The sequence below is a fragment of the Oncorhynchus gorbuscha genome, linkage group LG09, assembly GCF_021184085.1.
Source record: "Oncorhynchus gorbuscha isolate QuinsamMale2020 ecotype Even-year linkage group LG09, OgorEven_v1.0, whole genome shotgun sequence".
NCBI classification, from domain to species: Eukaryota; Metazoa; Chordata; class Actinopteri; order Salmoniformes; family Salmonidae; genus Oncorhynchus; species Oncorhynchus gorbuscha.
Genome location: NC_060181.1, coordinates 9,832,365 through 9,904,453, shown reverse-complemented (window position 1 = coordinate 9,904,453; position 72,089 = coordinate 9,832,365). Strand labels below are relative to the sequence as shown.

General features: G+C 45.5%; 2 protein-coding genes across 4 annotated transcripts in view; both read left to right on the top strand.

The window, feature by feature from the left end:
* The first annotated feature begins 17,034 nt into the window (after positions 1-17,034).
* On the top strand, positions 17,035-43,738 carry LOC124043147 (alpha-1,3-mannosyl-glycoprotein 2-beta-N-acetylglucosaminyltransferase-like). 3 transcript variants are annotated; one of them, XM_046361381.1, is made up of 4 exons: positions 17,035-17,387; positions 38,093-38,368; positions 38,521-39,417; positions 42,637-43,738. In XM_046361381.1, the coding sequence occupies exons 3-4, from the start codon at positions 38,545-38,547 to the stop codon at positions 43,336-43,338; spliced, it is 1,575 nt and encodes a 524-aa protein (XP_046217337.1). In that variant the 5' UTR covers positions 17,035-17,387; positions 38,093-38,368; positions 38,521-38,544; the 3' UTR covers positions 43,339-43,738. The 3 variants fall into 3 exon arrangements, with proteins under 3 accessions (XP_046217337.1, XP_046217338.1, XP_046217339.1); XM_046361382.1 differs by lacking the exon at positions 17,035-17,387 and adding an exon at positions 17,425-18,205 and having other exon boundaries at positions 38,093-39,417; XM_046361383.1 differs by lacking the exon at positions 17,035-17,387 and adding an exon at positions 23,375-24,824 and having other exon boundaries at positions 38,093-39,417.
* A 25,592-nt stretch (positions 43,739-69,330) lies between these two features.
* gtf2h4 (general transcription factor IIH, polypeptide 4) overlaps positions 69,331-72,089 on the top strand; it is a 16,357-nt gene continuing 13,598 nt past the window's right edge. The window contains exons 1-4 of the mRNA XM_046361379.1: positions 69,331-69,486; positions 69,683-69,801; positions 71,577-71,681; positions 71,826-71,957. Of these exons, the coding sequence (XP_046217335.1) occupies positions 69,686-69,801; positions 71,577-71,681; positions 71,826-71,957 (353 nt within the window). The 5' untranslated portion in view covers positions 69,331-69,486; positions 69,683-69,685. The remainder of the gene's footprint in view (positions 69,487-69,682; positions 69,802-71,576; positions 71,682-71,825; positions 71,958-72,089) is intronic.

The following is a 72,089-nucleotide window of genomic DNA, read 5'->3' as shown; positions in this document are numbered from 1 at the left end:
TTATTAAGCCACTACATGATTAGGGCACTACATTATTAAGGCACTACGTTATTAGGGCACTACATTATTAAGGCACTACGTTATTAAGGCACTACGTTATTAAGCCACTACATTATTAGGGCACTACATTATTAAGGCACTACGTTATTAGGGCACTACATTATTAAGGCACTACGTTATTAGGGAACTACATTATTAAGGCACTACATTATTAGGGCACTACATTATTAGGGCACTACATTATTAGGGAACTACATTATTAGGGCACTACATTATTAAGGCACTACATTATTAGGGCACTACATTATTAAGGCACTACGTTATTAGGGAACTACATTATTAAGGCACTACATTATTAGGGCACTACATTATTAGGGCACTACATTATTAAGGCACTACATTATTAAGCCACTACATTATTAAGGCACTACGTATTAAAGCACTACATTATTAGAGCACTACATTATTAGGGCACTACATTATTAAGGCACTACCTATTAAAGCACTACATTATTAGGGCACTACATTATTAAGGCACTACGTTATTAGGGCACTACGTTATTAAGACACTACGTATTAAAGCACTACATTATTAGGGCACTACATTATTAAGGCACTACATTATTAAGGCACTACATTATAAAGGCACGACATTATTAGGGCACTACATTATTAGGGCACTACATTATTAAGACACTACGTTATTAGGGAACTACATTATTAAGGCACTACGTTATTAAGGCACTACATTATTAGGGCACTACATTATTAGGGCACTACATTATTATGGAACTACATTATTAAGATATTACATGATTAAGACACTACATTATTAGGGCACTACATTATTAGGGCACTACATTATTAGGGCACTACATTATTAGGGCACTACATTATTATGGAACTACATTAAGTTATTTATCATGTTCTTTTGACACCATACAGTAAAGGCCACACCCAGTTGCCATGGTAAATCTCTTATCTTGTTCTATATGCTAAATATTTCTCTCTTTCTCTTGCCCTCTTTCCCCCCCTCCTGTCTCTCAGCCGCTCTGCAGAACCTTTGTTGAAGAAGCAGTGGTTTTTTTGCATCGTGAAGAGATGGCCCAGAGAGACACACAGGGCATTTGATTTTCTCTTTGTGTTGTAGTATTTGCATGTTGGTCACTGGCTATGACTGTGTCTCAAATGCCCCCCTATTACCTATATAGTGCACTACTTTAGACCAGAGCCCTATTCCCAGCATAGTGCACTACTTTAGACCAGAGCCCTATTCCCAGCATAGTACACTACTTTAGACCAGAGCCCTATTCCCAGCATAGTACACTACTTTAGACCAGAGCCCTATTCCCAGCATAGTACACTACTTTAGACCAGAGCCCTATTCCCAGCATAGTACACTACTTTAGACCAGAGCCCTATGTAGGTCAGAGGGTCTTTCGATCATTTGAGTATGTCAATAAAAACGATGTAAAGCATGGCACTGACTCTCTCTCTTCTCTGTGTCCCTCCCTCTCCTCTCTCTTCTTTCTCTCAGGCGGTGAGAGAGAGGAGAGGGAGGGAGGGAATTGAATTGAGAAGCGAGAGTAAGTAGCTCTCCAACATGTTTTAGATCAGGAAGAGGAGTCACGCAGGTTCCTCAACAAGAGAGGGAGAGGACGCGGAAGAGGCCGACACGGAGGGGGAGGAAGAAATCAAGACTATCCAACCACAGAGCAGGATCAGAACAAGGCTGTGATCAACATTTCTGGAGAAGCCCTTTCCTGATGATAGTTTAAGGGTCTTGTCTAAAGGACTGTCCTTTGCCCCCACATACTCACCGAATGAATTCAATACAAAGATTGACCTATATAGTTTCTACAGGAATCTACATCTGAAGGCCTGGTACAAACAAAACATCTCTCTAACTACAGACACCAGTGTCTCAGGTCAGGCAGTTTCTGTACCCTCAAAAACACCTTTTAAGCCCAAGTCCACCTTTTGTCCCATCGTCCAGAATGCCACACTAAATACATTTGCCAAGAAGGTGAATTTTGATGTGGAGAATCTTTTTAAGGGTAAAATTGACTCCACCCCCCCCCCCAAGCAGACCAGTCGTTAGTGGTAATGAAAGTCTGACAGAACCCATCTCTAAGTACATTGATTTACTTTACTAAGCCTTTTGTGACGTCACTTCCAGCCTGTCTTGAAGATACCGCAGATGTGTTGAAAAAAAATGAAGGAATTGAATAATATAGGTACAGCTTCCTATTTAGTCCCCATGGATGTGGAGTCTCTATACACCACCATTGAGCATGAACAACGTTTGGCAGCTATGCACCATTTCTCGAGTACCGGGACTGAGACTGAGATGCCTCCTACAGAATTCACTGTCTCACTGACTGAATGGACTCTTAATCAGAACATCTTTATCTTTCAGGACTTTAAACAGGTTCAACGATTTGCCATTGTCACACCCTGCCCATAGTATGCTGTGTATGTTTCTATGTTTTGTTTGGTCAGGGTGTGATCTGGTGGGCATTCTATGTTGTGTGTCTAGTTTGTCTGTTTCTGTGTTTTGTTTGGTCAGGGTGTGATCTGAGTGGGCATTCTATGTTGTGTGTCTAGTTTGTCTGTTTCTGTGTTTTGTTTGGTCAGGGTGTGATCTGAGTGGGCATTCTATGTGGGATGTCTAGTTTGTCTGTTTCTGTGTTTGGGCCTGATATGGTTCTCAATCAGAGGCAGGTGTTAGTCATTGTCTCTGATTGGGAACCATATTTAGGTAGCCTGTTTTGTGTTGTGTTTTGTGGGTGGTTGTTTCCTGTCTTTGTGTTTGTTGCACCAGATAGGGCTGTTTCGGGTTTGCCACGTTTATTGTTTTGTATTATGTTCATGTTGAGTTTACCTATTAAAAAAAACATGACCTATAACCCCTCTGCATTTTGGTCCGCCTCTCCTTCCCAGGAGGAAAGCCGCTACAGCCCTTCCTACGCTGGTTTGTACTTCATTTTTGGATCCTTCTAATAACCATTTCTTTGACCGGATTATATGGTGGGGACACTATATTGATGATGATTTCCTTGTTTTGGTTCGGCTCAGAAGATTAACTTATTTCCTTCCACCAATACCTTAACAGCATTAACCCTCATATCAATCTAACTATGGAGAACTGCAAGGATAACATTCATTAACCCTCACATCAATCTAACTATGGAGAACAGCAAGGATAACATTCATTAACCCTCACATCAAACTAACTATGGAGAACAGCAAGGATAACATTCATTAACCCTCACATCAAACTAACTATGGAGAACAGCAAGGATAACATTCATTAACCCTCACATCAATCTAACTCATTAACCCTCACATCAAACTAACTATGGAGAACTGCAAGGATAACATTCATTAACCCTCACATCAATCTAACTATGGAGAACAGCAAGGATAACATTCATTAACCCTCACATCAAACTAACTATGGAGAACAGCAAGGATAACATTCATTAACCCTCACATCAAACTAACTATGGAGAACAGCAAGGATAACATTCATTAACCCTCACATCAAACTAACTATGGAGAACAGCAAGGATAACATTCATTAACCCTCACATCAAACTAACTATGGAGAACAGCAAGGATAACATTCATTAACCCTCACATCAAACTAACTATGGAGAACAGCAAGGATAACATTCATTAACCCTCACATCAAACTAACTATGGAGAACAGCAAGGATAACATTCATTAACCCTCACATCAAACTAACTATGGAGAACAGCAAGGATAACTTTCATTAACCCTCACATCAAACTATGGAGAACAGCAAGGATAACATTCATTAACCCTCACATCAAACTAACTATGGAGAACAGCAAGGATAACATTCATTAACCCTCACATCAAACTAACTATGGAGTACAGCAAGGATAACATTCATTAACCCTCACATCAAACTAACTATGGAGAACAGCAAGGATAACATTCATTAACCCTCACATCAAACTAACTATGGAGTACAGCAAGGATAACATTCATTAACCCTCACATCAATCTAACTATGGAGAACAGCAAGGATAACTTTCATTAACCCTCACATCAAACTAACTATGGAGAACAGCAAGGATAACATTCATTAACCCTCACATCAATCTAACTATGGAGAACAGCAAGGATAACATTCATTAACCCTCACATCAATCTAACTATGGAGAACAGCAAGGATAACATTCATTAACCCTCACATCAATCTAACTATGGAGAACAGCAAGGATAACATTCATTAACCCTCACATCAAACTAACTATGGAGAACAGCAAGGATAACATTCATTTTTTTGGACCTCGACATCAGTAAAATTGACAGGTTGTTTGCACACATCTTTAGGAAGCCTACAGATGGGAAAACCATTCTGAGGGCAGACAGCTTCCACCCCAAAAGGCTAAAAGAGAACATTCCATAAGGCCGTTTCCAAAGAGTCCGCAGAATTTGCGATCAGGAAACAGACTACAGTGTCAAATCTGCTGAATTGAAGAATCGCTTCTTGAATTGGGGCATGAACAGCGTATCCTGAAAGATACAGGTACTGTATAAGGGCTGGAACACTTGTCAAAGAGAACTTGTTGTGAAGGGAAATGCCTCGTGATACATCAGAGAGAGTGTATTTTGTTACAAGATACAGCACTGAAGCAGAGAACATTAATAGAATCATTAAAATTAATTGGGGAATCATCCAAAGTGATACGCTACTACGCCAAGTCTTTCCTGAGCCACCAGTCATAAGCTTTAAGAGATGTTCTACCCTTTAAGAGATGTCCTACCCTTTAAGAGATGTCCTACCCTTTAAGAGATGTCCTACCCTTTAAGAGACGTCCTACCCTTTAATTGATGTCCTACCCTTTAATTGATGTCCTACCCTTTAAGAGATGTCCTACCCTTTAAGAGATGTCCTACCCTTTAAGAGATGTCCTACCCTTTAAGATATGTCCTACCCTAAATAACAAATTACTCCACAGTTATCTTCCGGGTGACTCTCAAACAACTTGTCTTGACCACAAACCCAAGGGCTCTTTTAAATGTAACCAGTGCAACCATTGCAGTAATATGGTACAGAATAAGTATTTTGTTGATACATGCTTCTAAAATGGAGTATCACGTCAAGCATTTCATTAACTGTAAAACCACTCATGTCCATCTATAGATTGGAATGTCCACAGTGCAAAGTGTTCTACATTGGACTGACAAAGAGACCCCTTCAAGACCGCTTAGCGGAACACAAGTACGCCATACGGGTAGGCAATGAAGACTACCCCATGGCAAGGCGCTACAAGTCCTACACCATGGCAAGGCACTACAAGTCCTTACACCATGGCAAGGCACTACAAGTCCTACACCATGGCAAGGCACTACAAGTCCTTACACCATGGCAAGGCACTACAAGTCCTACACCATGGCAAGGCACTACAAGTCCTTACACCATGGCAAGGCACTACAAGTCCTTACACTATGGCAAAGCACTACAAGACCTACATCATGGCAAGGCACTACAAGTCCTACACCATGGCAAGGCACTACAAGTCCTTACACCATGGCAACGCACTACAAGTCCTTACACCATGGCAAGGCAACTACAGGCCGCTAAGTACCCTGTTTAAATGGAGATATGGATTTACAAACTACAGGACGCTAAGTACCCTGGTTTAAATGGAGATATGGATTTACAAACTACAGGCCACTAAGTACCCTGGTTTAAATGAAGATATGGATTTACAAACTACAGGCCGCTAAGTACCCTGGTTTAAATGAAGATATGGATTTACAAACAACAGGCCACTAAGTACCCAGGTTTAAATGGAGATATGGATTTACAAACTACAGGCCGCTAAGTACCCTGGTTTAAATGGAGATATGGATTTAAAAACTACAGGCCGCTATGTACCCTGGTTTAAATGGAGATATGGATTTACAAACTACAGGCCACTAAATACCCTGGTTTAAATGGAGATATGGATTTACAAACTACAGGCCACTAAATACCCTGGTTTAAATGAAGATATGGATTTACAAACTACAGGCCACTAAGTACCCTGGTTTAAATGAAGATATGGATTTACAAACTACAGGCCACTAAGTACCCTGGTTTAAATGAAGATATGGATTTACAAACTACAGGCCTAAGTACCCTGGTTTAAACGGAGATATGGATTTACAAACTACAGGCCACGAAGTACCCTGGTTTAAATGGAGATATGGATTTACAAACTACAGGCCGCTAAGTACCCTGGTTTAAATGAAGATATGGATTTACAAACTACAGGGCAGTAAATACCCTGGTTTAAATGGAGATATGGATTTACAAACTACAGGCCGCTAAGTACCCTGGTTTAAATGGAGATATGGATTTACAAACTACAGGCCACTAAATACCCTGGTTTAAATGGAGATATGGATTTACAAACTACAGGCCACTAAGTACCCTGGTTTAAATGGAGATATGGATTTACAAACTACAGGGCAGTAAATACCCTGGTTTAAATGAAGATATGGATTTACAAACTACAGGGCAGTAAATACCCTGGTTTAAATGCAGATATGGATTTACAAACTACAGGGCAGTAAATACCCTGGTTTAAATGGAGATATGGATTTACAAACTACAGGGCAGTAAATACCCTGGTTTAAATGCAGATATGGATTTACAAACTACAGGGCAGTAAATACCCTGGTTTAAATGGAGATATGGATTTACAAACTACAGGGCAGTAAATACCCTGGTTTAAATGGAGATATGGATTTACAATCTACAGGCCACGAAGTACCCTGGTTTAAATGGAGATATGGATTTACAAACTACAGGCCGCTAAGTACCCTGGTTTAAATGAAGATATGGATTTACAAACTACAGGGCAGTAAATACCCTGGTTTAAATGGAGATATGGATTTACAAACTACAGGGCAGTAAATACCCTGGTTTAAATGGAGATATGGATTTACAAACTACAGGCCGCTAAGTACCCTGGTTTAAATGAAGATATGGATTTACAAACTACAGGGCAGTAAATACCCTGGTTTAAATGGAGATATGGATTTACAAACTACAGGGCAGTAAATACCCTGGTTTAAATGGAGATATGGATTTACAAACTACAGGGCAGTAAATACCCTGGTTTAAATGGAGATATGGATTTACAATCTACAGGCCACGAAGTACCCTGGTTTAAATGGAGATATGGATTTACAAACTACAGGCCGCTAAGTACCCTGGTTTAAATGAAGATATGGATTTACAAACTACAGGGCAGTAAATACCCTGGTTTAAATGGAGATATGGATTTACAAACTACAGGCCGCTAAGTACCCTGGTTTAAATGAAGATATGGATTTACAAACTACAGGGCAGTAAATACCCTGGTTTAAATGGAGATATGGATTTACAAACTACAGGGCAGTAAATACCCTGGTTTAAATGGAGATATGGATTTACAAACTACAGGGCAGTAAATACCCTGGTTTAAATGGAGATATGGATTTACAAACTACAGGGCAGTAAATACCCTGGTTTAAATGGAGATATGGATTTACAAACTACAGGGCAGTAAATACCCTGGTTTAAATGGAGATATGGATTTACAAACTACAGGCCGCTAAATACCCTGGTTTAAATGGAGATATGGATTTACAAACTACAGGCCGCTAAGTACCCTGGTTTAAATGGAGATATGGATTTACAAACTACAGGCCACTAAATACCCTGGTTTAAATGGAGATATGGATTTACAAACTACAGGCCACTAAGTACCCTGGTTTAAATGGAGATATGGATTTACAAACTACAGGGCAGTAAATACCCTGGTTTAAATGAAGATATGGATTTACAAACTACAGGGCAGTAAATACCCTGGTTTAAATGAAGATATGGATTTACAAACTACAGGACGCTAAGTACCCTGGTTTAAATGAAGATATGGATTTCTCACCCTTCCTGTTGGGTCGTCTTAGGTCCATTTGTTGTCATCTAGTGGACATTTAGCTCTATTGCCCTCAGCTCTGTTTAGACTGGTATTATTCATGTTTTTCTGTGTTGTAGTGGACTAGGCAATATATTGCTTTCTTACTCTTGACACTTCCCCCAGTCATATTTAAGGTTAGAACTACCTTTCTAACTGTTCTAATACTATTAGCTTGGAGTTGTATTTTTATTATAACATAGTTACAAGTATTTCACTTTTTAATGTGTATATTATTGTTTACTAGGTGTTGTCCAATCAATTGTGTAACCACTCCCTCTTCTAATTAGGGCCAATTGGAAAAGCTGTTCAAAAGAGGACATTGTATTATTTCTTTGTACTCCCTGACGAAGGCCATGCAGCCGAAACGCGTCGGATTTTTTCAACTTTGTTTCTATTGAACATGCCGTACAAATAAAGTCATTTTAATGAATGTTATATGAAGAGCGCCTTGGTCCTCCTTTCTTTTTGATGACCAATTCAACCCTTTTTACCAAAGAGCACCTTCTATCTACCAAAATGTACTATCGTGTACCTTAGTAGCGCTTCCCTGCCTCCTCTTTCTATCAGGATAGTATCAGGTTGTAAAATTCCCTGTTTCCCCCCAAAAAACCTGGTTGGAATATTCCCGGGAATAGAACATCTGGAATCTTCCAACTTGGATTTCAGGATGTCAGTCAGCCTGTTTTTTTTTATTTACATTCCAAACTGAACTGTGATCAGTGAACAATAGTGTGACGTGTGATAGAAGCAACAACAGGCCTGTTTTAAAAAAAATGTACATTCCAAACTGAACTGTGATCAGTGAACAATAGTGTGACGTGTGATAGAAGCAACAACAGGCCTGTTTGTTTTACTGCTGGACTGGCTGACGTTGTCCGTGCTAAGCTTCACCAGGCACTGACATCTTTATTGTTTTATTGTTGCCCGCTGTCCCCTGGCTCTATGACACTGATGTCATAAACAAGTCCTTGTTATGACTTATGTGGTTTTAACAATAAGCTGTCTGTTTGTGTTTGTCACGTCAGTGATCGGTGCGTTTCCAGGCAGATTTTGGTGGGGTCATCAGATTCCAGCCTATTGAGTGACTGTGTAATGGTTACTACTGACACCATTACGCTGACTTGGGTGACTGCTGACACCATTACGCTGACTCAGGGTGACTGCTGACACCATTACACAGACTCAGAGAGACTGATTAGGCCATTACACAGACTCAGAGAGACTGATTACACAGACTCAGAGATGCTGATGACACCATTGCGCCGACTCAGGGTGACTGCTGACACCATTGCACTGACTCGGGGTGACAGTTGACACCATTACACTGACTCGGTGACAGTTGACACCATTACACTGACTCGGGGTGACTGTTGACACCATTGCACTGACTCGGGGTGACAGTTGACACCATTACACTGACTCAGGGTGACAGTTGACACCATTACACTGACTCGGGGTGACTGTTGACACCATTGCTCTGACTCAGGGTGACTGCTGACACCATTTCACGGACTCAGGGTGACTTATTACACAATTACAGACTCAGAGAGACTGATGACACCATTGTACTGACTCAGGGTGACTGTTGACACCATTAAACTGACTCAGGGTGACTGTTGACACCATTAAACTGACTCAGGGTGACTATAATACCCCATAACACCCAGTCTAGACTAACTGCACCAGCGACAGCAGGTATATTATACCCCATAACACCCAGTCTAGACTAACTGCACCAGCAGGTATATTATACCCCATAACACCCAGTCTAGACTAACTGCACCAGCGACAACAGGTATATTATACCCCATAACACCCAGTCTAGACTAACTGCACCAGCGACAACAGGTATATTATACCCCATAACACCCAGTCTAGACTAACTGCACCAGCGACAACAGGTATATTATACCCCATAACACCCAGTCTAGACTAACTGCACCAGCGACAACAGGTATATTATACCCCATAACACCCAGTCTAGACTAACTGCACCAGCAGGTATATTATACCCCATAACACCCAGTCTAGACTAACTGCACCAGCGACAACAGGTACCCCATATTATACCCCATAACACCCAGTGCACCAGCGACAACAGGACCCCATAACACCCAGTCTAGACTAACTGCACCAGCAGGTATATAATACCCCATAACACCCAGTCCAGACTAACTGCACCAGCAGGTATATAATACCCCATAACACCCAGTCCAGACTAACTGCACCAGCAGGTATATAATACCCCATAACAACCAGTCTAGACTAACTGCACCAGCAGGTATATAATACCCCATAACACCCAGTCTAGACTAACTGCACCAGCGACAGCAGGTATATTATACCCCATAACACCCAGTCTAGACTAACTGCAACAGCGACAGCAGGTATATTATACCCCATAACACCCAGTCTAGACTAACTGCACCAGCGACAACAGGTATATTATACCCCATAACACCCAGTCCAGACTAACTGCACCAGCAGGTATATAATACCCCATAACACCCAGTCCAGACTAACTGCACCAGCAGGTATATAATACCCCATAACACCCAGTCTAGACTAACTGCACCACCAGCAGGTATATTATACCCCATAACACCCAGTCCAGACTAACTGCACCAGTAGGTATATTATACCCCATAACACCCAGTCCAGACTAACTGCACCAGTAGGTATATTATACCCCATAACACCCAGTCCAGACTAACTGCACCAGCAGGTATATAATACTCCATAACACCCAGTCTAGACTAACTGCACCAGCGACAGCAAGTTTTGATATTACGACGACAGGTTTTGATATTAAAGACAACAGTTTCTGATATTAAAGACAACAAGGTTGTCACTGCCCCCTCTTCTTACCTTTATCTTTCCCTCTCTCTCTCTCCTCTCTCTCTTCCTCTCCCCCTCTCTCTCTCCTCTCTCTCTCTCTCTCTCTCTCTCTCTCTCTCTCTCTCTCTCTCTCTCTCTCTCTCTCTCTCTCTCTCTCTCTCTTCCTCTCCCCTCTCTATCTCTCTCTCTCTCCCCTCTTTCTCTCTCTCTCTCTCCCCTTCTCTCTCCCTCTCGCTCACCATCTCTCTCCCAGGTGCTCCTCCACTCACTGGTGAGGGATAAGCATGGCAGGAAGATGAGTAAATGTCATTGGCCCTTTAGACGTAATCTTTGGCATTTCTCTGGAGTTCCAGACGCACACAGCCAGCCAGCCAGCCTAGTCAGACCTGCCCAGCCAGCCAGCCAGCCAGCCAGCCAGCCAGCCAGCCTAGTCAGACCTGCCCAGCCAGCCAGCCAGCCTAGTCAGACCCACCCAGCCAGCCAGCCTAATCAGACCTGCCCAGCCAGCCTAGTCAGACCCGCCCAGCCAGCCAGCCTGGAGATATACAACTTTTTTTACGAGTAGGCAAACAATTTATTACAGGGAAGATCAGCAGTGTACTAAATCCTGGGGATGCTGGAAGGACACTACTGTCATAGTATTGATCATCTTGTTCTGGGCTGTAAAAACAACAGGGGGAGAAGGGAGAATATGGCGGATGTCATGCTGCTGTGAACTTTCCAGTGAAACCTCTAAATTTCAACTTTACAAACAACATGTAGTGGAGCTACTCTGTCATTGTAATTATTTACTTAGCAGGATTTCAAAAGTAAATGTCACAAAATCACAAAATTACTTAATCTCACTCTTTTCTCTTTCTGTCTTCCTGTCTTTTTTCTCTCTCTCTCTCTCTCTCTCGTCTTCTCAGTGGCTCCAAGAGAAAGTGAAGGAGGCCAACCTTGACCCCCGTGAGAGCGTGGTAGCCATGGAAGCACAGGTCAGCCAGTCGACCTCCGCCGTCCCTCGACTCCCTCCTCTCGGTCCTATCAGTCATTTGTGGTAGTTCTGTCTGAGTGGGCACGGTCATTACATCATCTGTGATCTCTCCCTGGCTACATCCCTGGCTATTCCCTATGTAGTGCACTACTTTTGACCAGGGCGCATTTGGGACGGAGCCCCCTAACGCCTGTCTCCCCTATGGTCTCCAGAGGAAAGACTTCCCTAAGGGGATCAGACGCACTCCGCTTCACTCTTTGATCTATAACAAGGCCCAGGTTACAAGGCCCAGGTTACAAGGCCCAGGTTACAAGGCCCAGGTTTCAAGGCCCAGGTTACAAGGCCCAGGTTACAAGGCCCAGGTTACAAGGCCCAGGGTGAGTTACTCCCTGTCTGATCTAACAAGGCCCAGGGTGAGTTACTCCCTGTCTGATCTAACAAGGCCCAAGGTGACTTCCTCCCTGTCTGATCTTACAAGGCCCAGGGTGACTTCCTCTCTGTCTGATCTTACAAGGCCCAGGGGGACTTCCTCCCTGTCTGATCTTACAAGGACTTCCTCCGTGTCTGGTCTTACAAGGCCCAGGGTGACTTCCTCCGTGTCTGGTCTTACAAGGCCCAGGGTGACTTACAAGGCCCAGGGGGACTTCCTCCCTGTGTGATCTTACAAGGCCCAGGGTGACTTCCTCTGTCCTTACAAGGCCCAGGGGGACTTCCTCCCTGTCTGATCTTACAAGGCCCAGGGTGACTTCCTCCCTGGTCTGATCCCTGTGTGATCTTACAAGGCCCAGGGGTGACTTCCTCCCTGTGTGATCTTACAAGGCCCAGGGTGACTTCCTCCCTGTGTGATCTTACAAGGCCCAGGGTGACTTCCTCCCTGTCTGATCTTACAAGGCCCAGGGTGACTTCCTCCCTGTCTGATATTACAAGGCCCAGGTTACAAGGCCCAGGTTACAAGGCCCAGGTTACAAGGCCCAGGTTACAAGGCCCAGGCCCAGGGTGAGTTCCTCCCTGCCTCTCTTCAGGATTTTATCTGATGATTCTTTCTGAAAGAGTTGGACAATAACATGAGCAACAGGTCCCAAATATTGCTGCTGTGATGGCACACTGTGGTATTTCACCCAGTAGCTATGGGAGTTTATCAAAATCGGGATTGTTTTCAAATTCTTTGTGGATCTGTGTAATCTGAGGGAAATATGTGTCTCTAATATGGTCATACATTGGGCAGGAGGTTAGGAAGTGAAGCTCAGTTTCCACCTCATTTTGTGGGCAGTGAGCACATAGCCTGTCTTCTCATGAGAGTCAGGTCTGCCTACGGCGGCCTTTCTCAATAGCAAGGCTATGCTCACTGAGTCTGTACATAGTCAAACCTTTCCTTAGGTTTGGGTCAGTAACAGTGGTCAGGTATTCTGCCACTGTGTACTCTCTGTTTAGGGACAAATATAATTCTAGTTTGCTCTGTTTTTTTGTAAATTCTAATGTCAAGTAATAATTATTTTGTTTTCTCATGATTTGGTTGTGTCTAATTGTGTTGCTGTCCTGGGGCTCTGTGGGGTCTAATTGTGTTGCTGTCCTGGGGCTCTGTGGGGTCTAATTGTGTTGCTGTCCTGGGGCTCTGTGGGGTCTGTTTGTGTTTGTGAACAGAGCCCCAGGACCAGCTTGCTTAGGGGACTCTTTTCCAGGTTCATCTCTTTGTAGGCGATGGCTTTGTTATGGAAGGTTTAGGAATCCCTTCTTTTTAGGTGGCTGTAGAATTTAAAGACTGTTTTCTGGATTTTGATAATTAGCGGGTATCGGCCTAATTCTGCTCCGCGTTATTTGGTGTTTTACGTTGTACACGGAGGATATTTTTGCAGAATTCTGCGTGCGGAGTCTCAATTTGGTATTTGTCCCATTTTGTGAATTATTGGTTGGTGAGCGGACCCCAGACCTCACAACCATAAAGGGCAATGGGTTCTATAACAAATTCAACTATTTTCAGCCAGAACCTGATTGGTATGTCGAATTTTATGTTCCTTTCGATGACATAGAATGCCCTTCTTGCCTTGTCTCCAAGATCGTTCACAGCTTTGTGGAAGTTACTTGTGGCGCTGATGTTTAGGCCACGGTATTTGTTTTTTTTTGTGTGCTCTAGGGCAACGGTGTCTAGATGGAATTTGTATTTGAGGTCCTGGTGACTGGACCTTTTTTGGAACACCATTATTTTGGTCTTACTGAGATGTACTGTCAGGGACGAGGTCAGGCTGAATCTGTGCAGAAGATCTAGGTGCTGCTGTAGGCCCTCCTTGGTTGGTGACAGAAGCACCAGATCATCAGCCAACAGTAGACATTTGACTTCATATTCAAGTAGGGTGAGGCCAGGTGCTGCAGACTGTTCTAGTGCCCTCGCCAATTAGTTGATATGGAAGGTGGGGCTTAAGCTGAATCACTGTCTCACCCCTGTGGAAAGAGATTTTTTTTTTCCAAGTTTAACAGCACACTTGTTGTTTGTGTACATGGATTTTATAATGTCATATGTTTTACCCCCAACACCACTTTCTATCAATTTGTATAGCAGACCCTCATGGCAAATTGAGTCAAAGTATTTTTTAAAATCAACAAAGCTGGAGAGACTTTGCCTTTGTTTGTTTGTTTGTCAATTGGGCTGTGTATGGTGAATATGTGGTCTGTCGTATGATAATTTGGTAAAAAGCCAATTTGACATTTGCTCAGTATATTGTTTTCACTGGGGAAATGTATGAGTTTGCTGTTAATGATAATGCAGAGGATTTTCCCAAGGTTGCTGTTGACGCATATCCCACTGTAGTTATTGGGGTCAAATTTGTCTCCACTTTTGTGGATTGGGGTGATCAGTCCTTGGTTCCATATATTGGGGAAGATGCCAGAGCTAAGGATGATGTTAAAGAGTTTTAGTATAGCCAAATGGAATTTGTGGTCTGTATATTTTATAATTTCATTGAGGATACCACAACACCACAGGCCTTTTTGGGTTGGAGGGTTTTTATTTTGTCCTGTAGTTCATTCAGGGTAATTGGGGAATTAAGTTTGTTCTGGTAGTTTTAATAGTTGATTCTAAGATTTGCATTTGATCATGTATATGTTTTTGCTGTTTGTTCTTTGTTATAGAGCCAGAAATATTAGAGAAGTGGTTTACCCAAACATCTCTGTTTTGGATGGATAACTATGTTGTTGTTTGTTTTGTGTTTCTCTCTCTCTCTCTCTCTCTCTCTCTCTCTCTCTCTCTGTCTCTCTGTCTCTCTCTCTCTCTCTCTCTCTCTCTCTCTCTCTCTGTCTCTCTGTCTCTCTCTCTCTCTCTCTCTGTCTCTCTCTCTCTCTCTCTCTCTCTCTCTCTCTCTCTCTCTCTCTCTCTCTCTCTCTCTCTCTCTCTCTCTGTCTCTGTCTCTGTCTCTGTCTCTGTCTCTGTGTCTCTCTCAAGGGCTTTATTGGCATGGGAAACACGTTTACATTGCCAAAGCAAATGAAATAGAGAATAAGGGAAATAAACAAATGTTTTAAATGTTATATTATTGGTTTTGTACAGTGTTGTAGCAATGAGAAAATAGTTGAAGTGTGAAAGGGAAAATAAATAAACAGATCATGCTGGTGGTATTTACAATGTTGGTTGTACTCCACTGGTTGCCCCGTTCTCATGGTAACGGGCCACAAATCTTGCTGCTGTGATTGACGCACTGGGATATTTTGCGTAACAGACGTTGGAGTTTATCAATGTTTGATTTGTTTTCAAATTATTTTGTGGGTCTGTGTAATCTGAGGGAAATATGTGTCTCTAGCATGGCCATACATTTAGGAAGGCTAGGGCAGTGAGCACATAGCTTGAGAGAGAGAGAGCCAAGTCGCTCTGGATAAGAGCGTCTGCTAAATGACTTAAATGTAATGTAAGTCTGCCTACGGCGGCCTTTCTCAATAGCAAGGCTCTGATCAATGAGTCGTTACATGGTCAAGGATTTTCTTAGGTTTGGGTCGGTAACAGTGGTCAGGTATTCTGCCACTGTGTACTCTCTGTTTAGGGACAGATAATATTCTAGTTTGCTCAGTTTTTTTGCTTGATTCATTCCAGTCTGTCAAATAGTTATCTTTTGTCTTTCTCATCTGCTTTGTCCCTCTCTGTCTCTTTACAACTGTTCTCTCTTTTGTTATTTCTGCTCAACTTCCTGACAGGCACACTGGCACTTCCCTCAGGGGAAGCAGACCTCCCTCTGGTCCAGGAAGCGGTGAGGGGTAGCCAGGTTCCCAGAGTCCAAGGAGAAGTCTGACAGTTAGTCACTGTCACATCAATGGCCCAACTGAACTCAGCTGGATAGATACATGTTATGTCCATTAGCCTGGTATTGGATAAGTTGACACAACACTTTACTTTATGGATCTCACAGATTTATTAGTTGACCATACGGAGATTTGAGAGATGAACTATAACACGGGTTTAACGTGACCATTGCATGTTCTACATAGTTGGCTCTGGAATAACCATACTGGTGTTGTGACCATTCCCTTACATGTAGTGGTGGCCCATTCTTGGAGTGGAGTAACATAGGCATGTGTAACGGATGTGAAACGGCTAGCTTAGTTAGCGGTGTGCGCTAAATAGCGTTTCAATCGGTTACGTCACTTGCTCTGAGACCTTGAGGTAGTGTTTCCCCTTGCTCTGCAAGGGCCGCGGCTTTTGTGGAGCGATGGGTTACGATGCTTCGAGGGTGACTGTTGTCGTTGTGTGCCGAAGGTCCCTGGTTCGCGCCCGGGTATGGGCGAGGGGACGGTTTAAAATTATACTGTTACACATGAATGTAACATATTAAATTATTCACATACCACTGTTGTGTGTCTGTCATCAAAAGATGGCATGCTATATCCTATATATATATATATATATATATAAAAATCTTTCATTAAAAAGACATCACATTTCAGGGTGAATTGTATATGAGTAAGCACCATCAACAGGCAGTAAGTAGCGCTACATTATTTAGTGGACAAGTTTAAGTATCTCTGTTTGAAGTGTAATGATATGACTTGTCAACTCTTATCAGTGGACACCGCGCAGGGTTTTGTTTCGGCAGAACATTGCATTTAACTAACCATGGACACAACAGATAGATCCCAAAAAACAGATAGATGGCAGGGCACTTTGTTGCTAGGGGAAATTGTCAAGGGGAGGAGGAGGAGGATTGCGGAGGTTGGCCTTACTTAATGAGTCAATCCGGAAGTAGAGTGTACAATTCGGTGTTGGTGTTAAATGAAAAATAACGTCAAGAGCCCGTGAAACAGACACGGGCTTGGACGGAATCGGTAAGAGAGCAGTGGTGAAGAGGATGATGATTATCATCATCGCAAATTCATCTCGGTGAATTATTTTGTTGATATAAAAATAAAACCCATCTAGCTGAATGGCGGATTCGAGGTAGTGAGAGGTGATAGAGCGGAAAATGGGAACTGGACATGCAGTGAGGTACTGACACCGGTGTGAAAAACGGGAGAGGAAGGAAAGTGAGAGTGGAGACCAGTCATCATATCAAAGCTGCTTTTTCAGAAAGCAGACAACACGTCCCACATGGGAAATGACAAAAAGGTGACGTGGAAATTGTACTCATGCTTAGTTGGATAGGTAGTTAACTGTTAATTGTCTGAAGTTAACTTAATACATTTGACTTGATGTACCCAGCTCGTTATGGAACTAACTAACCAGCATTTTCTTTTCTGAAAAACTCGATTTCTGATTTACTAGAATGTGAGCTAGTTAGCATCAACAATATGCAGATGTTCAAGTATTGCAATTTTCCAAAGATTTCTAATTCATTGTGGTTGCAATAAGAGTGAATAGCTAGCTATCCCAGTCATGCAATCAATCACATGCAAACGAGCTAACGTTACTCAGTGGGAGCACCAGACTGCTTGCCATTCGTTTATCTTAACATTTATTATTATTGTGAAATAGTCGTGTAATTTGGTCACGTTTGTGTTATTATTCATTAACTATTGTAGGTATTTTCTGATATTCCATTAGTTTGGCAATGGCCATTGTCAAGTTGTTACTTTGTAATTGGCCACATCTTTGACTGGCAAGCGATAGTCGAGTTATAATGTAGCGAAGTGACATTTAATAACAACTAATAACAATTAAAGTAATTCCAGCAAGACTACTGAATCAGTTGAATTTCTTAATTACAGTGTTCTAACCACTCAGGTTTAAGTGTCAGAGAGAGAGAGAACGAAAGACGAGTATGTTGAATAGAAGGTTAGAGTATCAAATGGTCTGTTCCTTTTGAGGGAGAGCAACAATTCCCTCCCCTTTCTTTTCTCCCACCCCATTCCCATCCTCCCCCTGCCTTTAAACTTTCTGATCATTTGTTTGAAGAGACACTGGAGAACTAGACTGCTCTGTTTCAGGTACTGAAAAACAACACTTGTGTTCACCTTTTGGCACCTCATTTCAACCCTTTTCTCCTTTGGCTTTTGTGTAACGTGTCTCTTACAATGCTACCATAGATTGTCAAATGATTGCCATCTCCCTGTTTTATTTCCATCGTTGATATTTGTCTACCCATAAGTCTATGCTGTCTACTCCTCTGTCCCCAACACCCAGTACCTCCTCTCTTTCTTTTAGTTTTCCCTCCATTGCTTTATGCCCTCGTTCTCTCACCTTATAGCTGTTTAGTGTTGCAGTCCTACCGTGTCTAGGTGTTCGAAACCCTGTGTTTTCAGACGTAACGGTTAACTGTGTGTGTGTGTGTGTGTGTGTGTGTGTGTGTGTGTGTGTGTGTGTGTGTGTGTGTGTGTGTGTGTGTGTGTGTGTGTGTGTGTGTGTGTGTGTGTGTGTGTGTGTGTGTGCTAGTGAGTGTGTGCTAGTGAGTGTCAGCTGGAATTGTCGTAGCTCTTGGTGTTCTCATTGTCAGATGGTGAGCTGGGTAGATTAGATGGTGAGCTGGGTAGATTAGCTGGTGAGCTGGGTAGATTAGATGGTGAGCTGGGTAGATTAGATGGTGAGCTGGGTAGATTAGATGGTGAGCTGGGTAGATTAGATGGTGAGCTGGGTAGATTACCTGGTGAGCTGGGTAGATTAGATGGTGAGCTGGGTAGATTAGATGGTGAGCTGGGTAGATTATCTGGTGAGCTGGGTAGATTATCTGGTGAGCTGGGTAGATTATCTGGTGAGCTGGGTAGATTATCTGGTGAGCTGGGTAGATTATCTGGTGAGCTGGGTAGATTAGATGGTGAGCTGGGTAGATTAGATGGTGAGCTGGGGATTAGATGGTGATTAGATGGTGAGCTGGGTAGATTAGATGGTGAGCTGGGTAGATTAGATGGTGAGCTGGGTAGATTAGATGGTGAGCTGGGTAGATTAGATGGTGAGCTGGGTAGATTAGATGGTGAGCTGGGTAGATTAGATGGTGAGCTGGGTAGATTAGAGCTGGTGAGCTGTGGTAGATTAGCTGGTGAGCTGGGTAGATTAGATGGTGAGCTGGGTAGATTAGATGGTGAGCTGGGTAGATTAGATGGTGAGCTGGGTAGATTAGCTGGTGAGCTGGGTAGATTAGATGGTGAGCTGGGTAGATTAGAGCTGGTAGATTAGCTGGTGAGCTGGGTAGATTAGATGGTGAGCTGGGTAGATTAGCTGGTGAGCTGGGTAGATTAGATGGTAGATTAGATGGTGAGCTGGGATTAGATTAGATGGTGAGCTGGGTAGATTAGCTGGTGAGCTTAGATTAGCTGGTGAGCTGGGTAGATTAGATGGTGAGCTGGGTAGATTAGTAGATTAGATGGTGAGCTGGGGTAGATTAGCTGGTGAGCTGGGTAGATTAGCTGGTGAGCTGGGTAGATTAGATGGTGAGCTGGGTGATTAGATGGTGAGCTGGGTAGATTAGATGGTGAGCTGGGTAGATTAGATGGTGAGCTGGGTAGATTAGATGGTGAGCTGGGTAGATTAGCTGGTGAGCTGGGTAGATTAGCTGGTGAGCTGGGTAGATTAGCTGGTGAGCTGGGTAGATTAGCTGGTGAGCTGGGTAGATTAGATGGTGAGCTGGGTAGATTAGATGGTGAGCTGGGTAGATTAGATGGTGAGCTGGGTAGATTAGATGGTGAGCTGGGTAGATTAGATGGTGAGCTGGGTAGATTAGATGGTGAGCTGGGTAGATTAGATGGTGAGCTGGGTAGATTAGATGGTGAGCTGGGTAGATTAGAGCTGGGTAGATTAGATGGAGCTGGGTAGATTAGATGGTGAGCTGGGTAGATTAGATGGTGAGCTGGGTAGATTAGATGGTGAGCTGGGTAGATTAGATGGTGAGCTGGGTAGATTAGATGGTGAGCTGGGTAGATTAGCTGGTGAGCTGGTAGATTAGAGATTAGATGGTGAGCTGGGTAGATTAGATGGTGAGCTGGGTAGATTAGCTGGTGAGCTGGGTAGATTAGATGGTGAGCTGGTAGATTAGCTGGTGAGCTGGGTAGATTAGATGGTGAGCTGGGTAGATTAGATGGTGAGCTGGGTAGATTAGCTGGTGAGCTGGGTAGATTAGATGGTGAGCTGGGTAGATTAGATGGTGAGCTGGGTAGATTAGATGGTGAGCTGGGTAGATTAGATGGTGACTGGGTAGATTAGATGGTGAGCTGGGTAGATTAGATGGTGAGCTGGGTAGATTAGATGGTGAGCTGGGTAGATTAGATGGTGAGCTGGGATTAGATTAGATGGTGAGCTGGGTAGATTAGATGGTGAGCTGGGTAGATTAGATGGTGAGCTGGGTAGATTAGATGGTGAGCTGGGTAGATTAGATGGTGAGCTGGGTAGATTAGATGGTGAGCTGGGTAGATTAGATGGTGAGCTGGGTAGATTAGATGGTGAGCTGGTAGATTAGATGGTGAGCTGGGTAGATTAGATGGTGAGCTGGGTAGATTAGATGGTGAGCTGGGTAGATTAGATGGTGAGCTGGTAGATTAGATTGAGCTGGGTAGATTAGATGGTGAGCTGGGTAGATTAGATTGTGGTGAGCTGGGTAGATTAGCTGGTGAGCTTAGATTAGCTGGTGAGCTGGGTAGATTAGCTGGTGAGCTTAGATTAGCTGGTGAGCTGGGTAGATTAGATGGTTGGGTAGATTAGATGGTGATGGGGACTCTGGGTAGATTAGATGGTGAGCTGGGTAGATTAGCTGGTGAGCTGGGTAGATTAGATGGTGAGCTGGGTAGATTAGATGGTGAGCTGGGTAGATTAGATGGTGAGCTGGGTAGATTAGATGGTGAGCTGGGTAGATTAGATGGTGAGCTGGGTAGATCTCCAGCTCTGTTGAATTTGTTGCTCACCGATTTCCTCTCTAATAGTGATGGGGAACAATCAATAATTACATATTGGTATATTATTTTTGACGATGTATCGTTTTGACAGTATCACCATATTTCTTTTTTTTTTTTTTTGGGGGGGGGCGCTACTTTGCTGTACCTGCACCAAAACTCCACTATTTGTCCCTCATAGCTTGTTTTTTACATCTTCTTTTTAAAGGGATACTTCAGGATTTTGGCAATGGACTCTCCTTCCCCAGAGTCAGGCGAACTCCTTTATGTCCAGAGTCAGGCGAACTCCTTTATGTCCAGAGTCAGGCGAACTCCTTTATGTCCAGAGTCAGGCGAACTCCTTTATGTCCAGAGTCAGGCGAACTCCTTTATGTCCAGAGTCAGGCGAACTCCTTTATGTCCAGAGTCAGGCGAACTCCTTTATGTCCAGAGTCAGGCGAACTCCTTTATGTCCAGAGTCAGGCGAACTCCTTTATGTCCAGAGTCAGGCCAACTCCTTTATGTCCAGAGTCAGGCGAACTCCTTTATGTCCAGAGTCAGGCGAACTCCTTTATGTCCAGAGTCAGGCGAACTTCTTTATGCCCAGAGTCAGGCGAACTCCTTTATGCCCAGAGTCAGGCGAACTCCTTTATGCCCAGAGTCAGGCGAACTCCTTTATGCCCAGAGTCAGGCGAACTCCTTTATGCCCAGAGTCAGGCGAACTCCTTTATGCCCAGAGTCAGGCGAACTCCTTTATGCCCAGAGTCAGGCGAACTCCTTTATGTCCAGAGTCAGGCGAACTCCTTTATGCCCAGAGTCAGGCGAACTCCTTTATGCCCAGAGTCAGGCGAACTCCTTTATGCCCAGAGTCAGGCGAACTCCTTTATGTCCAGAGTCAGGCGAACTCCTTTATGTCCAGAGTCAGGCGAACTCCTTTATGTCCAGAGTCAGGCGAACTCCTTTATGCCCAGAGTCAGGCGAACTCCTTTATGCTGGGGAAGTAGATAAAGTGCCTCATTGCCAAAATCCCAAAGTACCCCCCTTTTTTAGTACTCCCCCCCTTTTTAAATAGGGAGCCAATTTGTTTTCAGCACTTTTATTTCCATGACTGAGCAACATGTTTTCCATTGTCTTGTCCCTCTGCAGCAGACATATGGTGAGCAACATGTTTTCCATTGTCTTGTCCCTCTGCAGCAGACATATGGTGAGCAACATGTTTTCCATTGTCTTGTCCCTCTGCAGCAGACATATGGTGAGCAACATGTTTTCCATTGTCTTGTCCCTCTGCAGCAGACATATGGTGAGCAACATGTTTTCCATTGTCTTGTCCCTCTGCAGCAGACATATGGTGAGCAACATGTTTTCCATTGTCTTGTCCCTCTGCAGCAGACATATGGTGAGCAACATGTTTTCCATTGTCTTGTCCCTCTGCAGCAGACATATGGTGAGCAACATGTTTTCCATTGTCTTGTCCCTCTGCAGCAGACATATGGTGAGCAACATGTTTTCCATTGTCTTGTCCCTCTGCAGCAGACATATGGTGAGCAACATGTTTTCCATTGTCTTGTCCCTCTGCAGCAGACATATGGTGATCAACATGTTTTCCATTGTCTTGTCCCTCTGCAGCAGACATATGGTGAGCAACATGTTTTCCATTGTCTTGTCCCTCTGCAGCAGACATATGGTGATCAACATGTTTTCCATTGTCTTGTCCCTCTGCAGCAGACATATGGTGAGCAACATGTTTTCCATTGTCTTGTCCCTCTGCAGCAGACATATGGTGAGCAACATGTTTTCCATTGTCTTGTCCCTCTGCAGCAGACATATGGTGAGCAACATGTTTTCCATTGTCTTGTCCCTCTGCAGCAGACATATGGTGAGCAACATGTTTTCCATTGTCTTGTCCCTCTGCAGCAGACATATGGTGAGCAACATGTTTTCCATTGTCTTGTCCCTCTGCAGCAGACATATGGTGAGCAACATGTTTTCCATTGTCTTGTCCCTCTGCAGCAGACATATGGTGAGCAACATGTTTTCCATTGTCTTGTCCCTCTGCAGCAGACATATGGTGATCAACATGTTTTCCATTGTCTTGTCCCTCTGCAGCAGACATATGGTGAACAATATATGTTTGGAACATTGACTTGCAATAAAATCACAGTAATAGAATCATGATACATATAGAATCGTGATACATATAGAATCGTGATACATATAGAATCGTGATACATATAGAATCGTGATATATATAGAATCGTGATATATATAGAATCGTGATATATATAGAATCGTGATACATATCGAATCGTGATACATATCGAATCGTGATACATATCGAATCGTGATACATATCGAATCGTGATACATATCGAATCGTGATACATTTAGAATCGTGATACATTTAGAATCGTGATACATATAGAATCGTGATACATATAGAATCGTGATACATATAGAATCGACACAAAACATTTCTTTGTGACAATGTCGTATCATAAAGTCCCTGGCATATCCAGCCCTATTCTTCAGCCTACATTTCCTGAAAAGTTTAAAAAGTAGTGGGTATAAGCATCATTTAGTTAGCCTAAAGTTGTAGGCTACAGCTGCACATTACTCATCCAGACTGGGACATTGACTCTGAGAAGCTAGTTTGTACTTAGTCTGATTGACAATGCTTACAAGATTATTGTTCTTATTATCACCTGTAATTGGTTTAGACACCTCGTCTGTTGAAAGTCTCCTGTCAGGATATACAGTGACCTCTTTCTCCCAACCCGGACTCAATCAATCCCCTTATCTAAGCCTCATGAGGCCATCCTTCCAAATGGCGTCTGGAACCCCTTATGCCCCATGTCTCGCTGCTACATTGTGTTCTCAGTATCTGTCACCCCCATTTCTTTCTGTCCTCCCTCTATAGACCGTATTGTCTGTTGGGAAGGGCATTTCAGGATGTAGGCTAGTTAGGTGAGGATGTGGACCTGCTGAAAGGGTTCTCTTAGACACTCTAAATAGTTAAACTATTAGCTCAGATTTGGTAGATATTTGACCATGAATTTCCACCCATGTTTTCTGTGATATCTAGACCTAATTGTTATGGAATTTGACTGTCATTTCGACACATTTTCAGTCATTGAAAGATGTCCAGATATTGAAAGCGCTGTAGGCTGGATCCCTGAGCTGGTTATGAAGCTGGGATATTATTTGGTCTGCTTGCCTTTTTAAGGCTGGATGTTTTTTGGGTTGATGTTGAAATGCTCACTCCGCAAGTATTTACAGCGTTTGTAAAACCAAGGAGAGGTGCCAGGTTTGTGTGAGCTCTGAGGGGAAAGCTTGAGTCTCTCTTTAATTCGTCAGCATATTGACTTTGTGTGGTACGCTCTTCTCTCAAACCACTTATTAGAGTGGGTTGCATAAGTAATAACTCATAAGATTTGACTGAACTAGGCTAATAAGTCAGATGTGTGTTATGACTAAGTTCCTTTACTTTTTAAAGCTAGACATATCAACTGTGAGAGCTAATATGTACCGGGTGTGTGACACGTGTTCTAGGTATAAGCCTAATCGTACCATCTGTTATGAACACTGTTCAGACAGGAAAACTGTCGTCCTGAATGGAAGTTTAAAAACGTTTTTAATGTAGGCTAAACAATAGTCGAGTCGGTGTGGTATGCATGGATGGACCTAGTCAGCCAGGAGAGACAAGGAAAAGGGATTTACGAAGATACGTAAGACTTGAGATGCACCCAGACAAGTACGTCTACTGATATAGTATACGTTCTGTCCCTCTGTCCCCTAACTCTGGTCCCTAACTCTGGTCCCCAACTCTGTCTCCTAAACTCTGTCCCCTAACTCTGGTCCCTAACTCTGTCCCCTAACTCTGTCCCCTAACTCTGGTCCCTCTGTCCCCTAACTCTGGTCCCTCTGTCCCCTAACTCTGGTCCCTCTGTCCCCTAAACTCTGTCCCCTAAACTCTGTCCCCTAAACTCTGTCCCCTAAACTCTGTCCCCTAAACTCTGTCCCCAAACTCTGTCCCCTAACTCTGTCCCCTAACTCTAGTCCCTCTGTCCCCTAACTCTGGTCCCTCTGTCCCCTAACTCTGTCCCCTAACTCTGTCCCCTAACTCTGGTCCCTCTGTCCCCTAACTCTGGTCCCTCTGTCCCCTAACTCTGGTCCCTCTGTCCCCTAAACTCTGTCAAATCAAATCAAATCAAATCTAGCCCTTCGTACATCAGCTGATATCTCAAAGTGCTGTACAGAAACCCAGCCTAAAACCCCAAACAGCAAACAATGCAGGTGTAAAAGCACGGTGGCTAGGAAAAACTCCCTAGAAAGGCCAAAACCTAGGAAGAAACCTAGAGAGGAACCGGGCTATGTGGGGTGGCCAGTCCTCTTCTGGCTGTGCCGGGTAGAGATTATAACAGAACATGACCAAGATGTTCAAATGTTCATAAATGACCAGCATGGTCAAATAATAATAAGGCAGAACAGTTGAAACTGGAGCAGCAGCACAGTCAGATGGACTGGGGACAGCAAGGAGCCATCATGTCAGGTAGTCCTGGGGCACGGTCCTAGGGCTCAGGTCCTCCGAGAGAGAGAAAGAAAGAGAGTCCCCTAACTCTGGTCCCTCTGTCCCCTAACTCTGGTCCCTCTGTCCCCTAACTCTGGTCCCTCTGTCCCGTAACTCTGGTCCCTCTGTCCCGTAACTCTGGTCCCTCTGTCCCCTAACTCTGGTCCCTCTGTCCCCTAAACTCTGTCCCCTAACTCTGTCCCCTAACTCTGGTCCCTCTATCCCCTAACTCTGTCCCCTAACTCTGGTCCCTCTGTCCCCTAAACTCTGTCCCCTAAACTCTGTCCCCTAAACTCTGGTCCCCTAACTCTGGTCCCCTAAACTCTGGTCCCCTAAACTCTGGTCCCCTAAACTCTGGTCCCCTAAACTCTGGTCCCCTAAACACTGTCCCCTAAACTCTGGTCCCTAACTCTGGTCCCTCTGTCCCCTAACTCTGGTCCCTCTGTCCCCTAACTCTGGTCCCTAACTCTGGTCCCTAACTCTGGTCCCTAACTCTGGTCCCTAACTCTGGTCCCTAACTCTGGTCCCTAACTCTGGTCCCTAACTCTGTCCCCTAACTCTGGTCCCTCTGTCCCCTAACTCTGTCCCCTAACTCTGGTCCCTCTGTCCCCTAACTCTGGTCCCTAACTCTGTCCCCTAACTCTGGTCCCTAACTCTGGTCCCCTAACTCTGGTCCCCTAACTCTGGTCCCTAACTCTGGTCCCCCTGTCCCCTAACTCTGGTCTCTAACTCTGGTCCCTCTGTCCCCTAACTCTGGTCCCTAACTCTGGTCCCTCTGTCCCCTAACTCTGGTCCCTAACTCTGGTCCCTCTGTCCCCTAACTCTGGTCCCTAACTCTGGTCCCTTTGTCCCCTAACTCTGTCCCCTAAATCTGGTCCCCTAACTCTGGTCCCTCTGTCCCCTAACTCTGGTCCCTCTGTCCCCTAACTCTGGTCCCTCTGTCCCCTAACTCTGGTCCCTCTGTCCCCTAATTCTGGTCCCTCTGGTCCCTAACTCTGGTCCCTAACTCTGGTCCCTAACTCTGGTCCCTAACTCTGGTCCCTAACTCTGGTCCCTCTGTACCCTAACTCTGGTCCCTCTGTACCCTAACTCTGTCCCCTAACTCTGGTCCCTAACTCTGGTCCCTCTGTCCCCTAACTCTGGTCCCTAACTCTGGTCCCTCTGTCCCCTAACTCTGGTCCCTAACTCTGGTCCCTCTGTCCCCTAACTCTGGTCCCTAACTCTGGTCCCTCTGTCCCCTAACTCTGGTCCCTAACTCTGGTCCCTAACTCTGTCCCCTAACTCTGGTCCCTAACTCTGTCCCCTAACTCTGGTCCCTAACTCTGTCCCCTAACTCTGGTCCCTAACTCTGTCCCCTAACTCTGGTCCCTCTGTCCCCTAACTCTGGTCCCTCTGTCCCCTAACTCTGGTCCCTCTGTCCCCTAACTCTGGTCCCTCTGTCCCCTATCTCTGGTCCCTCTGTCTCCTAACTCTGTCCCCTAACTCTGGTCCCTCTGTCCCCTAACTCTGGTCCCTCTGTCCCCTAACTCTGGTCCCTCTGTCCCTAACTCTGGTCCCTCTGTCCCCTAACTCTGGTCCCTCTGTCCCCTAACTCTGGTCCCTCTGTCCCCTAACTCTGGTCCCTCTGTCCCCTAACTCTGGTCCCTCTGTCCCCTAACTCTGGTCCCTCTGTCCCCTAACTCTGGTCCCTCTGTCCCCCCTAACTCTGGTCCCTAACTCTGGTCCTCCCCCTAACTCTGGTCCCTAACTCTGGTCCTCCCCCTAACTCTGGTCCTCCCCCTAACTCTGGTCCTCCCCCTAACTCTGGTCCTCCCCCTAACTCTGGTCCTCCCCCTAACTCTGGTCCTCCCACTAACTCTGTCTGTCCATGTGCAGGTTTAATACCTTGTTAAGAGGATTCATGGGCAGGAAACTGCTTCCCGCTCCAATGTGCCCCTTGGGAAATTTGTCTAAGTGTGTCCCAAATTGAACCGTATTCAGTGCACTACCTTGTCCTTGTATTCACTATATAGGGTACCATTTAGGATGCATCAAGGCTTTGGTGGTAGCAGCAGGGTAGTGTTAGAAAATGGGATGTGTGCCTTGAATAATAATGATAGAAACCAGGGATGGGGAAGTTTCCCCATCCATCCCTGGGGAAGTGGTTTCTCCCATCCATCCCTGGGGAAGTGGTTTCCCCCATCCATCCCTGGGGAAGTGGTTTCCCCCATCCATCCCTGGGGAAGTGGTTTCCCCCATCCATCCCTGGGGAAGTGGTTTCTCCCATCCATCCCTGGGGAAGTGGTTTCTCCCATCCATCCCTGGGGAAGTGGTTTCTCCCATCCATCCCTGGGGAAGTGGTTTCTCCCATCCATCCCTGGGGAAGTGGTTTCCCCCATCCATCCCTGGGGAAGTGGTTTCTCCCATCCATCCCTGGGGAAGTGGTTTCTCCCATCCATCCCTGGGGAAGTGGTTTCTCCCATCCATCCCTGGGGAAGTGGTTTCCCCATCCATCCCTGGGGAAGTGGTTTCCCCATCCATCCCTGGGGAAGTGGTTTCCCCATCCATCCCTGGGGAATCCATCCCTGGGGAAGTGGTTTCTCCCATCCATCCCTGGGGAAGTGGTTTCTCCCATCCATCCCTGGGGAAGTGGTTTCTCCCATCCATCCCTGGGGAAGTGGTTTCTCCCATCCATCCATCCATCCCTGGGGAAGTGGTTTCCCTGGGGAAGTGGTTTCCCCCATCCATCCCTGGGGAAGTGGTTTCTCCCATCCATCCCTGGGGAAGTGGTTTCCCCATCCATCCCTGGGGAAGTGGTTTCCCCCATCCATCCCTGGGGAAGTGGTTTCCCCATCCATCCCTGGGGAAGTGGTTTCCCCATCCATCCCTGGGGAAGTGGTTTCCCCATCCATCCCTGGGGAAGTGGTTTCCCCATCCATCCCTGGGGAAGTGGTTTCCCCATCCATCCCTGGGGAAGTGGTTTCCCCATCCATCCCTGGGGAAGTGGTTTCTCCCATCCATCCCTGGGGAAGTGGTTTCTCCCATCCATCCCTGGGGAAGTGGTTTTCATCCCCCATCCATCCCTGGGGAAGTGGTTTTCCCATCCATCCCTGGGGAAGTGGTTTCCATCCATCCCTGGTTTCCCCCATCCATCCCTGGGGAAGTGGTTTCCCCATCCATCCTGGGGAAGTGGTTTCCCCATCCATCCCTGGGGAAGTGGTTTCTCCCATCCATCCCTGGGGAAGTGGTTTCTCCCATCCATCCCTGGTTTCTCCCATCCATCCCTGGGGAAGTGGTTTCTCCCATCCATCCCTGGGGAAGTGGTTTCTCCCATCCATCCCAGTCCCATCCATCCCTGGGGAAGTGGTTTCTCCCATCCATCCCTGGGGAAGTGGTTTCTCCCATCCATCCCTGGGGAAGTGGTTTCCCCATCCATCCCTGGGGAAGTGGTTTCTCCCATCCATCCCTGGGGAAGTGGTTTCTCCCATCCATCCCTGGGGAAGTGGTTTCCCCCATCCATCCCTGGGGAAGTGGTTTCCCCCATCCATCCCTGGGGAAGTGGTTTCCCCCATCCATCCCTGGGGAAGTGGTTTCTCCCATCCATCCCTGGGGAAGTGGTTTCTCCCATCCATCCCTGGTTTCCCCCATCCATCCCTGGGGAAGTGGTTTCCCCCATCCATCCCTGGGGAAGTGGTTTCTCCCATCCATCCCTGGGGAAGTGGTTTCTCCCATCCATCCCTGGGGAAGTGGTTTCCCCCATCCATCCCTGGGGAAGTGGTTTCTCCCATCCATCCCTGGGGAAGTGGCCGGCTGGCTGCTTTTTGTTTCATGGAACTGAGTCTCAACTTATTCTTGTTGATTAGTTAGAATAATAGAATGCTCCAGGTGCCATTTATACACATGTGGTTGTGCATCAGCAGCTTCTCTCTTATGTCAACTAGGTTTCCATCCAATTGGCAACAGATTTTCATGGGACTGTTCTAAAATCCTCATTAAAACAATATGTACATTTTCTCTCCATCAAATTGACTTGTAGCAAATAGACTGTGCTTAACAACGCAGTGCGGGGGGGCAAAAGGCTAGAGTCGGCTCTGACTACGTGTGTGGGTATGGATGGGGGTACACAGACCCGCGAGCCAATGGCGGCCCCTCATTAGTTTTGTGTGGCCCCCCACACCCATTAAGGTAGATGTTCCTTATCTGGAGAAACCTGCTGGCGGTGAACCATCACCAGAGGTCCTACAGTGAGTCCCAGATGGCAACCTATTCCCTATACAGTGCACTACTTTTGACCGGGTTCCGTAAGGGAACACCGGGTTCTGATCAATTGTAGTGCACTATATAGGGACTAGGATGCCATTTGGGATAAAACCCTGACAGTGTGTTTTCCTGAAGGCTGAAACTGCTAGTGCTGTTGTGCTGTGTTTCCATTGGCTGAACCTGCTAGTGCTGTGTTTCCATTGGCTGAACCTGCGAGTGCTGTTGTGCTGTGTTTCCATTGGCTGAACCTGCTAGTGCTGTGTTTCCATTGGCTGAACCTGCGAGTGCTGTTGTGCTGTGTTTCCATCGGCTGAACCTGCTAGTGCTGTGTTTCCATTGGCTGAACCTGCGAGTGCTGTTGTGCTGTGTTTGTTTCCATCAACAAAGAGACAAAAAGGTATCAAGGTAATATCCATTTCGGGCCGTGTTCGGTTGGAATGTGGTATCGAGCTCCTCAGAAAGACTGCCTGTGGATGCTGGCTGGTTTAAATGTGTTATCTCAGAGACTCCCTGTGGAGCTGGCTGGTTTAAATGTGTTATCTCAGAGACTCCCTGTGGAGCTGGCTGGTTTAAATGTGTTATAATAATAATAATAATAATATAATAATAATAATATAATAATATATGCCATTTAGCAGACGCTTTTATCCAAAGCGACTTACAGTCATGTGTGCATACATTCTACGTATGGGTGGTCCCGGGGATCGAACCCACTACCCTGGCGTTACAAGCGCCATGCTCTACCAACTGAGCTACAGAAGGACCACCCGCTACAGAAGGACCACCTGTTATCTCAGAGACTCCCTGTGGAGCTGGCTGGGTGAATGAAATCATTTGGTTACTGTCCAGCTAACAAGCTTCACAAAAAAAAATCTCCATTGAATAGAATATGGATGGCCATGGCATTATGCTTCTGCACTGTACAGTGGGGTTTAAAACCACACACCTGATAGGTCCTGTTCCTCTGTGATACTCAAAAAATACAATACTAGATACAACAAAAAATATCTAGTTAACAGAAGAAAGGAAGACAAAATAAGGATAAAAGAAGGACAGAAGAAAAAGGAAAAGAAAGAGGACAACAAAGTGAAACAGTCAGCACTTCTATTGCAACTTCGTATTTCGTCGTCCTAAAGTAGTCTACACTGCTATCTGCCCAGCAGCTAGCCAGCTAGCAAACGTCCACCGTCTACCGAATAGCAGCACTGTAGAAACTATTACACTCAACTGAACGACTTGATTAGTGCAGTGTTAGCTAGCTACATAGTTGTCTTTGCTGTCTTCGTATCCAAGATAATTGTGTAGTTTAGAGCGTGTAGTCTTAGAGTGATTATCTTAATTTACCGAGGTTAGCTAGCCAGCTATTTGTCGTCCTTAACGTAGGAGACTCTGCTAGCTAGCCAACAGCTAGCCAACGTCTACTGAATAGAACTTCCGCACTCAACAACCCGGTCGCATTCCGCTTCGCTCCACAGGTAGTATCACATTTTTCATTTCATTTCTTTACAGCACAACGGTTTGATTTGTTTGATCGTAGCTAGCTACATAGCTAGCTACATAGCCGTCTGTGTATCAAAGATAATTGTGTAGTCTAGAGCGATTTTCTAGGTTAGCTAGCCAGCTATTGTCGTTCTTTTAACGCAACGTAACGTAATCAACACTGCTAGCTAGCCAGCTAGCCCCCGAATAGCAGCACTGTAGAAACTATTACACTCAACGGAACGACTTGATTAGTGTAGTGTCAACAACGCAGCCACTGCCAGCTAGCCTACAAAGTCAACAACGCAGCCACTGCCAGCTAGCCTACTTCAGCAGTACTGTATCATTTTAATCATTTTAGTCAATAAGATTCCCCTGCTACGTAAGCTTAACTTTCTGAACATTCGAGACGTGTAGTCCACTTGTTATTCCAATCTCCTTGCATTAGCGTAGCCTCTTCTGTAGCCTGTCAACTATGTGTCTGTCTATCCCTGTTCTCTCCTCTCTGCACAGACCATACAAACGCTCCACACCGCGTGGCCGCTGCCACCCTAATCTGGTGGTCCCAGCGCGCACGACCCACGTGGAGTTCCAGGTCTCCGGTAGCCTCTGGAACTGCCGATCTGCGGCCAACAAGGCAGAGTTCATCTCAGCCTATGCCTCCCTCCAGTCCCTCGACTTCTTGGCACTGACAGAAACATGGATCACCACAGATAACACTGCTACTCCTACTGCTCTCTCTTCGTCCGCCCACGTGTTCTCGCACACACCGAGAGCTTCTGGTCAGCGGGGTGGTGGCATCGGGATCCTTATCTCTCCCAAGTGGTCATTCTCTCTTTCTCCCCTTACCCATCTGTCTATCGCCTCCTTTGAATTTCATGCTGTCACAGTTACCAGCCCTTTCAAGCTTAACATCCTTATCATTTATCGCCCTCCAGGTCCCCTCGGAGAGTTCATCAATGAGCTTGATGCATTGATAAGCTCCTTTCCTGAGGACGGCTCACCTCTCACAGTTCTGGGCGACTTTAACCTCCCCACGTCTACCTTTGACTCATTCCTCTCTGCCTCCTTCTTTCCACTCCTCTCCTCTTTTGACCTCACCCTCTCACCTTCCCCCCTACTCACAAGGCAGGCAATACGCTCGACCTCATCTTTACTAGATGCTGTTCTTCCACTAACCTCATTGCAACTCCCCTCCAAGTCTCCGACCACTACCTTGTATCCTTTTCCCTCTCGCTCTCATCCAACACTTCCCACACTGCCCCTACTCGGATGGTATCGCGCCGTCCCAACCTTCGCTCTCTCTCCCCCGCTACTCTCTCCTCTTCCATCCTATCATCTCTTCCCTCTGCTCAAACCTTCTCCAACCTATCTCCTGATTCTGCCTCCTCAACCCTCCTCTCCTCCCTTTCTGCATCCTTTGACTCTCTATGTCCCCTATCTTCCAGGCCGGCTCGGTCCTCCCCTCCCGCTCCGTGGCTTGACGACTCATTGCGAGCTCACAGAACAGGGCTCCGGGCAGCCGAGCGGAAATGGAGGAAAACTCGCCTCCCTGCGGACCTGGCATCCTTTCGCTCCCTCCTCTCTACATTTTCCTCCTCTGTCTCTGCTGCTAAAACCACTTTCTACCACTCTAAATTTCAAGCATCTGCCTCTAACCCTAGGAAGCTCTTTGCCACCTTCTCCTCCCTCCTGAATCCTCCTCCCCCTCCCCCCCCTCCTCCCTCTCTGCAGATGACTTCGTCAACCATTTTGAAAAGAAGGTCGACGACATCCGATCCTCGTTTGCTAAGTCAAACGACACTGCTGGTTCTGCTCACACTGCCCTACCCTGTGCTCTGACCTCTTTCTCCCCTCTCTCTCCAGATGAAATCTCGCGTCTTGTGACGGCCGGCCGCCCAACAACCTGCCCGCTCGACCCTATCCCCTCCTCTCTTCTCCAGACCATTTCCGGAGATCTTCTCCCTTACCTCACCTCGCTCATCAACTTATCCCTGACCGCTGGCTACGTCCCTTCCGTCTTCAAGAGAGCGAGAGTTGCACCCCTTCTGAAAAAACCTACACTCGATCCCTCCGATGTTAGCAACTACAGACCAGTATCCCTTCTTTCTTTTCTCTCCAAAACTCTTGAACGTGCCGTCCTTGGTCAGCTCTCCTGCTATCTTTCTCAGAATGACCTTCTTGATCCAAATCAGTCAGGTTTCAAGACTAGTCATTCAACTGAGACTGCTCTTCTCTGTATCACGGAGGCGCTCCGCACCGCTAAAGCTAACTCTCTCTCCTCTGCGCTCATCCTTCTAGACCTATCGGCTGCCTTCGATACTGTGAACCATCAGATCCTCCTCTCCACCCTCTCCGAGTTGGGCATCTCTGGCGCGACCCACGCTTGGATTGCGTCCTACCTGACAGGTCGCTCCTACCAGGTGGCGTGGCGAGAATCTGTCTCCTCACCACGCGCTCTCACCACTGGTGTCCCCCAGGGCTCTGTTCTAGGCCCTCTCCTATTCTCGCTATACACCAAGTCACTTGGCTCTGTCATAACCTCACATGGTCTCTCCTATCATTGCTATGCAGACGACACACAATTAATCTTCTCCTTTCCCCCTTCTGATGACCAGGTGGCGAATCGCATCTCTGCATGTCTGACAGACATATCAGTGTGGATGACGGATCACCACCTCAAGCTGAACTTTGGCAAGACGGAGCTGCTCTTCCTCCCGGGGAAGGACTGCCCGTTCCATGATCTCGCCATCACGGTTGACAACTCCATTGTGTCCTCCTCCCAGAGCGCTAAGAACCTTGGCGTGATCCTGGACAACACCCTGTCGTTCTCAACTAACATCAAGGCGGTGGCCCGTTCCTGTAGGTTCATGCTCTACAACATCCGCAGATTACGACCCTGCCTCACACAGGAAGCGGCGCAGGTCCTAATCCAGGCACTTGTCATCTCCCGTCTGGATTACTGCAACTCGCTGTTGGCTGGGCTCCCTGCCTGTGCCATTAAACCCCTACAACTCATCCAGAACGCCGCAGCCCGTCTAGTGTTCAACCTTCCCAAGTTCTCTCACGTCACCCCGCTCCTCCGCTCTCTCCACTGGCTTCCAGTTGAAGCTCGCATCCGCTACAAGACCATGGTGCTTGCCTACGGAGCTGTGAGGGGAACGGCACCTCAGTACCTCCAGGCTCTGATCAGGCCCTACACCCAAATAAGGGCACTGCGTTCATCCACCTCTGGCCTGCTCGTCTCCCTACCACTGAGGAAGTACAGTTCCCGCTCAGCCCAGTCAAAACTGTTCGCTGCTCTGGCTCCCCAATGGTGGAACAAACTCCCTCACGACGCCAGGACAGCGGAGTCAATCACCACCTTCCGGAGACACCTGAAACCCCAACTCTTTAAGGAATACTTAGCATAGGATAAAGTAATCCTTCTCACCCCCCTTAAAATATTTAGATGCACTATTGTAAAGTGGCTGTTCCACTGGATGTCATAAGGTGAATGCACCAATTTGTAAGTCGCTCTGGATAAGAGCGTCTGCTAAATGACTTAAATGTAAATGTAAATGTAATACTCGGGCTGATAGGTCCTGTTCCTCTGTGATACTCGGGCTGATAGGTCCTGTTCCTCTGATACTCGGGCTGATAGGTCCTGTTCCTCTGTGATACTCGGGCTGATAGGTCCTGTTCCTCTGATACTCGGGCTGATAGGTCCTGTTCCTCTGATACTCGGGCTGATAGGTCCTGTTCCTCTGATACTCGGGCTGATAGGTCCTGTTCCTCTGATACTCGGGCCGATAGGTCCTGTTCCTCTGATACTCGGGCCGATAGGTCCTGTTCCTCTGCGATACTCGGGCTGATAGGTCCTGTTCCTCTGTGATACTCGGGCTGATAGGTCCTGTTCCTCTGATACTCGGGCTGATAGGTCCTGTTCTTCTGATACTCGGGCTGATAGGTCCTGTTCCTCTGATACTCGGGCTGATAGGTCCTGTTCCTCTGATACTCGGGCTGATAGGTCCTGTTCCTCTGTGATACTCTGGCTGATAGGTCCTGTTCCTCTGATACTCGGGCTGATAGGTCCTGTTCCTCTGTGATACTCGGGCCGATAGGTCCTGTTCCTCTGATACTCGGGCCGATAGGTCCTGTTCCTCTGCGATACTCGGGCTGATAGGTCCTGTTCCTCTGTGATACTCGGGCTGATAGGTCCTGTTCCTCTGATACTTGGGTTGATAGGTCCTGTTCCTCTGATACTCGGGCTGATAGGTCCTGTTCCTCTGATACTCGGGCTGATAGGTCCTGTTCCTCTGATACTCGGGCTGATAGGTCCTGTTCCTCTGTGATACTCTGGCTGATAGGTCCTGTTCCTCTGATACTCGGGCTGATAGGTCCTGTTGCTCTGTGATACTCGGGCTGATAGGTCCTGTTCCTCTGATACTCGGGCTGATAGGTCCTGTTCCTCTGATACTCGGGCTGATAGGTCCTGTTCCTCTGATACTCGGGCTGATAGGTCCTGTTCCTCTCTGATACTCGGGCTGATAGGTCCTGTTCCTCTGATACTCGGGCTGATAGGTCCTGTTCCTCTGATACTCGGGCTGATAGGTCCTGTTCCTCTGATACTCGGGCTGATAGGTCCTGTTCCTCTGATACTCGGGCTGATAGGTCCTGTTCCTCTGATACTCGGGCTGATAGGTCCTGTTCCTCTGATACTCGGGCTGATAGGTCCTGTTCCTCTGATACTCGGGCTGATAGGTCCTGTTCCTCTGATACTCGGGCTGATAGGTCCTGTTCCTCTGATACTCGGGCTGATAGGTCCTGTTCCTCTGAAACTCGGGCTGATAGGTCCTGTTCCTCTGTCCTGTAGGTCCTGTTCCTCTGATACTCGGGCTGATAGGTCCTGTTCCTCTGATACTCGGGCTGATAGGTCCTGTTCCTCTGATACTCGGGCTGATAGGTCCTGTTCCTCTCTGATACTCGGGCTGATAGGTCCTGTTCCTCTCTGATACTCGGGCTGATAGGTCCTGTTCCTCTGATACTCGGGCTGATAGGTCCTGTTCCTCTGATACTCGGGCTGATAGGTCCTGTTCCTCTGATACTCGGGCTGATAGGTCCTGTTCCTCTGATACTCGGGCTGATAGGTCCTGTTCCTCTGATACTCGGGCTGATAGGTCCTGTTCCTCTGATACTCGGGCTGATAGGTCCTGTTCCTCTGATACTCGGGCTGATAGGCTGATCGGGCTGATAGGTCCTGTTCCTCTGATACACTGGCTGATAGGTCCTGTTCCTCTGATACTCGGGCTGATAGGTCCTGTTCCTCTGATACTCGGGCTGATAGGTCCTGTTCCTCTGATACTCGGGCTGATAGGTCCTGTTCCTCTCTGATACTCGGGCTGATAGGTCCTGTTCCTCTGATACTCGGGCTGATAGGTCCTGTTCCTCTCTGATACTCGGGCTGATAGGTCCTGTTCCTCTGTGATACTCGGGCTGATAGGTCCTGTTCCTCTGATACTCGGGCTGATAGGTCCTGTTCCTCTGATACTCGGGCTGATAGGTCCTGTTCCTCTGATACTCGGGCTGATAGGTCCTGTTCCTCTGATACTCGGGCTGATAGGTCCTGTTCCTCTGATACTCGGGCTGATAGGTCCTGTTCCTCTGATACTCGGGCTGATAGGTCCTGTTCCTCTGCGGGCTGATAGGTCCTGTTCCTCTGATACTCGGGCTGATAGGTCCTGTTCCTCTGATACTCGGGCTGATAGGTCCTGTTCCTCTGATACTCGGGCTGATAGGTCCTGTTCCTCTGATACTCTGATAGGTCCTGTTCCTCTGGGCTGATAGGTCCTGTTCCTCTGATACTCGGGCTGATAGGTCCTGTTCCTCTGATACTCGGGCTGATAGGTCCTGTTCCTCTGATACTCGGGCTGATAGGTCCTGTTCCTCTGATACTCGGGCTGATAGGTCCTGTTCCTCTGATACTCGGGCTGATAGGTCCTGTTCCTCTGATACTCGGGCTGATAGGTCCTGTTCCTCTTGATACTCTGATAGGTCCTGTTCCTTGATACAGGCTGATAGGTCCTGTTCCTCTGATTCGGGCTGATAGGTCCTGTTCCTTGATACAGGCTTAGGTCCTGTTCCTCTACTGATTGATACTCGGGCTGATAGGTCCTGTTCCTCTGATACTCGGGCTGATAGGTCCTGTTCCTCTGACTCGGGCTTGAGTTCCTCTGATACTCGGGCTGATGGTCCTGTTCCTCTGATAGTTCCTCTGATACTCGGGCAGGTCCTGTTCACTCTGGGCTGATAGGTCCTGTTCCTCTGATACTCGGGCTGATAGGTCCTGTTCCTCTGATTCTCGGGCTGATAGGTCCTGTTCCTCTGATACTCGGGCTGATAGGTCCTGTTCCTCTGCGATACTCATAAGCATGGACGTTGAACAGAGTTTGACAGCTTGATTCATAAGCATGGACGTTGAACAGAGTTTGACAGCTTGATTCAGAGGCGTACCACACAAAACCGTGGCCATCAATGATGAGGCAACAGCCCCTACTGAACAGTTTGGCGAGTGTTTCTGAATCTGCTGAGGATGCAATTGACAACTTGTAGATAATATAAACTAGTTGTAATTCTATAAGGGGACGACTGTGTGTTTTGTGATCATATGGTGTTTGTTTATTTTCCGACTGTTTCACTGATGTGAATAAACATGTAAATTGAAATGTACTTTTCTCTCTGCCTCTCTTTTTCAGGGTGATGGCGGAGGGATAACGGCAAGGACTCTCAGCCCTTCCACCCCAATGTGACCCTGTGTCTTCCTTTTTATCTTATCACCTCTCCCCATTTTTATTTTTATACTTTCCTGTTTTTCTCAATGTCCCCTTGAGCCAACTCACTCTCTTGTTCCTCTATTTCATGGAGGACAGCCAAGCCGATAACAACAAAACACATCTCCATCTCCGTCCAGCAATAGAGGTTCTGGATCGTTTTCCTGTCGTGTTATTGGTCACATAATGATTGGATGAGAAGTAAGGATCTTATGATTGGACCTCAGTTCTCTCCACCCCTATTGGACAACGTTTTTTTTCTTTCTCATTTTTTGTGTTTTTGTTTGGACCCTATTGGTTGTTTGTCACTTCAACACTGTCCCACCTCAACTGTTTCCTTTTCCTCTCTGTAGTCCATCCTCTGATGTCATTGGGCCATGGTTCGCAAGAGAGGCTCCCTTATCTTGTGTGGAGCTTTCCTATTCGTCGCCTGCAATGGCTTGCTTCTCCTGTTTCTTTGGGGACGAACTCCCATTGGTCGCTTTGGGGAAGGGGGCGGGGCTGAACCAGGGGGGCGGGAAGAGTGGGGCGTGGCCAAAATAAAAGAGGGTGGGACTAATCTGGCAGGCGAGGTGATCCGATTGGCCGAAGAGGTAGAATCAGAACTCGAGACCCAGAAGGAACTTCTGAAGCAGATTCAGAGTCACAGGTCACTGTGGGAAAAGAGGAGAGGGATGGGAAAAAGACAGACGGATGGAGGGAAGGTAGAAAATAAAGAGGAGGAACACAAACCGCCGCCACAGGTGTCTGCAGTACCTCCAAAGGACGATTCAGAGGACAAGGACCAAAGTCAAGAGGAAAATACACCGGAATTGATCATTACAGCAGTCGGAGACCCTAAAGTAGACACACAACTGGACAAGGAAATAAAAGAGCTGACCGACGACACCAAGTTGGATGTTACTGTCATCAGCCCACAAGTTGTCATTCCCATATTGGTCATCGCCTGTGACAGGGTGACCGTGAAAAGGAGTCTGGACAAGTTGATCCAATACCGCCCCTCTGCAGAACTCTACCCAATCATAGTTAGTCAGGACTGTGGCCATGCTGAGACTGCCCAAGTGATTGGCTCATATGGCAATCAGGTGACCCACATTAGCCAACCAGACCTCTCGGACATCCGGGTACGGCCGGAGCACAGGAAGTTCCAGGGCTACTATAAGATTGCCAGACACTACCGCTGGGCCCTCAACCAGGTGTTCGACACACTCTCTCACTCCACCGTGGTGATCGTGGAAGATGACTTGGAGGTAAGTGAACAGTAACTGAAATCCATACACCACCTGTCTGCATGTGTTGACAGCGTTGATTAGAAGTGACTGAGTTGCTGGTGATTTGCATGACGTTCAATAGAAGATGAATTCAGTCAGTGAAATGAACTGAAATCCCTGCTTGGCACCAAGGCATTGATGTGAAGCATCAAGACTTTTTAGTGACTTGCATGAGGCTCCTGTATAAGTAGCTGATTTATCCATTGTTGCATTTTCAGTTGCTCTCTGCATCCCTGGGCATAATGGGTTGCAGTTGCTCTCTCCATCCCTGTCATAATGGGTTGCAGTTGCTCTCTCCATCCCTGTCATAATGGGTTGCAGTTGCTCTCTGCATCCCTGGGCATAATGGGTTGCAGTTGCTCTCTGCATCCCTGGGCATAATGGGTTTCAGTTGCTCTCTGCATCCCTGTCATAATGGTTTGCAGTTGGTTTAAGCGCTTAGACACCAGTAGTGTTTGCTGGCCGAGAGTAGTTGCTCTCTGCATCCCTGGCATAATGGGTTGCAGTTGCTCTCTCCATCCCTGTCATAATGGTTTGCAGTTGCTCTCTGCATCCCTGTCATAATGGTTTGCAGTTGGTTTAAGCGCTTAGACACCAGTAGCGTTTGCTGGCCGAGAGTACTTAGCACCTCTGAACATATTTGCGAACCAAGTCCGCACTGATTATTTTTTTTACATGTAGAATCACGTAGAAAATGTCATCAGCCGGACGTCCTAAAACACAGAGCTGAGCGATCAGCAGACAAACGCAATAACTTCTTCTAAGGTCACCAACGACCCCGTGGCCCGCAGCAAAACATTTAAGCCCCCCCTGCCCCCCCTGCCCCCCCCCACGACGCCGTACACGCCGTCTGCCCTGTGCAGTTTAAACGGGTGTTCACCCGTGAAGAGCGCACGTCTCCAGTGTGCCAGTAACTTTCGAAGGTGAGCATTTACCCACTGAAGTCAGTTACGATGCAGAACTGCAGTCAGGTCAAGACCCTGGTGAGGACGACGAGCACGCAGATAAGCTTCCCTGGGACGGTTTCTGACATTTTGTGCAGAAATGATTAGGTTGTGCAGTTCCACAGTTTCATCAGTTGTCTGGGTGGCTGGTCTCAGACGGTCCCGCAGGTGAAGAAGCCGGATTTGGAGGTCCTGGGCTGGCGTGGTTACACGTGGTCTGTGGTTATGAGGCCCGTTGGACGTACTGCCGTGTTCTCTAAAACAACGTTGGTGGTGGCTTGTAGTAGAGAAATGAACTTTCAATTCTCTGGAAATGGCTATGGTGGACATTCCTGCAGTCAGCATGCCAATTGCACCCTCCTTCAACTTGAGACATCTGTAGCATGTGACAAAACGGCACATTATTAGTGGCTTTTTATTGTCCCCAGCACAAGGTTCACCTGTGTAATGATCATGCTGTTTAATCAGTTTATTGATATGCCACACCTGTCAGGTAGATGGATTATTTTGCAAAGGAGATATTTAATTAAACATATGCCCAACATTTTTGAGAAAATAATTGTGTGTATGGAACATTTCTGGGATCTGATATTTCAGTTCATGAAACATGGGGCCAACACTTTACATGTTGTGTTTATATATATTTTTTCAGTGTATTTAAAATCTGTCTCACATTTAAATATGGAATCATCATGATGATGAAAGTGGATCCTATGATGTTCATTTACACAGAACATTTAATTTGATACCTAAAACAGAGCTTTCCTCACTGAAACATTTAACATTTGGTAGCCAGCATTTTGGCTTGGCTCTAGCCTATCGATAAAGTCTAATTACTAGTCTATTGTGACCAGTGGTTAGACGGCCACTTGGGATCTTTCACTGTGTTCTGTGAAGACCCAAGGAATTTTCAGTCAATCATTTGTAAATCACTCCCCTAAGCATGAATATATAGGCTATGCCATTCAGCAGATGCTTCTGTCCAAAACGACGTACAGTCATGCATTAATGTTTTGTCTGGACGCCCCAGTGGGCATCGAACCCATGATCTTGCTCTTCCAACTGTGCCAGAGGGGAGGAGTCAGGGGGCAGAACCTAGGGGAGGAGTCAGGGGGCAGAACCGAGGGGAGGAGTCAGGGGGCAGAACCGAGGGGAGGAGTCAGGGGGCAGAACCGAGGGGAGGAGTCAGGGGGCAGAACAGGTCTTAATCAATGTCCCTAATTCAGTGGACAGCTGTAATCCTGGTTGGCCTTCCCAGATTAGCACATTTAAATGATTAGTGGATTAACCAACGTTGGCACCTAGCAGAGAGGGGTGATGGGAAGCATCCCTAAATCCTGCTCGGTTCGTTCTGTCCCCCATCAAATCAGACCAAGTGTGTGTGTCCCAAATATAGGGAATAGGGTTCTGGTCTAAAGTAGTGCACTATATAGGGAATAGGGTGCCATTTGAGTAGCAGATGAAGTGAAACAGCCAGCTGGGTGAATAAATGGTCTGGGGAGGGGATGTCAGACAGAATTCTGCACCAGAGGTGTAGTGAGAGTTACAGGAAATGGCTAAAACAACAGAACTGTCCTTTTAGGCTAAACTTTCCCCCCACACACCCTCTCCAGAGAGGGAGCGAGAGCGAACCATTACTGGGAACTGTGTCCACTTATGTAACTGTTCCTGTAGATGCTGACGAAGACATGTTTTTGTTTTTGGCAAGTCATTTTGTGTTGACATACCATTTGTCATTGTATTAATCAGGCCAAACATTTGACTGGTCATTCCTTGAGGCCCATATGGGTGTTTTTATCAGGCCTGCTCACGTTTTTATTTTTGGTCCTTTGCTTGTTTTGCATAGATTCATACAGCAGATGCCATTTTCTAGCCTGGGTGTCAGTCTGTTTCTGGTCTCTTTTAAAAAATATATAGCCTGGGTGCCAGTCTGTTTCTGGTCTCTTTAAAAAAAATATAGCCTGGGTGCCAGTCTGTTTCTGGTGTCTTTAAAAAAAATATAGCCTGGGTGCCAGTCTGTTTCTGGTCTCTTTAAAATATAGCCTGGGTGCCAGTATGTTTCTGTTCTTTTGCCAACTCGTTATGTTTGGCATGACATGCAGCACAAACAGATCTGGGTTCAGGCTAGCAATTTTCAGTGATCATAACTAGTAATGAAGTCTACTGTATATACTGATTTTTAATGATGGTTTCTTATCACTGTCAGGAGAGCCTACTAAGTTGTCACTGTAACACAGTTTACTCTCTCTCCAAGGTTGCCCCAGACTTCTTTGAGTACTTCCGTGCCCTCCACCCCATCTTGACCTCTGACCCCACCTTGTGGTGTGCGTCTGCCTGGAACGACAATGGCCGGGAGGGGCTGGTGGACCCTGGGAAAGCGGACCTCCTCTACAGGACAGACTTCTTCCCTGGGCTGGGCTGGATGCTGCTGAAGGACATCTGGGTAGAACTAGAACCCAAGTGGCCCACGGCCTTCTGGGACGACTGGATGCGTCACCCTGAGCAACGTAAAGAGCGCTCCTGCATCCGCCCAGAGATCTCCAGAACTATGACCTTCGGACGCAAGGGTGTCAGCTTGGGTCAGTTCTATGACCAGTATCTGCGTTATATTAAACTCAACACTGACTTTGTGCCTTTCACCAAACAGGATCTGTCTTACTTGATGAAGGAGAACTTTGACGTGAACTTTGTGAAGCAGGTTTACAGCGCCCCTCTGATTAAGGTGGAGGAGCTACAACAAGGGGGTGGTTTGACGGGTACTGGTCCGTACCGGGTGCAATATTCCAGCCGGGACAATTTTAAGGTTCTGGCCCGTAACTTAGGGGTGATGGATGACTTGAAATCGGGGGTTCCCCGTGCGGGTTACAGGGGTGTAGTTAGCTTCCTGTCCCGTGGACGACGGGTCTTCTTGACCCCACCTGAGGGATGGACAAAGTACGACGTCAGCTGGAGCTGAGAGGTTTGAACAGGACTTATTGCGAATGTTATCTAAGACAGACTCGACAGAGAGGAACACCTTCTCAAACCAAAGAAAGCAAAAACCAGCTAACGTGAAGGAGCTGAAGCTAAACAGACAGGTGAGGGAAGGGATATGTGATAGTGAGGCACAGTGTGACACAGGGCAACACCCAGGCAGTGAAACCACATAGCACGTCTCACAGAAATGACAAACCATTTAATGCTTGGTTGTTCTCCTGCTAGAGCTGTAACGCTTTAGGGTGGGGGTGTCGAACTCATTCCATGGAGGGCTTAGTGTCTGCTGTTTTTTATTATTTTATTTAAGACCTAGACAACCAGGTGAGGGGAGTTCCTTCCTGAGACCTAGACAACCAGGTGAGGGGAGTTCCTTCCTGAGACCTAGACAACCAGGTGAGGGGAGTTCCTTCCTGAGACCTAGACAACCAGGTGAGGGGAGTTCCTTCCTGAGACCTAGACAACCAGGTGAGGGGAGTTCCTTACTGAGACCTAGATAACCAGGTGAGGGGAGTTCCTTACTGAGACCTAGACAACCAGGTGAGGGGAGTTCCTTACTGAGAAGTCAACCAGGTGAGGGGACAGACCTAGACAACCAGGTGAGGGGAGTTCCTTACTGAGACCTAGACAACCAGGTGAGGGGAGTTCCTTACTGAGACCTGGACAACCAGGTGAGGGGAGTTCCTTACTGAGACCTAGACAACCAGGTGAGGGAGTTCCTTACTGAGACCTAGACAACCAGGTGAGGGGAGTTCCTTACTGAGACCTAGACAACCAGGTGAGGGGAGTTCCTTACTGAGACCTAGACAACCAGGTGAGGGAGTTCCTTACTGAGACCTAGACAACCAGGTGAGGGGAGTTCCTTACTGAGACCTAGACAACCAGGTGAGGGGAGTTCCTTACTGAGACCTAGACAACCAGGTGAGGGGAGTTCCTTACTGAGACCTAGACAACCAGGTGAGGGGAGTTCCTTACTGAGACCTAGACAACCAGGTGAGGGGAGTTCCTTCCTGAGACCTAGACAACCAGGTGAGGGGAGTTCCTTCCTGAGACCTAGACAACCAGGTGAGGGGAGTTCCTTACTAAGACCTAGACAACCAGGTGAGGTGAGGGGAGTTCTTTACTAAGACCTAGACAACCAGGTGAGGTGAGGGGAGTTCCTTAATAAGACCTAGACAACCAGGTGAGGTGAGGGGAGTTCCTTAATAAGACCTAGACAACCAGGTGAGGGGAGTTCCTTACTGAGACCTAGACAACCAGGTGAGGGGAGTTCCTTACTGAGACCTAGACAACCAGGTGAGGGGAGTTCCTTACTGAGACCTAGACAACCAGGTGAGGGGAGTTCCTTACTGAGACCTAGACAACTAGGTGAGGGGAGTTCCTTACTGAGACCTAGACAACCAGGTGAGGTGAGGGGAGTTCCTTAATAAGACCTAGACAACCAGGTGAGGGGAGTTCCTTAATGAGACCTAGACAACCAGGTGAGGGGAGTTCCTTACTGAGACCTAGACAACCAGGTGAGGGGAGTTCCTTACTGAGACCTAAACAACCAGGTGAGGGGAGTTCCTTACTGAGACCTAGACAACCAGGTGAGGGGAGTTCCTTACTGAGACCTGGACAACCAGGTGAGGTGAGGGGAGTTCCTTACTGAGACCTGGACAACCAGGTGAGGTGAGGGGAGTTCCTTACTGAGACCTGGACAACCAGGTGAGGTGAGGGGAGTTCCTTACTGAGACCTGGACAACCAGGTGAGGTGAGGGGAGTTCCTTACTGAGACCTGGACAACCAGGTGAGGTGAGGGGAGTTCCTTACTGAGACCTAGACAACCAGGTGAGGGGAGTTCCTTACTGAGACCTAGACAACCAGGTGAGGGGAGATCCTTACTGACACCTAGACAACCAGGTGAGGAGAGTTTCTTACTGAGACCTAGACAACCAGGTGAGGGGAGTTCCTTACTGAGACCTAGACAACCAGGTGAGGGGAGTTCCTTACTGAGACCTAGACAACCAGGTGAGGGGAGTTCCTTACTGAGACCTAGACAACCAGGTGAGGGGAGTTCCTTACTGAGACCTAGACAACCAGGTGAGGGGAGTTCCTTACTGAGACCTAGACAACCAGGTGAGGGGAGTTCCTTACTAAGACCTAGACAACCAGGTGAGGTGAGGGGAGTTCCTTAATAAGACCTAGACAACCAGGTGAGGGGAGTTCCTTACTGAGACCTAGACAACCAGGTGAGGGGAGTTCCTTACTGAGACCTAGACAACCAGGTGAGGGGAGTTCCTTACTGAGACCTAGACAACCAGGTGAGGGGAGTTCTTTACTAAGACCTAGACAACCAGGTGAGGTGAGGGGAGTTCCTTAATAAGACCTAGACAACCAGGTGAGGGGAGTTCCTTACTGAGACCTAGACAATCAGGTGAGGGGAGTTCCTTACTGAGACCTAGACAACCAGGTGAGGTGAGGGGAGTTCCTTAATAAGACCTAGACAACCAGGTGAGGGGAGTTCCTTAATAAGACCTAGACAACCAGGTGAGGGGAGTTCCTTACTGAGACCTAGACAACCAGGTGAGGGGAGTTCCTTACTGAGACCTAGACAACCAGGTGAGGTGAGGGGAGTTCCTAAGACCTAGACAACCAGGTGAGGGAGTTCCTAATAAGACAACCTAGGTGAGGGGAGTTCCTTACTGAGACCTAGACAACCAGGTGAGGGGAGTTCCTTACTGAGACCTAGACAACCAGGTGAGGTGAGGGGAGTTCCTTACTGAGACCTAGACAACCAGGTGAGGTGAGGGGAGTTCCTTACTGAGACCTGGACAACCAGGTGAGGGGAGTTCCTTACTGAGACCTGGACAACCAGGTGAGGGGAGTTCCTTACTGAGACCTGGACAACCAGGTGAGGGGAGTTCCTTACTGAGACCTAGACAACCAGGTGGGGTGAGGGGAGTTCCTTACTGAGACCTAGACAACCAGGTGGGGTGAGGGGAGTTCCTTACTGAGACCTAGACAACCAGGTGAGGGGAGTTCCTTACTGAGACCTAGACAACCAGGTGAGGGGAGTTCTTTACTGAGACCTAGACAACCAGGTGAGGGGAGATCCTTACTGACACCTAGACAACCAGGTGAGGAGAGTTCCTTTCTAAGACCTAGACAACCAGGTGAGGGGAGTTCCTTACTGAGACCTAGACAACCAGGTGAGGGGAGTTCCTTACTGAGGCCTAGACAACCAGGTGAGGGGAGTTCCTTACTGAGGCCTAGACAACCAGGTGAGGGGAGTTCCTTCCTGAGACCTAGACAACCAGGTGAGGGGAGTTCCTTACTGAGACCTAGACAACCAGGTGAGGGGAGTTCCTTACTGAGACCTGGACAACCAGGTGAGGTGAGGGGAGTTCTTTACTGAGACCTGGACAACCAGGTGAGGTGAGGGGAGTTCCTTACTGAGACCTAGACAACCAGGTGAGGTGAGGGGAGTTCCTTAATAAGACCTAGACAACCAGGTGAGGGGAGTTCCTTACTGAGACCTAGACAACCAGGTGAGGGGAGTTCCTTACTGAGACCTAGACAACCAGGTGAGGGGAGTTCCTTACTGAGACCTAGACAACCAGGTGAGGGGAGTTCCTTACTGAGACCTAGACAACCAGGTGAGGGAGTTCCTTACTGAGACCTAGACAACCAGGTGAGGGGAGTTCCTTACTGAGACCTGGACAACCAGGTGAGGTGAGGGGAGTTCCTTACTGAGACCTAGACAACCAGGTGAGGGGAGTTCCTTACTGAGACCTAGACAACCAGGTGAGGGGAGTTCCTTACTGAGACCTAGACAACCAGGTGAGGGGAGTTCCTTACTGAGACCTAGACAACCAGGTGAGGGGAGTTCCTTACTGAGACCTAGACAACCAGGTGAGGGGAGTTCCTTACTGAGACCTAGACAACCAGGTGAGGGGAGTTCCTTACTGAGACCTGGACAACCAGGTGAGGTGAGGGGAGTTCCTTAGTGAGACCTAGACAACCAGGTGAGGGGAGTTCCTTACTGAGACCTAGACAACCAGGTGAGGGGAGTTCTTTACTGAGACCTAGACAACCAGGTGAGGGGAGTTCCTTACTGAGACCTAGACAACCAGGTGAGGGGAGTTCCCTACTGAGACCTAGACAACCAGGTGAGTGGAGTTCCTCACTAATCAGTGATCTTAATTCATCAATCAAGTACAAAGGATGAGTGAAAACCCGCAGGCACTCGGCCCTTCGTGAAATGAATTTGACACGTGGTTTAACGTGATGTCTTAAACCTAAAGTTTGATTACGTGAATTCAGAGACTTGCTTTTTGTGGGGTTTTTTTTCTGTCTCACCAGATCTTAAAAGTTCCAAATGGCTCCCTGTTTACTTCACTACCTTTTGACTAGGAACCATAGGGCTGTAGTATAAAGTAGTGCACTAGAGGAATCCATTTAGGACAGCCTCTGTCTACATTCTATTCTCAGATGTCACTTTAAAAGAACTTGCAGTATTCCACTCACTCAAAGTGAATGAATGAGGTCGAAATATTAGTTAGACTGGTATTAAACTTTTATCATAAATATATAATCTGATTTATTCTTAAAATGGGAAAAAAAAGTACCACGATACTATTTTGGGAATGATTTATTTATCTCTTGTAAATGGTTTTATAAAGAGATGATCAGAGGTTCATATATTGCCTTGCAGCGAGCCAGTTTAACACCTGTACACATTATTGTTGTGCTCATATCAAATGGCACCCTATTCCCTATATAGTGCACGACCTTTATCCAGAACCTTATGGGCTCTGGTCAAAAGAAGTGCACTATAAAGGGAAAAGGGTGCCATTTGGGACATCCATATACTTTAGCCCCTTTTTCAAAATGAATGGTCTGTTGTAATTCCATGACATTCAAACGGTGGTCTGCTACAGTTGTGTTTGTTGAAGAAAACAACAACAATGATCATGATTGTTTTACGTGATTGGGCGTCACTGGGTGATGCATGACGGGTGCTTTTAATTCATGTCCTTAGTTCTGGGGTGATTGATTGTCAGGAAGATCGATTCATATGTCCTAAATGGTGATGTGTAAGAACCACTGCCTGACGTGTTTATAACTTGAATACGTTGCAAATAAAACTTGACTATTTTGCTATTTGTCCATATATCCATTGTGTCTTAACTTGTGAGTGTCCGCTAATGTTATTGTTCCTGGTCATTTTCCAACAATCGTTTCCCACTTGTGCCCGTAACCTCTTGTCCGTGTCACAAATAGTACCCTATTCCGTATAATGCACTATTTTAGAACGGAACCCTATGGGCTATATAAGGAGCCATTTGGGACTCAATCTAAGCTATTCCTCCCCACTTCTTTTCGAGTGCACTCTTATCCTGTTGACTTCCTGACCGGTCTTGCTTCCTGTTTCACAAACACTGGTCTGATTTATTATTATTTTTGAACATTTTTACAAACCAGAATAGAAGAGATCAACTGACTCGGCGAGTAGATTTAGACTAGACCATTGATGACAGTATTTAAGACTATTGGCTGATCAACTGTGACTCCCTAAAAATATTTGTTAACTCAGAGACGTAGACTCTCCAAATCAAGCCGGAGTGTCCGAAGCTAGTTAGTTCAATACCTCAAGCTTAGTACATTTTATATGAAATGATTTAGCTTTTTTCCCCATTACTTATATAGGTTAGCTATGACGAGGCATGGACAACCCTGTAGGATTGTCAAGATTCTGCCAAAAGAAGTGCTAGCACCTCTGAACAGAATACCTGTCAGAATTTGCAGAAAATGACAGCAGTTGGTCACTATAACACACTGTTCTGGGTAGGTTTCTGCTAAGAGCGACTGTACAGTCGTGGCTAAAAGTTTTGAGAATTACACAAATATTAATTTTCAAAGTCTGCTGCCTCAGTTTGTATATTTATTTCACCAGGTAAATTGACTGAGAACACATTCTCATTTACAGCAACAACCTGGGAATAGTTACAGGTGAGAGATTAATGAGACAATTGTAAACTGGGGATTATTAGGTGACCATGATGGTTCAAGGGCCAGATTGGGAATTTAGCCAGGACACCAGGGTTAACACCCCTACTCTTACTATAAGTGCCAGGGAATCTTTAATGACCTCAGAGAGTCAGGACACCTGTTTAACATACCATCCAAAAGACAGCACCCTACATGGCAGTGCCCAGATATATATATTTTTTTAGACCAGAGGAAAGAGTGCCTCCTACTGGCACTCCAACACCACTTCCAGCAGCATCTGGTCTCCCATCCAGGAACTGACCAGGACCAACCCTGCTTGGCTTCAGAAGCAAGCCAGCAGTGGTATGCAGGGTGGTATGCTGCTGGCATTATACTCCAGAATGTTATGAAGAGTGATCAGATGAATTGCAAGGTCCCTCTTTGCCATGCAAATGAACTGAATCCCAACAACAAATAACACTGCATTTCAGCCCCGCCACAAAAGGACCAGCTGACGACATGTCAGTGATTCTCTCGTTAACACAAGTGTGAGTGTTGACGAGGACAAGGCTGGAGATCACTCTGTCATGCTGATTGAGTTCGAATAACAGACTGGAAGCTTCAAAAGGAGGGTGGTGCTTGGAATCCTTGTTCTTCCTCTGTCAACCATGGTTACCTGCAAGGAAACACATGCCGTCATCATTGCTTTGCACTAAAAGGGCTTCACAGGCAAGGATATTGCTGCCAATAAGTTTGCACCTAAATCAACCATTTATTGGATCATCAAGAACATCAAGGAGAGCGGTTCAATTGTTGTTAAGAAGGCATCAGGGCGCCCAAGAAAGTCCAGCAAGCGCCAGGTCTCCTAAAGTTGATTAATCTGCGGAATCGGGGCACCACCAGTACAGAGCTTGCTCAAGAACGGCAACAGGCAGATGTGAGTGCATCTGCACGCACATTGAGGCAAAGACTTTTGAAGGATGGCCTGGTGTCAAGAAGGGCAGCAAATAAGTCACATCTCTCCAGGAAAAACATCAGGGACAGACTGATATGCAAAAGGTACAGGGCTTGGACTGCTGAGGACTGGGGTAAAGTCATTTTCTCTGATGAATCCCCTTTCAGATTGTTTGGGGCATCCGAAAAAAAGCTTGTCGGAGAAAACAAGGTGAGCGCTACCATCAGTCCTGTATCATGCCAACAGTAAAGCATCCTGAGACCATTCATGTGTGGGGTTGCTTCTCAGCCAAGGGAGTGGGCTCACTCACAATTTTGCCTAAGAACACAGCCATGAATAAAGAATTGTACCAACACATCCCCCGAGAGAAACTTCTCCCAACCATCCAGGAACAGCATGATGGAGCACCTTGCCATAAGGCAAAAGTGATAACTAAGTGGCTCGGGGAACAATAATATAATAATAATATATGCCATTTAGCAGACGCTTTTATCCAAAAATTCTGGGTCCATGGCCAGAACCCACTACTATGCTCTAAACTGAGCTACAGAAGGACCTTAATCCCATTGAGAAATTGTGATCAATCCTCAAGAGGCGGGAGGACAAACAAAAACCCACAAATTCTGACAAACTCCAAGCATTGATTATGCAAGAATGGGCTGCCATCAGTCAGGATGTGGCCCAGAAGTTAATTGACAGCATGCCAGGGCGGATTGCAGAGGTCTTGAAAAAGGGTCAACACTGCAAATTTTGACTCTTTGCATCAACTTCATGTAATTGTCAATAAAAGCCTTTGACACTTATGAAATGCTTGTAATTATACTTCAGTATCCATAGTAACATCTGACAAAAATATCTAAAAACACTGAAGTAGCAAACTTTGTGGAAATTAATATTTGTGTCATTCTCAAAACTTTTGGCCACGCCTGTACTTTATCGTGTAGCTGCTGGCATGATCTCACTAGCTATTTAAAGGCAACGATCCTGAGGTCATAAACACATCAGTATGTCCAGGTAGCATAGGGGAATAAGGGGACCAGATATCACCATCTATAATATCACACACTGGGCCAGAGATCACCATCTATAATATATAATAATATCACACACTGGACCAGAGATCACCATCTATAATATATAATAATATCACACACTGGGCCAGAGATCACCATCTATAATATATAATAATATCACACACTGGGCCAGAGATCACCATCTATAATATAATAATATCACACACTGGGCCAGAGATCACCATCTATAATATATAATAATATCACACACTGGGCCAGAGATCACCACCTATAATAATATCACACACTGGGCCAGAGATCACCATCTATAATATATAATAATATCACACACTGGGCCAGAGATCACCATCTATAAAATATAATAATATCACACACTGGGTCAGAGGTCATCATCTATAATAATATCCCACACTGGGCCAGAGATCACCACCTATAATATATAATAATATCACACACTGGGCCAGAGATCACCATCTATAATATATAATATCACACACTGGGCCAGAGATCACCATCTATAATATATAATAATATCACACACTGGGCCAGAGATCACCATCTATAATAATATCACACACTGGGCCAGAGATCACCATCTATAATATATAATAATATCACACACTGGGCCAGAGATCACCATCTATAATAATATCACACACTGGGCCAGAGATCACCATCTATAATATATAATAATATCACACACTGGGCCAGAGATCACCATCTATAATATATAATAATATCACACACTGGGTCAGAGATCACCATCTATAATAATATCCCACACTGGGCCAGAGATCACCACCTATAATATATAATAATATCACACACTGGGCCAGAGATCACCATCTATAATATGTAATAATATCACACACTGGGCCAGAGATCACCATCTATAATATATAATAATATCACACACTGGGCCAGAGATCACCACCTATAATAATATCATACACTGGGCCAGAGATCACCATCTATAATAATATCCCACACTGGGCCAGAGATCACCATCTATAATATATAATAATATCACACACTGGGTCAGAGGTCACCATCTATAATATATAATAATATCACACACTGGGTCAGAGATCACCATCTATAATAATATCCCACACTGGGCCAGAGATCACCATCTATAATATATAATAATATCACACACTGGGTCAGAGGTCACCATCTATAATAATATCACACACTGGGCCAGAGATCACCATCTATAATATATAATAATATCACACACTGGGCCAGAGATCACCATCTATAATATATAATAATATCACACACTGGGTCAGAGGTCACCATCTATAATAATATCACACACTGGGCCAGAGATCACCATCTATAATAATATCCCACACTGGGCCAGAGATCACCACCTATAATATGTAATAATATCACACACTGGGCCAGAGATCACCATCTATAATAATATCACACACTGGGCCAGAGATCACCATCTATAATAATATCCCACACTGGGCCAGAGATCACCATCTATAATATATAATAATATCACACACTGGGCCAGAGATCACCATCTATAATATATAATAATATCATACACTGGGCCAGAGATCACCATCTATAATATGTAAAATTCACACACTGGGCCAGAGATCACCATCTATATAATATCACACACTGGAACATGAGAACCATCTATAATATATGAATATCCCACACTGACCAGAGATCACCATCTATAATATATAATAATAAACACTGGGCCAGAGATCAGCATCTATAATATGTAAAAATCACACACTGGGCCAGAGATCTCCATCTATAATATATAATCTATCACACACTGGGCCAGAGATCACCATCTATAATAATATCCCACACTGGGCCAGAGATCACCACCTATAATATATAATAATATCCCACACTGGGCAACAGATCACCATCTATAATATATAATAATATCACACACTGGGTCAGAGGTCACCATCTATAATAATATCCCACACTGGGCCAGAGATCACCATCTATAATATATAATAATATCCCACACTGGACCAGGATCACCATCTATAATATATAATAATATGGACACTGGGTGAGATCACCATCTATAATATATAATAATATCCCACACTGGGCCAGAGATCACCATCTATAATATATAATAATATCCCACACTGGGCCAGAGATCACCATCTATAATATATAATAATATCCCACACTGGGCCAGAGATCACCATCTATAATATATAATAATATCCCACACTGGACCAGAGATCACCATCTATAATATATAATAATATCACACACTGGGTCAGAGGTCACCACCAGGAAACAACAACACATTTCACTACACACGTACTGCATTTTCAAAACTTTACTCGTCTAGTAGCGTTTTTGTTTCCCTGTTATGTACCACGGTGGAACATGAAACTCAGTACCTGGATGAACTCAGACACTGACTTCACACTGAATTTGCATATAAAAACTTCCCCAGTTAGCTGTAAAAAAAAAACATCCTCCCTTTCTCCTGCTACAGTATGTGACTTTGGAACATCATGATTGAATTACAGTACCTGGTTGAACTCCAGCACGTCGAGGAGATCAAAGAGCTTCGTGTTCTTCTCTTTCTCCTTCCGTTTCTCATTGCTGAAGCCGGTGGAGAGTCAGCTTGGTCTCATCATCAACAAAGATTTCCAATGGCTGGGTGGAGCAGGGTGAGATCGGGGTTAGGGTGGGGGGTGGAGCAGGGTGAGATCGGGGTTAGGGTGGGGGGTGGAGCAGGGTGAGATCGGGGTTAGGGTGGGGGGTGCAGCAGATAGAGGGTGGGACAGGGTTAGGGTGGAGCATGACTCGACCTTTGCCTCCCGAACCCGTTGGGGAGTTGCAGCAATGAGACAGGATCGATTCATCATCGTAAACAAAACAAAGGCTTAATTGGAAACACTATGGCTGCTCCACTTGAAATAAGATCGATTCATCATCATAACATACAAACACATTCATTTAGCCACTAATTTGGTCCTGTCTCTCTGGTAGCAGCTGTGCCTAATTAAACAGTGATGAAACAGTCTCTGCCAGTTAGATGTGCTATGTGATTAAATCAGGGGTATAATTTACTATGAGTCACTACTACATAGATAGAAGTCATCAATATACATTTAATATAGATTAACCTTAAGTTTATTACACACTGTAATCAATTGGCTTTCAATATGCAACCAATTTGATACATTGTTTTTGAATATTTACATTTTTTCCATTTAGCAGACGTTCTTGTCCAGGTTAAGTGCCTTGCTTAAGGGCACATCGGCTGATTTTTCATGTAGTCCCCTTTCGGTTACAGGCCCAACACTCTTTACTGCTAGGCTACCTGCCGACCCATATATACTGAACAAAAAATATCAACGTAACATGTAAAGTGTTGGTCCCGTGTTTCATGAGCTGAAATAAAAGATTCCATAAATTTCCCATACGCACAAAAAGCGTATTTCTCTCAAATTTTATGCACAAATTTGTTTACATCCCTGTTAGTGAGCATTTCTCCTTTTTTCGAGATAATCCATCCACCTGACAGGTGTTGCATATCAAGAAGCTGATTAAACAGCAAGATCATTACACAGGTGCACCTTGTGCTGGGGACAATAAAAGGCCTCTCTAAAATGTGCAGTTTTGTCACAAAACACTGCCACAGATGTCTCAAGTTTTGAAGGCACGTGCAATTGGCAGTTGGCATCCACCAGAGCTGTTGCCAAGTAATGGAATGTTAATTTATCTACCATAAGCCGCCTCCAACGTTGTTATAGAGAATATGGCAGTACGTCCAACCGGCCTCACAACCGCAGACCAGGACCTCATCATCCGGCTTCTTCGCCTGGGGATCGTCAGAGGGGAAGAGGGGGGGGGGGCTGCTGAGGAGTATTTCTGTCAGTAATAAAGTCCTTTTGTGGGGAAAAACTCCTTCTAATTGGTTGGGCCTGGCTCCCTAGTGGTTGGGCCTGGCTCCCCAGCGGTTGGGCCTGGCTGCCCAGCGGTTGGGCCTGGCTCCCTAGTGGTTGGGCCTGGCTCCCCAGTGGTTGTGCCTGGCTCCCCAGCGGTTGGGCATGGCTCCCCAGCGGTTGGGCCTGGCTCCCCAGTGGTTGGGCCTGGCTCCCCAGCGGTTGGGCCTGGCTCCCCAGTGGTTGGGCCTGGCTCCCTAGCGGTTGGGCCTGGCTCCCCAGCGGTTGGGCCTGGCTCCCCAACGATTGGACCTGGCTCCCCAGTGGTTGGGCCTGGCTCTCAAGTGGGTAGTCCTATGCCCTCCCAGGCCCAACCGTGTGAAATCCATAGAATAAGGCCTAATGAATTTATTTAAATTGACAGATTTCCTTATATGAACTGTAACTCGGGAAAAACCCGTTGAAATTGTTGCATGTTGCGTTTATATTCAGCATATAGTTAGAATTATATTGTTAATTTTAGAATCCGAACTGTCCTCAGCTCACTCATTGTCCAATTAGGATCATAGCACTTAATTAGGATCATAGCACTTAATTAGGATCATAGCACTTACCTTCAGAAAGCTAAGAGAAAGTACAGTTCCCTGACTGAGAGCCTGATTTAGAGGATGGCAATCTACAGTAATACACTAGTAAACTAGACCGAGGTAAGTATTGCTGAGCGTATCTGTACCTCTCTGACATCTCTCATTCACTCAGTCTGTCCTCTCAATCCCAGTTACTGTAGAATGCAATCCCCTCAAAGTCACGTCAGTCAATCAAACACAGCCTCCTTTCGCCAACTGTAGACTATGTGTTTGAAGATGCTGCTTCTGTTCGTGTGTGTGTTATGGTTGAATATTTTCCCAGTATTTTACAAAATGTTCAATCCTGAGAATAAAATAAAATGAAAAACGTTAATTATTAAATGTGCAGAATAAAACAATGGTGGACCTTGCGTTGAAATGTTTACTTACAGGCCCTTTCTCCCAGTATTTCCTGCCAAAACAGGAAGGGTCCTTCAAAAGCATTATAAAGCCTATAAATATGCCTATGTCTGGATTTGATTAGAGCTTTGATCGAACATTCAAGTCTAATGCTACCTGAGCCTGATGAGCCCTACATTAAAGACATTTTAAGCCCAAATGATTGTGCCATAATCCTGGACATTACACACGACGGAAAAACATAAAAGCTCATAGATGTAGCTAGCTATATGCTCTCCTGGGTAAATCAATGAAACTAGCTCCAGTAGGCTCATCTTCTTTGAGTGTGAACTGTATTGCTGTATTGTATTATACTGTATTATATGGACTGGAATTACACACATCGTTCAAACCATGATAAAGCTGGGAGAGAAACTGCGATACTGGTGCAGCATATGCGGCCTACAGAGTTACAAGTATAAGCTAGTATAGGCTAGTATAGGCTAGGATAGGCTAGTATAGGCTAGTATAGGCTAGCATAGGCTAGTATAGGCTAGCATAGGCTAGTATAGGCTAGTATAGGCTAGGATAGGCTAGTATAGGTTAGCATAGGCTAGTATAGGCTAGCATAGGCTAGTATAGGCTAGTATAGGCTAGCATAGGCTAATATAGGCTAGCATAGGCTAGTATAGGCTAGCATAGGCTAGTATAGGCTAGTATAGGCTAGCATAGGCTAGTATAGGCTAGTATAGGCTAGCATAGGCTAGCATAGGCTAGTATAGGCTAGTAGAGGTTAGTATAGGCTAATATAGGCTAGCAAATTATATTTTGAAATATAATATGGCCCCATTTGTATAATTAGTAGGCTGGCTCAGATATACCTTTCATAATATGTTCCCTAATGTTATTAGCCTTCCTCCTCTTTCTCTCTCTATTGTTTCAACAGTTAAATTAAATATGTTTTGTTGTCCATATCTTCATCATTCTAATGACATTCTTGAATAATATAATGCTAAAACTTCACGAAGATTGAATGGTTATGGGTCTGAATTAATAACTGCTATAGTCTACCACCATCTGAATGGTTATGGGTCTGAATTAATAACTGCTATAGTCTACCACCATCTGACTGGTTATGGGTCTGAATTAATAACTGCTATAGTCTACCACCATCTGACTGGTTATGGGTCTGAATTAATAACTGCTATAGTCTACCACCATCTGACTGGTTATGGGTCTGAATTAATAACTGCTATAGTCTACCACCATCTGACTGGTTATGGGTCTGAATTAATAACTGCTATAGTCTACCACCATCTGAATGGTTATGGGTCTGAATTAATAACTGCTATAGTCTACCACCATCTGACTGGTTATGGGTCTGAATTAATAACTGCTATAGTCTACCACCATCTGACTGGTTATGGGTCTGAATTAATAACTGCTATAGTCTACCACCATCTGAATGGTTATGGGTCTGAATTAATAACTGCTATAGTCTACCACCATCTGACTGGTTATGGGTCTGAATTAATAACTGCTATAGTCTACCACCATCTGACTGGTTATGGGTCTGAATTAATAACTGCTATAGTCTACCACCATCTGACTGGTTATGGGTCTGAATTAATAACTGCTATAGTCTACCACCATCTGAATGGTTATGGGTCTGAATTAATAACTGCTATAGTCTACCACCATCTGACTGGTTATGGGTCTGAATTAATAACTGCTATAGTCTACCACCATCTGACTGGTTATGGGTCTGAATTAATAACTGCTATAGTCTACCACCATCTGACTGGTTATGGGTCTGAATTAATAACTGCTATAGTCTACCACCATCTGAATGGTTATGGGTCTGAATTAATAACTGCTATAGTCTACCACCATCTGACTGGTTATGGGTCTGAATTAATAACTGCTATAGTCTACCACCATCTGACTGGTTATGGGTCTGAATTAATAACTGCTATAGTCTACCACCATCTGACTGGTTATGGGTCTGAATTAATAACTGCTATAGTCTACCACCATCTGACTGGTTATGGGTCTGAATTAATAACTGCTATAGTCTACCACCATCTGACTGGTTATGGGTCTGAATTAATAACTGCTATAGTCTACCACCATCTGACTGGTTATGGGTCTGAATTAATAACTGCTATAGTCTACCACCATCTGACTGGTTATGGGTCTGAATTAATAACTGCTATAGTCTACCACCATCTGACTGGTTATGGGTCTGAATTAATAACTGCTATAGTCTACCACCATCTGACTGGTTATGGGTCTGAATTAATAACTGCTATAGTCTACCACCATCTGACTGGTTATGGGTCTGAATTAATAACTGCTATAGTCTACCACCATCTGACTGGTTATGGGTCTGAATTAATAACTGCTATAGTCTACCACCATCTGACTGGTTATGGGTCTGAATTAATAACTGCTATAGTCTACCACCATCTGACTGGTTATGGGTCTGAATTAATAACTGCTATAGTCTACCACCATCTGACTGGTTATGGGTCTGAATTAATAACTGCTATAGTCTACCACCATCTGACTGGTTATGGGTCTGAATTAATAACTGCTATAGTCTACCACCATCTGACTGGTTATGGGTCTGAATTAATAACTGCTATAGTCTACCACCATCTGACTGGTTATGGGTCTGAATTAATAACTGCTATAGTCTACCACCATCTGACTGGTTATGGGTCTGAATTAATAACTGCTATAGTCTACCACCATCTGACTGGTTATGGGTCTGAATTAATAACTGCTATAGTCTACCACCATCTGACTGGTTATGGGTCTGAATTAATAACTGCTATAGTCTACCACCATCTGACTGGTTATGGGTCTGAATTAATAACTGCTATAGTCTACCACCATCTGAATGGTTATGGGTCTGAATTAATAACTGCTATAGTCTACCACCATCTGACTGGTTATGGGTCTGAATTAATAACTGCTATAGTCTACCACCATCTGACTGGTTATGGGTCTGAATTAATAACTGCTATAGTCTACCACCATCTGAATGGTTATGGGTCTGAATTAATAACTGCTATAGTCTACCACCATCTGAATGGTTATGGGTCTGAATTAATAACTGCTATAGTCTACCACCATCTGAATGGTTATGGGTCTGAATTAATAACTGCTATAGTCTACCACCATCTGACTGGTTATGGGTCTGAATTAATAACTGCTATAGTCTACCACCATCTGACTGGTTATGGGTCTGAATTAATAACTGCTATAGTCTACCACCATCTGACTGGTTATGGGTCTGAATTAATAACTGCTATAGTCTACCACCATCTGAATGGTTATGGGTCTGAATTAATAACTGCTATAGTCTACCACCATCTGACTGGTTATGGGTCTGAATTAATAACTGCTATAGTCTACCACCATCTGACTGGTTATGGGTCTGAATTAATAACTGCTATAGTCTACCACCATCTGACTGGTTATGGGTCTGAATTAATAACTGCTATAGTCTACCACCATCTGACTGGTTATGGGTCTGAATTAATAACTGCTATAGTCTACCACCATCTGAATGGTTATGGGTCTGAATTAATAACTGCTATAGTCTACCACCATCTGACTGGTTATGGGTCTGAATTAATAACTGCTATAGTCTACCACCATCTGACTGGTTATGGGTCTGAATTAATAACTGCTATAGTCTACCACCATCTGACTGGTTATGGGTCTGAATTAATAACTGCTATAGTCTACCACCATCTGAATGGTTATGGGTCTGAATTAATAACTGCTATAGTCTACCACCATCTGACTGGTTATGGGTCTGAATTAATAACTGCTATAGTCTACCACCATCTGACTGGTTATGGGTCTGAATTAATAACTGCTATAGTCTACCACCATCTGACTGGTTATGGGTCTGAATTAATAACTGCTATAGTCTACCACCATCTGACTGGTTATGGGTCTGAATTAATAACTGCTATAGTCTACCACCATCTGAATGGTTATGGGTCTGAATTAATAACTGCTATAGTCTACCACCATCTGACTGGTTATGGGTCTGAATTAATAACTGCTATAGTCTACCACCATCTGACTGGTTATGGGTCTGAATTAATAACTGCTATAGTCTACCACCATCTGACTGGTTATGGGTCTGAATTAATAACTGCTATAGTCTACCACCATCTGACTGGTTATGGGTCTGAATTAATAACTGCTATAGTCTACCACCATCTGACTGGTTATGGGTCTGAATTAATAACTGCTATAGTCTACCACCATCTGACTGGTTATGGGTCTGAATTAATAACTGCTATAGTCTACCACCATCTGACTGGTTATGGGTCTGAATTAATAACTGCTATAGTCTACCACCATCTGAATGGTTATGGGTCTGAATTAATAACTGCTATAGTCTACCACCATCTGACTGGTTATGGGTCTGAATTAATAACTGCTATAGTCTACCACCATCTGACTGGTTATGGGTCTGAATTAATAACTGCTATAGTCTACCACCATCTGACTGGTTATGGGTCTGAATTAATAACTGCTATAGTCTACCACCATCTGAATGGTTATGGGTCTGAATTAATAACTGCTATAGTCTACCACCATCTGACTGGTTATGGGTCTGAATTAATAACTGCTATAGTCTACCACCATCTGACTGGTTATGGGTCTGAATTAATAACTGCTATAGTCTACCACCATCTGACTGGTTATGGGTCTGAATTAATAACTGCTATAGTCTACCACCATCTGAATGGTTATGGGTCTGAATTAATAACTGCTATAGTCTACCACCATCTGACTGGTTATGGGTCTGAATTAATAACTGCTATAGTCTACCACCATCTGACTGGTTATGGGTCTGAATTAATAACTGCTATAGTCTACCACCATCTGACTGGTTATGGGTCTGAATTAATAACTGCTATAGTCTACCACCATCTGACTGGTTATGGGTCTGAATTAATAACTGCTATAGTCTACCACCATCTGACTGGTTATGGGTCTGAATTAATAACTGCTATAGTCTACCACCATCTGACTGGTTATGGGTCTGAATTAATAACTGCTATAGTCTACCACCATCTGACTGGTTATGGGTCTGAATTAATAACTGCTATAGTCTACCACCATCTGACTGGTTATGGGTCTGAATTAATAACTGCTATAGTCTACCACCATCTGACTGGTTATGGGTCTGAATTAATAACTGCTATAGTCTACCACCATCTGAATGGTTATGGGTCTGAATTAATAACTGCTATAGTCTACCACCATCTGACTGGTTATGGGTCTGAATTAATAACTGCTATAGTCTACCACCATCTGACTGGTTATGGGTCTGAATTAATAACTGCTATAGTCTACCACCATCTGAATGGTTATGGGTCTGAATTAATAACTGCTATAGTCTACCACCATCTGAATGGTTATGGGTCTGAATTAATAACTGCTATAGTCTACCACCATCTGACTGGTTATGGGTCTGAATTAATAACTGCTATAGTCTACCACCATCTGACTGGTTATGGGTCTGAATTAATAACTGCTATAGTCTACCACCATCTGAACTGGTTATGGGTCTGAATTAATAACTGCTATAGTCTACCACCATCTGACTGGTTATGGGTCTGAATTAATAACTGCTATAGTCTACCACCATCTGACTGGTTATGGGTCTGAATTAATAACTGCTATAGTCTACCACCATCTGAATGGTTATGGGTCTGAATTAATAACTGCTATAGTCTACCACCATCTGACTGGTTATGGGTCTGAATTAATAACTGCTATAGTCTACCACCATCTGACTGGTTATGGGTCTGAATTAATAACTGCTATAGTCTACCACCATCTGACTGGTTATGGGTCTGAATTAATAACTGCTATAGTCTACCACCATCTGACTGGTTATGGGTCTGAATTAATAACTGCTATAGTCTACCACCATCTGAATGGTTATGGGTCTGAATTAATAACTGCTATAGTCTACCACCATCTGAATGGTTATGGGTCTGAATTAATAACTGCTATAGTCTACCACCATCTGACTGGTTATGGGTCTGAATTAATAACTGCTATAGTCTACCACCATCTGAATGGTTATGGGTCTGAATTAATAACTGCTATAGTCTACCACCATCTGAATGGTTATGGGTCTGAATTAATAACTGCTATAGTCTACCACCATCTGACTGGTTATGGGTCTGAATTAATAACTGCTATAGTCTACCACCATCTGACTGGTTATGGGTCTGAATTAATAACTGCTATAGTCTACCACCATCTGACTGGTTATGGGTCTGAATTAATAACTGCTATAGTCTACCACCATCTGAATGGTTATGGGTCTGAATTAATAACTGCTATAGTCTACCACCATCTGAATGGTTATGGGTCTGAATTAATAACTGCTATAGTCTACCACCATCTGAATGGTTATGGGTCTGAATTAATAACTGCTATAGTCTACCACCATCTGAATGGTTATGGGTCTGAATTAATAACTGCTATAGTCTACCACCATCTGAATGGTTATGGGTCTGAATTAATAACTGCTATAGTCTACCACCATCTGAATGGTTATGGGTCTGAATTAATAACCCCTATAGTCTACCACCATCTGAATGGTTATGGGTCTGAATTAATAACCCCTATAGTCTACCACCATCTGAATGGTTATGGGTCTGAATTAATAACCCCTATAGTCTACCACCATCTGAATGGTTATGGGTCTGAATTAATAACCCCTATAGTCTACCACCATCTGAATGGTTATGGGTCTGAATTAATAACTGCTATAGTCTACCACCATCTGAATGGTTATGGGTCTGAATTAATAACTGCTATAGTCTACCACCATCTGAATGGTTATGGGTCTGAATTAATAACCCCTATAGTCTACCACCATCTGAATGGTTATGGGTCTGAATTAATAACTGCTATAGTCTACCACCATCTGACTGGTTATGGGTCTGAATTAATAACTGCTATAGTCTACCACCATCTGAATGGTTATGGGTCTGAATTAATAACCCCTATAGTCTACCACCATCTGATTGGTTACGGGTCTGAACAGTGGGTTGTGACCCCCTCTGTCTGAACAGTGGGTTGTGACCCCTCTGTCTGAACAGTGGGTTGTGACCCCTCTATCTGGACGGTGGGTTGTGACCATTTTGTCTGGACGGTGGGTTGTGACCCACTCTGTCTGACGGTGGGTTGTGACCCCCTCTGTCTGGACGGTGGGTTGTGACCCCCTCTGCCTGGACGGTGGGTTGTGACCCCTCTGTCTGGACGGTGGGTTGTGACCCCTCTGTCTGGACGGTGGGTTGTGACCCCTCTGTCTGGACGGTGGGTTGTGACCCCCTCTGTCTGGACGGTGGGTTGTGACCCCCTCTGCCTGGACGGTGGGTTGTGACCCCTCTGTCTGGACGGTGGGTTGTGACCCCCTCTGTCTGGACGGTGGGTTGTGACCCCTCTGTCTGGACGGTGGGTTGTGACCCCTCTGTCTGGACGGTGGGTTGTGACCCCTCTGTCTGGACGGTGGGTTGTGACCCCTCTGTCTGGACGGTGGGTTGTGACCCCTCTGTCTGGACGGTGGGTTGTGACCCCCTCTGTCTGGACGGTGGGTTGTGACCCCTCTGCCTGGACGGTGGGTTGTGACCCCTCTGTCTGGACGGTGGGTTGTGACCCCTCTCTGTCTGGACGGTGGGTTGTGACCCCTCTGTCTGGACGGTGGGTTGTGACCCCTCTGTCTGGACGGTGGGTTGTGACCCCTCTGTCTGGACGGTGGGTTGTGACCCCTCTGTCTGGACGGTGGGTTGTGACCCCTCTGTCTGGACAGTGGGTTGTGACCCCCTCTGTCTGGACGGTGGGTTGTGACCCCCTCTGTCTGGACGGTGGGTTGTGACCCCCTCTGTCTGGACGGTGGGTTGTGACCCCCTCTGTCTGGACGGTGGGTTGTGACCCCCTCTGTCTGGACGGTGGTTGTGACCCCCTCTGTCTGGACTGTGGTTGTGACCCCCTCTGTCTGGACGGTGGTTGTGACCCCCTCTGTCTGGACTGTGGTTGTGACCCCCTCTGTCTGGACGGTGGTTGTGACCCCCTCTGTCTGGACTGTGGTTGTGACCCCCTCTGTCTGGACAGTGTCTTAGACAAGGTTCAATCTGTGATTTATTACCAAGGTGTACTGATGCTTGGGTAGCAGCTTAAGGACAGAATAGCGGCCATTTTCCCTTGTGAGACAGTTATTATCTAGCCATCTCCAGACAGTTATTATCTAGCCATCTCCAGACAGTTATTATCTAGCCATCTCCAGACAGTTATTATCTAGCCATCTCCAGACAGTTATTATCTAGCCATCTCCAGACAGTTATTATCTAGCCATCTCCAGACAGTTATTATCTAGCCATCTCCAGACAGTTATTATCTAGCCATCTCCAGACAGTTATTATCTAGCCATCTCCAGACAGTTATTATCTAGCCATCTCCAGACAGTTATTATCTAGCCATCTCCAGACAGTTATTATCTAGCCATCTCCAGACAGTTACCTCAATTCCATTTAAAAGCAGACTAGCTGACAGAGGTAATGGGGCGTTTTGGATCGACTCGGCGGACCCAGGCAATTTCACTGCTCTTTTTTACCACTTTGTTGGGGAAACTAATGAACTGCAGCGAGCCAGAGAGCCAGAGTGCCAGAGAGCCAGAGTGCCAGAGAGCCAGAGTGCCAGAGTGCCAGAGAGCCAGAGAGCCAGAGAGCCAGAGTGCCAGAGAGCCAGGCAGCCAGGCAGCGTCCACTTCGTCTACTCTCCCCGGTGCCAAGTCTCCCTCCTCATTTCTCCTGTTGCTCGTTTCATTTAGTTTGACTGAGGTTCTTTGAGATAATTTATATTTGCTGAAATGTGTCTTTCTCTCCTCAGAGAGATGTGCCTGTGGTTTGAGTGGCTCCAGCTCCAGGGAGAGTCCTCTCTTAACTACAGGGCAGTGAGCTGGGGGGGGTTTAACGAGCAGCTCGGAGCAGAACGTACACACTCATGCCAGGCTGGCAAAGCAGTTTCCTTCATAAATAAATGTTTAAAAAGGTGGAAGATTAGGAGTCGTGACATATTGCTTTTGCTCGGCTAGATTACAAGATTATTGAACTGCTTTTGAACAAAAGCATCGTGACATCAGGGGTCCGATTCCTGACGTACAGACTGAAAACTGGACCTATTTGCGCCTGCCGGACAGCGTTCAACATCGCCATGAAGTTAAGAAAGACTGCGTAGATTTCAAGGCGAACAACATAAGCTAGTCTATAACTGAGATCCCATTAACGCAATGCATGACATGTTGGTGAAAGGTTAGCCACTACACTGGTAACCGTAAGTTATTATTGTACTGAGTTAGTGACATAGACCATCAACATAGAACTATGTCACTGGGCTGACACTTCCCTTATGTAACGGATGTGAAACGGCTAGCTTAGTTAGCGGTGTTCGCGCTAAATAGCTTTTCATTCGGTGACGTCACTTGCTCTGAGACCTTGAAGTAGTGGTTCCCCTTGCTCTGCAAGGGCCGCGGCTTTTGTGGAGCGATGGGTAACGATGCTTCGTGTGTGACTGTTGTTGATGTGTGCAAAGGGTCCCTGGTTCGCGCCCGGGTATGGGCGAGGGGACGGTCTAAAGTTATACTGTTACACTTACAGAGGTGGGTCTGTTTGGCATATAGAAAGACATCACTTTATCACTCATATCAGACTCAGGCGGCCGTAGGGGAACCCCTCGTCCCTCGTTCCACCAGGCAGGGGGGATGGGTGGAGGTGTGGCGGGGAGAGAGAGGCATGGTGGATACAGGAGGAGAGGAGGTGTGGCGGGGAGAGAGAGGCATGGTGGATACAGGAGGAGAGGAGGTGTGGCGGGGAGAGAGAGGCATGGTGGATACAGGAGGAGAGGAGGTGTGGCGGGGAGAGAGAGGCATGGTGGATACAGGAGGAGAGGAGGTGTGGCGGGGAGAGAGAGGCATGGTGGATACAGGAGGAGAGGAGGTGTGATTACATCTTGCATGAACTTTCGGCAGATGGGGCGGATCTCTTTGCGGATCTCTTGGCAGAACATCATGACCTGTTTCTCATGGGCGGTTCAGACGGAGTATCTCCTGGACGTCTCTGCACATGTTTGAGGGAACAGAAAGAAAGAGATGGGAGCAAACTGTAGAAACATGTTTTTGCAACAAAAACAAAAGTTCCTAATTGGACAAGTTCAGGTAGGTAGGTCCCTCCACATTTCGGACGGTTTGCTTCCATTTGGAGGGAGAGGGAGGGAGGGGGAGAGAGCGAGCGAGGCAGAGAGACAGAGAGGGAGGGAGAGGCAGAGAGGGAGAGGCAGAGAGACAGAGAGGGAGGGAGAGGCAGAGAGACAGAGAGGGAGGGAGAGTCAGAGAGGGAGAGGCAGAGAGGCAGAGAGACAGAGAGGGAGGGAGAGGCAGAGAGACAGAGAGGGAGGGAAAGGCAGAGAGACAGACAGGGAGGGAGATGCAGCGAGACAGAGAGGGAGGGAGAGGCAGAGAGACAGAGAGGGAGGGAGAGGCAGAGAGACAGAGAGGGAGGGAAAGGCAGAGAGACAGACAGGGAGGGAGAGGCAGAGAGACAGAGAGGGAGGGAGAGGCAGAGAGACAGAGAGGGAGGGAGAGTCAGAGAGGGAGAGGCAGAGAGACAGAGAGGGAGGGAGAGGCAGAGAGGGAGGGAGAGGCAGAGAGACAGAGAGGGAGGGAGAGGCAGAGAGACAGAGAGGGAGTGAGAGGCAGAGAGACAGAGAGGGAGGGAGAGGCAGAGAGACAGAGAGGGAGAGAGAGAGAGAGAGAGAGAGAGAGAGAGAGAGAGAGAGAGAGAGAGAGAGAGAGTGAGATAAACATGTCCTGCTGGGAGAGAGAGAGAGAGAGAGAGAGAGAGAGAGAGAGAGAGAGAGAGAGAGAGAGAGAGAGAGAGAGAGAGTGATACACATGTCCTGCCGGGTGAGAGAGAGAGAGAGAGAGAGAGAGAGAGAGAGAGAGAGAGAGAGAGAGAGAGAGAGAGAGAGAGAGAGAGTGAGATAAACATGTCCTGTCGGTTGGCCCCATCAACCTGTCAGTACATGACAAGGAGACACTTCCAATCTTATACAGACATGAAATGCGCCCATCATAGTGCAAGATGCGTAAAGGGATACTTCAGGATTTTGGCAATGAAGCCCTTTATCTACTTCCCCAGAGTCTGATGATCTCTTGGATACCATTGAAACCAAACCATACCGATTTGAATAAAACGCATTTGAATAATCATGGAAATAGGCTACGTCATATTAAACAGCATATAAATACTAAATAGGTCATGAGCCAGACAAGGAGCCTTAAATGAATTATTTAGGTTATATTATTTCAATTATTTCAAGCCTACAAAGAAATAGAATACTCGCATTTGCGAGTGCGAACCTAGGCTGACAGGGACAGCGTTTTCAGCATTTAAACAACATTTCATTGTATTAAATCATTACAGAATAAATACAAAATGCCTTTGCGAGTTCAAACCCCCGAGCTGACAAGGTACAAATCTGTCGTTCTGCCCCTGAACAGGCAGTTAACCCACTGTTCCTAGGCCGTCATTGAAAATAAGAATTTGTTCTTAACTGACTTGCCTAGTTAAATAAAGGTAAAAAAAAATGTATGTGTGTATATTTATATGTATATGTGTATGTATATATATGTCATCGGCACAAAAAGATCTGGGATCAGGGATGTATTCGTTAGTTCCATAAAGCTGCTAAATATTTTGCAACAGAATAAGTGTTTTGCAACGGAATCCGACTAATGAATACACCCCTGGCTAGATAATTATTCTCACAAAGACAAACAAATAGTCGTCACAATATTGCCATCATAAGTATGGGACCCTTGATATAACAGTTTCTGTGTGTGCGTGTATTTTTCAGGTCAAGATGGCAAGTCTTTAGTTGTCTTTAACCCTCTAGAACTGTCCACTGCTGCTGTGGAGGTCTCAGAACTGGTGGGGGGGAATTCATGGGGGCTGTGGTAAGAATTCACCTATAAAGTTCATAAAGTGATCAATACACTACCAAATGAGACATTTTTGTGTAATAGTACACTACTGCAGGTGTATTCAAAGATGGACCCCAAAGACAGCTCCACTTCTGATTTTCATTCATCCCCTCTAATCGGGGACACATTTCTAATTATCAGGTAGAACAGAAAACCAGCAGTAGTCCGGACCTCTGTGCTCAGATTTGAATACCACTGTATCAAATGTCTTCTCTCTGACCTCCTCAAACTCAAGATTGAAAGGCGCTGCTCTCACTGCAATTCAGAAGGGATGGTTTATCACACCAGACAAATGAGATATGCAGATGAAGGACAGGCTGTCTTCTACAGGTAATGTAGAATGTACACACCTGTTACATCTCACTCAAAACACCAATTCACCAAGGATATTCTGAGCCGTTCTCACCACCAGATTCATCAATCTATTCCATTTTATGTTGTCCTGCACCACAATGTGACGAGCACTTGCCCAATAAACTGTACATATTCTAAACGTTTACTCGTGAGCGAGTGGATATGCTACTTTTTCTGATTTGATTTGTACAGATAAAGAGAAAAGGGACCCCTGAGAAGAGATTGAGATGCTTCCCCATTCTCCTGGACCTCCTTCAATATTCTTCTCCTTTCTTTTGTCTGTAAACAAGAATGTGTTTGATCAATGTAATGCAAACTAGAGATCGTATTGGCGAAAACACAATTGTTATGCTATTCATTGCCCTTCATTACTTGTAATGAGGCTTAGGCTAATCGCTCCGCGGTGCTAAGCATTTTAATGCCTTTGCCACATCAGTTGGATTGCAGCCGCAGGATTTTGAATGAGATTCGAATACTGATTTTTCAAGTGTGATTTTTGCATTTAGAACATGTTTCGTGTTGCTTTTATCCTTTCCCTTCTACATTTTGCCAACGCTGTCAGGTAATGACAGTGAATTTATCTAAACAACCTACTTCATGTTTACAAATGTATAAATGAGCAATTATTGTAATCTTTAATTTATAGAAAATAAAATACTACATTTACATTTCACTGTGGCGTTGACCGCGGCAAAAGGAGCTGCGCCAATCAGAACGCTCCTTCTGGAGGTCTGAATCACGTGACCATCCAACATGGCTTCTATTCACTTGCTGAGAAAATGAAGATGCTGAACATTTCTGAATTGATTAGTTTATAGGAATTATTTTGGACCTTTCCGATACCCAAACATAAGGTAAACAATACAATGTCGATGTACATGGTTGATTACACTTTCTGTCTCACGTTATAACGCTTCATTCCATCCTCGTTAGCTTGCTAGCTAAGGTTGTAGTCTTCAGATTGTGTCATTATGTTAGCCATAGACGAAATACATTTCATTCTTACTATAGTTGTCATTTTGCATAAAAACATGTTTTTGTCGTCTGTAGAAGATGAAGCTGCGCGTTCAGTTACAATGCAAGAACCTCCATGAGTATCTGAAAGAGTTGAGCCCAGAGATCTTAGACCGCTTGTACAATCATCCGGCCACATGTCTGGCTGTCTACAGGTACAGGATCAGTCCCATTTAAACAATACTGTTAAAGTAACTGTAAAATATGACATGTACAAGTCCTGCTATTTGCTATGGTTTAGTACACAATTTATCTGTAATGTACATAATACCGTGTGCTATTATTTAATGCCATATATGGAACAGAACACAGGCTGTCTACACTTTTTTTCCACCTTGTAACATAAACTCAGCAACAACAAAAACCGTCCCTTTTTCAGGACCCTGTATTTAAAGGATAATTAAAAATCCAAATAACTTCACAGATCTTCATTGTAAAGGGTTTAAACACTGTTTCCCATGCTTGTTCAATGAACCATAAACTATTAATGAACATGCACCTGTGGAACGGTTGTTAAGACACTAACAGCTTACAGACGGTAGGCAATTAAAGTCACAGTTATGAAAATGTAGGACACTAAAGAGGCCTTTCTACTGACTCTGAAAAACACCAAAAGAAAGATGCCCAGGGTCCCTGCTCATCTGTGTGAACGTGCCTTAGGCATGCTGCAAGGAGGCATGAGGACTGCAGATGTGGCCAGGGAAATAAATTGCAATGTTCATACTGTGAGATGCCCAAGGTAGCTCTGCAGGGAGACAGGACGGACAGGTGATCGTCCTCGCAGTGGCAGACCACGTGTAACAACACCTGCACTGGATCGGTACATCCGAACATCACACCTGTGGGACAGGTACAGGATGGCAACAACAACTACCCGAGTTACACCAGGAATGCACAATCCCTCCATCCATCAGTGCTCAGACTTTCCGCAATAGGCTGAGAGAGGCTGGACTGAGGGCTTGTGGGCCTGTTTTAAGCCAGGTCCTCACCAGACATCACCGGCAACAACGTCACCTATGGGCACAAACCCACTGTCGCTGGACCAGACAGGATTGGCAAAAAGTGCTCTTCTCTGACGAGTCGTGGTTTTGTCTCACCAGGGGTGATGGTCAGATTTGTGTTTTATAGTGGAAGGAATGAGTGTTACACCGAGGCCTGTACTCTGGAGCGGGATCGAGGTGGAGGGTCCGTCATGGTCTGGGGCGGTGTGTCACAGCATCATCGGACTGAGCTTGTTGTCATTTCAGGCAATCTCAACGCTGTGTGTTACAGGGAAGACATCCTCCTCCCTCATGTGGTACCCTTCCTACAGGCTCATCCTGACATGACCCTCCAGCATGACAATGCCACCAGCCATACTGCTAATTCTGTATGTGATTTCCTGCAAGACAGGAATGTCGGTGTTCTGCCATGGCCAGCGAAGAGACGGGATCTCAATCCCATTGAGCACGTCTGGGACCTGTTGGCTCGGAGGGTGAGGGGTCTATGGCCACCCCCCAAAAAAAATGTCTGGGAACTTGCAGGTGCCTTGGTGGAAGAGTGGGGTAACATCTCACAGCAAGAACTGGCAAATCTGGTGCAGTCCATGAGGAGGAGATGCACTGCAGTACTTAATGCAGCTGGTGGCCACACCAGATACTGACTGTTACTTTTGATTTTGACCCCCACTTTGTTCAGGGACACATTATTCCATTTCTGTTAGTCACATGTCTGTGGAACTTGTTCAGTTTGTTTCAGTTGTTGAATCTTATGTTCATACAAATATAAAACACATGTTAAGTTTGGTGTAAATACACACAGTTGACAGTGAGAGGGTGTTTCTTTTTTTTGCTGAGTTTACATACATGACTATAGGTATTTTGGGTATTACTGGACTCATATGCAAGATAAATCAGGGAGTCAGTTATCTGCTTGTTTCCTTGCTTGACAGAGAGCTCCCCCCATTGGCCAAGAATTATGTAATGCGAATGCTGTTTCTAGACCAACCCCTTCCTCAGGCCGCGGTGGCGCTTTGGGTGAAAAAAGACAGTGAAAAGTAAGTCTATGAATCTGAATCATACATAGTACCTGTCCAATGCTGTATTGTAAATTCAATCAACTGCCAGGTTGTTAAATGACTGTCAGTAAACCTTCAGTTTCTGTAGTTTGTGTTCTAAAATGGCCTGATTTTCTTCTTCAGGGACCATGATCAGTGTGTCTCTGTGCTGTCTGGTCTCAGACTATGGCACAGCCAGCAGCTGCAGGGAGGCCTGCAGGGAAACATTCTGAACCCCGTATTCAAAGACAACCTGAGAATAGCATTATTAGGAGGGTAAGTCAACTCTTTAATGTGTAAGGTATTTAGTATCTACAATACATATTGGGGTTTAATATGCTAGCAGTAGAACTACCAAAGCTAAAACTTGGTGAACATGTCTTTCATAAGGCTCCTCCCCTTCCTTTC

Excerpts from the sequence above, each read along its gene's own strand:
- LOC124043147 (XM_046361381.1), top strand. The coding sequence starts at position 38,545 with ATGGTTCGCAAGAGAGGCTCCCTTATCTTGTGTGGAGCTTTCCTATTC. Across the intron at positions 39,418-42,636 it reads TCGTGGAAGATGACTTGGAG|GTTGCCCCAGACTTCTTTGA; the intron begins GTAAGTGAACAG and ends TCTCTCTCCAAG.